The following is a 71,706-nucleotide window of genomic DNA, read 5'->3' on the forward strand; positions in this document are numbered from 1 at the left end:
AACTTTCCTCCTTAAGTGCATGCCTCATATGTAAAAATATCTCAGCCTTTGGACATTCCTTTGGCTCTTGAGTATCTAGATAAATAAATCTCAGAATATAATTCTAATTAGAAGGATCAAATTCATTTATGAATCCAGCAATCTTCTTGCCAAAAACAAGCATCAAACAGCCAAAAGTAGCAATCTTCTAGGGGTTGTTCAACGAATTTTTTCCCATGGTATTAAGCATAAAAAACCATGATTTCAGTAGGGAATCAACTAGGCTTGATTCAAATAATTTCCCAAAGATAAAAAAAATAACATTAAGATATAGAAAACTGATCCTTAAACTTGCATGAATGAGAGGAAACCGAATAAAAAAAAACCTTATGTTGATTCAATCAAAGTAGCAGCATTTAATCTTCATGTAGATAAGAGGAGCATACTCATTCTCCAACCTTCTTCATGAGGTTAATCATCAATAAACATCTCAGAAAAATAAAAGAAGAGTACTTATCTTGGAGAGCACAACGAGTTGCTCAATTTTGCTTCAACTCCAACTTTGCAAGCTTGATAAAATCGTATGATCAACACCTTAACCAAGGGACTTGGAATCCTAAAACCATAGCTCAGATACCATGTGGAATTTAGTATTTCATGGTGGAAGGCCTCGATCAAGGTGGTGGAGAAAGATAGGAGGAAGAAGAAGAGAAGAAAGGGAGAAGAGTGGAGAAGAGAGGAGAAAGAGAGGGATGACTGGTAGAGAAAGAGGGAGAGAACTCTTGGGAAAAGAGAGAATAGTCTAGGGACGAATTATGAGAAGAGGAGAGGCTTGATGCTCTACCCCATGCCTTGAGGCTCTTATTTATAGTTACGAGAAGAGGTTTATAATGACTACAATGCCCTTAGGGCTACGAGCTTTATGAAAGAAAAGACATAAGTGGACATACATTATCTTACATAATTACACCCTTATGACATCCTTATAAAGATCACTTTATTTACTCCCTTTGCCACCTCTAGACGTGGGGGAAGAGTTCTTTCTCTTTTTACCCTTTGTGCCACCCTTCATGGATGCCTTCTAATATTAGACTTGAACTCTAATCTTCTCATTATCTGCTTCCTTGTGGGTGCTTCTTTAAGAAACGTCCTTCAATGGTGTTTGAGGTCTTGAGTTAGGGTTTGATCATTTTGAAGCTTTAGACCTTGAGATACATGTACTCTTGAAGGTGAAGTCTATGAAATACTTAGATTTTTAAGTTGTTAGATCAATTAAGTTTTGTTATCATCAAAAGCAATAAGGGGGTCAACCTATAGTCAACAATCTCCCCCTTTTTTATGATGACAAAACCTAACTTGGAAAAAATAGAAATATACACTTCCCTAAGGTTGGAGTTAAAGTAATTTGTTCAAATTAAGCTTAAGCTCCCCTATAAACTTTGCATAGTGTGATATATATCCTTTTAAGCATAAGATTTGTAGAATTTTGAGTGCCTAGGTCTTTTGATCCAAGTTCCCATTGTTTCTCCCTCTTTTTGTCATACTCAAAAAGATAATGAAGTAAACATGCAAGTCGTAACAAAAAGTGGCTCAATGGCCGTATCATATATGGAATTGTCAATTCTTTACAAAACGTGTGTACACTGCTTCAAAGTAAATAAATACAAGCATAAAAAGGGAGTACACTAGGAGTCACAAAAAGGATGGATGGTTGGATCCTAAAATGACTAAAATGTAAGTGGAAGGTGGCTGAGGATGGTCTCTAAGAGGTGCTCAATCCTCAGTTGTCCATCCTTCAATTGATCTTGTGTGGCAAAGAAGGCTGCCTGAGTCACCACAACATCATCGATAGCTTCCTCAAGTGTTGTAAGATGGTTGGTGGAGGTTGAGGTTCCCTCATCCATGTGGCGCCTCTTCATGAATTCAAAATGTTTCGCTAGAGGTTTAGGACTAAGCTTGTTTCCCGAGGCTACTGGTTGCGGGGTAGACTCCTTCGTGATCTTCTCTTTTTGAATACTATCCTTGCCACTTGGAGAATCCAAATTTTCCCACTTTTGTTTCTCCTATGGACATCTTCTTCATGATGTCCACTAACACCTCATCTGAGAGGTTGACTCCGCATCTACTTAGGATGGTCGTGATCTCTTGAGCGAAAGGCAACCGGTCGCTCGTGTGCTCATCGCTATATTAGCCACTATTTTAAAAGGCTCTAATAGCTAGAATTACAAAACAGATTCTGACTTTTTTTTTGCTTCGGGTAGCTCAACATACGGTTTTACAACGCCAATCTCCCTAATAGATTGCTACTATATTTTAGCTCTAGCTAAACCTTTCTATCTAGATTCTATAGGTTCTAGATGAACCTTTCACAAATTCAACTAAAAGAAAAGAAAAAATACACCTTTACTTGGAGAGATGCTTCTCTTTAAGAGATTCAAGTTTCTCCTTCCTTTGTAGCACAATGTGAAATGATGGAGCTTTGACGATGTGAATGCAAGGATTTGGTGAAAGAGAAATAAGATTTTTCAAAGTGTGAGGCTATCTCTTTCACTCTAATACACTTTTAAAAGAATTATAATGGCTTGAATATTTGTCAATAAATGCTCATTAACTTCTCAATATACAGTTTAGTGGGGTATTTATAGCTTCCCCAACTCAAACTAGTCGTTGTTTGCCCGTTTGAAAAATTCAATACATTGATTGACTGATCATTGAAAAGCGATTGATTGATCAATCAATCATGACAAACTACTTCTTTGTTAGATAATGATTTATTGATCAGTAGACTAATCGATCAATATGTTACTATTAGTCCAGAAAATTTAAGTTGATCGATCATTGATAAGGAGATAATCCATCAATCAGAATTCCCTCTGGTTATGCCAATACAAGTGTGATCAATCAATGCATTTCCTATGATCGATAATGCTCCATGTCCCTGTAAGATTTTGTCTAATTGATTGAATAAGGTGGGATGATCGATCATTTCATGTGAAATTTTTTTGCCGAGGCAGAAATAATCAATCAATCCAAGTGGGATTACCAATCATGTTTTATAGCATAATGGCCGTGTTCTGGATGATTGATCAATCGACTATGGTAATTCCAAACAAATTAATTTTAAAAAAATATGTATGTTTTAGTTAGTTTTTTCATGTATATATTATCATATGATATTCCTTAGTTTCTTCAATAACAGATATGATTAATGTAGTCCCTTATGGGGCACAAGACCTCCATGGGACTTGTTAGCTCCGCATCTTAATACAAAACCGGTGGAACCGCAAACAATTTCACATACATGTTAACTTGTGTGCCACTACGACCAATTGTCCGACATGGCATCGCATTTTGATTCATAAAAAATGGTTTGCAGCCGATATCGTCTGGATTCTCGATTCTGCATGTGTCTGTGAGCCTTTTCTAGCTCTTTTTGTTTTTCTCTCTCGCGCTTGGTCCCGTCATCGCTCACTTGCTTGCTCTTCGGAAGCTGAGATACACAGCGGCGTTCGGTTTGTATCTGTATTCTCTCTGAAAGGATTTTCTGTTCTCTCTTGCCTTTGCTCGTATGCTGAGCACACGAATTTAGTGTATGCAGCTTTCTTTTTTTTTTTTTTTTTTTAATAGATCACCTGAACTTTTCTCTTTCGTAAAGATATTATCATCGAAAACATTTGAAAATTTCTAATTCCCTCTTTCTTTGAGGAGTTTCGCTTGGACATGAACCGCGACTGAATTTGAGGTTTTGGATTTGGAAGGATCGGGGTTGGGCTGCTTGTTTTGTTATTTTGGTGGCCTAATGCTTTTTGAATTTGTGCCATAGTGGCCTTTTTTCAATCTTGAGTTAAAGTCTTACATCAGGCTAAAAAACTGGGAAAAGTTTGAACCGGTTGAAACTTTATTAGCAAGTGGTAAGTACGAATGGAGTTGATTTTCTCTTTATTAGCAAGTGTGGAAAGTACGAATGGAGTTGATTTGCAGTCTAAAGAATTGGAGAAACTCTATTTAGTATCTTCCATCCAACTGTGGCTCTGTTAGTGCTTATGAAGCTTTGGAGTTGTGGAAACGACATCAATGTTAGCAAAAGAAATAATTATTGGAGTCAATTTCCTAATTAGAGTTTGCTAATTTTATTTGTTTGGACAGCGAAATATCCTTTTAGTTGAAATAAAAATGAGAAATAAATATTTAATTGTTTAAATTTAATATAGTGCATCTTGAGTTTTACTCTTGCAGTTGTTTGGCTAGTTAACATTCAAAAAAACAAGAAAAAGAAAAAAGCTGATCAGTTTGTTATGCCTTTCTGACCTCTCTTTGTAAAATGAACTCCTGGAAGGGAGCATAATCGCGGCCACAAATGTATTGGAGCATGATTTATTTGAGGTCTGAGTTTCTGTAAATAGTGTTCATCTTGCTTGTAGTCTTATTCATTTGTGTTGATACCTTTAATCAAATCAACGGTTTATGTGCTTATCGATAGCTATGCACATGGAGTCTAGCAATGTAGTTCACTGGATATGATGATTACTTTACTACTAGAACTATAAAGTGCATAACACTTTAATATTTTCTCCAGTATGTATTTTGCCATGGCTTTACAATTTAGGTAAGTCTTTTTTTTTGTTGATTTCATTTCCTTTATACAATAAAATGTTGCTTTTGATCTTGAAAACTGAAATGTAGGTGGACATGGTAAATTGGAGGAGAACATTTGGAAGGGTCATCAACTGAAATTTCCTGTCAATAAATGATAGCTAGGGTGACCTGTGGTTATGCCTGATGAGGACAGTTGGGCTTCTTTTTAACAAGGCTGTAAATTTATTCCCTCCCTCATGGGCAGCCATTGTTGCTGGAGCATTTGTACTTATTAGTATTTCACTATCTATGTACCTTCTGTTCGAGCACCTCTCTGGTTATAATAATCCTGAAGTATTTCTATCTATCCCTCTTTTGAGTTTATTATTATTATTTTAACTCTCCTGAAAGCAGTCACTGCATAAAAAGCATGTAATATGTTGCTTGGAATTACTGTGCAGGAACAGAAGTTTCTTGTTGGTGTTATTTTAATGGTTCCGTGCTATTCCATTGAATCGGTGAGTTGTTCTGACTACAGCTGCTTAAAGACATAATCTTTGTGTTTGTGTCTGGAAGCAAGCTGATTTGCCTTCTTTAATTTATTTTAACTTTATTGTATGTTGTGGTTTTTTAAAGTTTTATAACAAGCTCTGTCATGGCTATCTAGTAAGTGCGTACTTTACTGGGCACCCTTAAATAAACTTTCATTCTTTCTTATCTCTCTCTATTACCATTTCTCTATGGGGAGTGGAGGGTCTTCCTTTCTTGTGCAAAAACTAGATGATTTCCTTTGTAATTTATGGATTGGTTTGATGTTTATCTGATGGTGAAATTCATTCTGGCCCTTATAGCTTGTCTCACTTATGAACCCATCAATTAGCGTCTTTTGTGAGATCCTACGTGACTGCTACGAGGCCTTTGCAATGTACTGCTTTGGAAGGTACCTCATAGCCTGTTTGGGTAAGAGTTTTTGAACTATCTGGAAGGACTATAGAGTTTGTCTACTATATTCATTTGTTATTCTTCTGATGCATTTGTGTACTTTTTGTCTTTATTATCTTGAAGGTTATTTATGATGTTAAATTATTTCTATGGTGTTCACTCTTTCTAATTTTATTGACAAGCAGATCCAATTTTCCAAATGTGGACTTCAGAGCTGCTCCTATATTTTGCTGATTTTAATTCAATTTCTCCTTATTCCATGCATTGCAAATACTGCCATTATTATTTTCTATTATTTAAAAAGTTAATTCGGTTATCCTGTAGGGCTTTATGTCTAAAAAGGTAAGAGAAGAACATGAAGAAAGTGTTGGCTCAGAGAAGAAGAACAGTTTGTTAGAGGATTGAAGAGAAGAAGTGGAGAAGAAAAGGAAAAAAGAAAGAGTGGTGAAAGTAGGAGTGGGGTGAGACAAAAAGGGTGGAGAGCTTCTTTAGGTTCATTACTTGATCACCTATCATGTTATCTACATCAGGCTTTGAGTTTTGGGGTTTTCCCAAGTTAAGGGTTTTAAGTTTCAGTTAATTTCAGAAGAGGACATAAATATGGCTTATTTCCAAATGAGAAATAAGATTTGGAGTTTCTTTTTCAAAGAAAGGTCCTGTTGTAAGTTGCCTAAAGGTGTTAAATAAAAACATCGTAGGAGGAAATAAAATGACAATAACCCTTCCCATAAGATCTAATTTTGAAAATTAAGAAGATTATTTCATGTCAAAATTATTGGTTTTGTAAGAAAAAAATTATTTATAACCAAAGATGTGTCTTGTGTCTTTTCTATTACACAATTTATTTTTTAGTGTTTAAACTTTAAAATGTACATGTAGTCTTGGCTGCAATTCTGTCAGGATTTGCCATCTTTTGGAAATAGTCCTAGTTTTGTTCTCTTCAGAAATCATGAAAGTCAAGCCCTCTAAGGTCCCTAATATACAAAGATGCCCCTTAACTGAATACCAAACCAGCATAAGTAAACCTAGTTTTATGACACTATTTGGCATCAAGCAATACTTTATTATATTATAGGAACTTATCTTCAAACAAGAGGATGTTATTTTTTGGGAAGAATCCCATACGGAATAAAATAATATTAGGAAAAACCATATTGTTATTAGTTGGAAAAAAATCTCATTATTTTGGCGGGTCATTTTAGATAAACTTGGACACAACTTCAACATGCTATCAAAGAAGGATGTTTGCTTTGTACCCCTTTTGGGTTGTTCACATTTAGGCCCATTGTCTATTTTAGGGGAAGTTGAGAGAGAGGGTGAGGGTTTGTAACCCATTTTGGCCTTATTGGGTATTGGTAGGAATAGTCCCACATAGACTAATATATATATATATATTTTAAAAGGTGTGTATAAACCACGTAAACTAATATTAGGAAAATTCATATAGTTATTAGTTGGAAAAAGGCCTCCTAACTTCGGCTAACCATTTGAGATTGACTTGGACCCAATTATACCAGTTATCATAATCATATAGGTGTAATCACTGTGCAAAGTGTCAGGAATTGGTCATACCCTATCTTCATCACTTCTATGTCTGATTTCTTGTCTGATTTCTCATGCTTCCATATTGTTCTTATTCTTATTATTGAAAATTTTCTTGTTCTCTTTTCAAAAAAAAAAAAATTCTTGTTCTAATTGTTAACATTATTATATAGTCCTACCTTAATATTCTTTTCATTTCCTAGTTGATTTTTTTACATGTTTTGAGATTTCATTTTACACTTTTCAGGTGGAGAAAAGAGGACAATTGACTTCTTGAAGAGCCAAGGTCATTTGAGTTCTAAAACACCTTTGTTACAACATGGTTCAGATAAGGGGATTGTAAAACATCCATTCCCAATGAATTATGTCTTCAAACCATGGAGACTTGGACAATGGTTTTACCAAGTTGTCAAGTTTGGAATAGTTCAATATGTATGTTTGTTGAGTTGTTATCTCAGTCTTTTTTCTGTTGTTTGTGGTTTGTGAGAAACACAACATCTGACTGAGTTGAAACTAATACCTCGTTTTTTCTCTGTAGATGATAATAAAAACCTTTACTGCTCTTTCAGCGCTGGTGCTACAAGCCTTTGGTGTGTACTGTGAAGGAGAATTTAAACTGCATTGCGGGTATGGTTGGTGGTTAAAAATCCTAAATTCATGAAAGTATGTGTATATGCTTTCAGATGAGTATGTGTTGTTTGTTGGTACTTCTCTCCTCCAATTGCCTACATAAATATAATTTGTTTACTATCAAATTTCCTGCTTCTTAAGGCTTGCTGGTCTTCTTTATATAAACCTGCCACTGGCATATTCAGATAGGAATCCTAGATTTGCATTTCACTTTTTATGCATCCCCATCAAGAAAACAAAAGAAAAGTAAATTAATTAAAAAAAAACAACTTTGCTAGAAAATAAAGTACATTAATTAACCTCTAATTATACCTTCTAACATTTATTATTTGATTGGGTTGAGGTGTCATAGCGTCACTAAGTTTTGCCTAGGGATGTGCATTTGTATACCATAGCATCACTAAGTTTTGCCTAGGGGTGTGCATTTGTATATATGTTTTTTGTGTCTCACTTAATGGTTCCATGAAGACTTCTAAATTATCATGATTATCCCAATTTTTTTGCAAAGAAGAAGAAAAAAAGAGAAAAAGTCTTTCAAGAAAAAAGACTGACAGCAATACCGAGGATTTGAGATATTTTTATAAATAGAAAACTATGCTTAAATGGTGGAAAAATCTTAATGCTGGAAGTTATCTTTCTCCAGCTCCTGTAATACAGCAAGAAGGCTAACTATTCCTTTTTTTGTAAATTTGATCTGAAATATCAATAAACTATTTTATGGCTCATATAACCATGCAACAAATTTAGTACTTGAAAGTTTACTGCTCTCAAAGTGTATATATTGAATATGATTGTAGAGGATTAACATCTAGGCTGAGATTACTGATTTTAGTTATTTACTCTGGTAAACTTGCAGATATCCATACATGGCAGTGGTTCTAAACTTCAGTCAGTCTTGGGCTTTGTATTGCCTGGTGCAGTTCTATAATGCTACAAAGGATGAATTAGCGCATATAAAGCCATTGGCAAAATTCCTTACATTTAAGTCAATAGTCTTTTTGACATGGTGGCAAGATGTGGCTATTGCCATTATTTTTGCCTTGGGTTTATTCAAGAGCCCTATAGCTGAAGCATTGCAGTTCAAATCTAGTATTCAGGACTTCATCATTTGTATAGAGGTATTTCACTTTTTTTACAAAATTATCATATCCAACCTACCTTAGTACTCATCTGGTGGTTTTGAACCAAGTTTCTATATTCTAAGAAAATATTGTAGTTTTCTAACGTACCTGTATGTTCTTCCAGCACAGATGGGCGCTGCTGCTGTTGTCCACCTCTATGTCTTCCCTGCGAAGCCTTATGCATTAATGGATGAATGGATCTCTGGTAATGTAGCAGTTCTAGGGGATTATGCTTCTGTTGACTGCCCCGTAGACCCTGATGAAGTTAGGGATAGTGAGAGGCCTACAAAATTAAGAATGCCCCAGCAGGAAAATATTGATGTCAAGTCTGCAACAGCCATTGGTGAAAGTGTTCGTGATGTCTTTGTTGGTGGCGGTGGATATGTAAGTTGGTTTCTTTAATCTTCTCTTTTTTCCTCAAAAGATGAATTAACTTTGTTTATATCCCAAATAATGGGATAAAAGGAGCACAGCTTTTGACATGGATCAGTCCATAACTAGGGAAAGGACAGATATTATGTTTGTACTCTTCTACTAAATTGTCATGTTATTGTTTTTGTATCAGATCTTTACCAATATCAAAGATCTCGATACTCGTGTTTTGGCAAAGCCACTCATACGCGAAACCTGTTAATTTCTTGTAGATTGTGAAGGACGTCAAGTTTACAGTGACCCAAGCAGTTGAACCCATGGAGAAAGGCATTACACGGATCAACCAAAAGCTTCACAAGATCTCGGAAAACATAAAGAGGCATGAGAAGGAGAAAAGGAAAACCAAAGATGATAGCTGTATTAATTCATCTTCACCTAGGAAAGTGATTCGTGGAATTGATGACCCTCTCTTGAATGAAAGTGTAAGTGATGGAGGAGTCGCAAGGAGAAAACACCACCACAGGCGGGAATCAGGGTACAATAGTACAGAGAGTGGAGGAGAAAGCAGTGACCAGAGTTACGGTGGCTTTCAAATTCGTGGGCATAGATGGATATCAAAGGACTGACTTGACAGGAAACGTGTTAAAGAAATTAAGATGGAGTATTGCTGTAGATTGGACATGTTTGTAAGGATTTCTCCAGCAGCTGGTTTGGCGGATACAAAGCTTGTGGAGAGTGATGTTGTTTGGTGCAGAACACGACTGTAAATAGGTTGCTCTGCTGTTATTGAAGCTTTCCAGTTGATTGATGCCTGGGAAAATTGCCTACTAAAGTTTTGGTTCTCCCTTGTATAGAAAACCAACCTCCAAGAGCAACCTCAGTTAGATGGAAGTGTGCTGTTTATTCTTTCAGCTGTGTCTGAAACAGAGTTGCATTCTGGGAAAAGCCAAGGAAGGGATTTGAAATGTCGTGAGAATAGACATCAGAGGTAAAGGTAAACTCTAAATTTCACTGTCGAACTCTCACGTACAGATTACTCTGTTCTAGAACCACTGCTCGTTTTGTACTTTGTTTATTGGTCGAGCTGACTTGGGTTTCCTTAGATGTGTAGTCGTTCATCACAAAATTAAAGAACCAAGGATTATGAAAATTCAGCGACGCTTCTGTTACATTTCCTATATTGTAAGGGAAGAATTTCCAGATTTTCGTATGATACATAGCTGAAAGTGGAAGTACTCCCATAGTTTGGCAAATGGTTCATAAAAGAATCAATCCTGTTGAAATGCATTATCATTTTATTTGATATGCATTTATAAGAGGAAGATACACTATTATAAAAGTTAAATTTAAAAATCAAGTTAGTATTATATTTGCTATAGTTTTAAGTAAACAGGAATTCACGGCTGATCTAATACGAAAAATCATTTGGTATAAAATAAACAAAAATGGTTATGCCATCTGACTTTTGTATATTTTGTACTAAATGATTTTTTGTATTGGATCAACCTTGTACTAAATGATTTTTTGTATTGGATCAACCTTTGCAAGAATTCAGTATCAAATTTACTATAATTCAAAAGGGTGTTTCGAGATTCAAGAACATGTATTCTGATTGCTTCAATAAGAGAATGGTTATACAATTGTTGTAGTAGCCCTAGAAAAAGAGAATACAGGGGATGAGTTAATTAAATCCACTGTTTCAATGCAAAACCTTTCCTCCCTTCTTCTCTCACTTCCCCTCTCTTTAGTCTGTAAATCAATCATTGGTTCATGGATATTGGAAAAAAAATACAGAATCAACCAAAATTTTGGTGACTTCCTCTCATCTTCTATCCTTCTGAATGTTAGCCATAATTTTTGCAACAACATGAATAAATAATACCAACTTGGTTGCGCCTAAACTCAACCCAATCCATTCGTGTAAAACAAAAGCAATTTTCCCTATCATTCATGAATATCACCAACACTACTGACTACTGTTAGTAGCTGCCTGCAATGGAGATTGGTAGCCCATACATAGTACATTCAGCGGCTTAAACATCAAACAGCAGATAACCAGCCCGATTATGAAGACTCATTTCCAGGAGAATGTTGGATAAGATCAAATAACAGGCCATATAAACAATACCAAGACACCTACGCATAATCGTTTAGAGTAAAGCTTGCCACAGATTATCATTATACATCACACAACGACAGGCCAACATATATCTCCTTGGCAGCCCTCATTGAGGCACTAAAGGGTAATATCTACCAAATTGCACATTAATTCGAAAACCATGGAATGAAACTTTATGTATGGGATGTTAGCTACTGTAAAGACAAGAAGACCCAAATCTGTAGCACAACAATATGTACCGAAGGATGCCTATCTTCTCACTGGCGGTCCACCCCTACCCGGAGCGGCACCACGGCCTGCAGCCTGAGCCTGCACATGGAACAAAACTTATGAACTTGATTTACTTACACCATTTTGCCAGCAAAACCCACAAGCCGCTAGGAGATAGCTTAGTAGTTAAAATGTAACGCATAGACATGTGAAACCAAAACTTACATTTCATACATTGAACAATGAATAGAAATGACAGGCAGTTTCTTTGTTCTTTTACTTTTTTTTTTAATGAGTTTCTGTTCTAATTTTGGTTTTACAGGAAGCTGGGATTGCTTAGATCCACATTAGACCACAATGATAACCTCCCACAGGTAGAGCAGGAGCTGTTTCCAGTTTTGATTCAGGTTGTTCTGGAAACTAGTACTTAAGCCCGGTCAATTACCCACATCTGAAGTATGCTCCAGAGTTCACACGGCTTAGGCCAATTCAGTCCTATCCTATCCTAATCAAATGTGAAGTGTAAATATCTGGCATATTCTTTACATGAGTGCTGAAGATTTAAATAAAAATTGAGCAGCATCACAAACAATTGTAGCAATGGGCAGTTTATGTCAACTAAGTTCAAACTTCTATCAACGAGGTTGACAGGATAACATATTGTGTATCACATTGTATATTTGGCAATACACTTTAGAAATTGTTTGGGTGCATCAGAATGGCTTAACTGCAATAATCTAACCCCTAAGAAGACACTAAAATCTTGTTGAGACATTAATATCTTGTTGAATTGGCTTGAGGATTTGACAATGAAGTTCCTCATAAACTTTTAAGGGAGAAATAACCATCTTGATAATCAGCAAAGAGAAATTACTGATGATATCAAATCCATATTGGAAAGCACATGCAAAAACAGACCTCCTTCAATAGGCAGATGTTCCACAATGGGCACAAAAGCTACTATTGCCATGTTCAGTATAATCATGACTCACTATGAATTGAGGTACCACTTTAAGTAATATTAAGAAAGCACAAAAGGATGTGCCTACTTTACAAACTCAAAACAGTACAAAATAGTGGTTCCAAACTTACCCTGGCTCGCATAGCAACAGCACGGCCACGGCCAACTCCCAAAGAAGAACCCTTGCCCTTGAAGAAGCCAAGCATCACTATCAGTATCGGAGCACAAGAATTTAAATTGCACATATGGCTGCGAGAATATTATCTTACTTTGATTCTTGCATCGAGGCGCTTGAACATTGGAGCATTTTTCAGCATATCAGGTATGACCATGAACCTAATGCAACTTACAAATTAGGAACACTTTACAACTCAACAATGTCTTCATTCTATTTTAGATGGATGCATGATGGACTCACCTAACCTTGCTACCACGGATGAAAACATGCTCAAGCTGTGATACCTTTCCATCCTACAAGACAGAATAATAGACAGGATAAGCAGGAAGCAAAGTTCAGACCTACCCCCCCCTCAGATGGTGCTCCTGGGGTTACACTGTTACTGCTTCCCTAAGCACTGATATAATAAAGAATTCTACCAAAACAGGGTAGCATTCAGGAATCTTCAGCTAAAAGACTCTGAATCTTGAAACTTCAGGTAACGACGAGTACATGACAATCATGCAAAGTACTTTTAAAAGGCCTCATAGCATATTCATTGTTCCTCACATACCCTTTCTACAATATATACCACAATGTATGACATTAAATTTTTTTCATAAATACTGTCATGTGGATGCTTAAAGTATGCAGTAAGAATGCCAACTCAAAAAACAGTTGGATCACATTAAACCCAGTGATCAGTCTTAAACACAGTTCCTTGAGGGAGTACATGAAGCTACTACTTTATGAAAACACCCCAAGAAGTTCCTTCAGAAAAATGACATTCTCCCGAAGGTTATAGCAGTTGATAGTCTGGTCATGAGTAAAGCAGTCCCACATGTTTTATACAATACTCCAACATTTATCAGCATGAATACAAGAGTCCATCCGCTGGTCTTATGTAAAGAAATTGTACATCTTTATACAGAACCTCAACATTTATCAGCAGGTCGCAAGAGTCCATAATCTGATGTCATGTAAACCAATTCAACATCTTTATAGAGAAGTCCAACGTTTCTAAGAATTATGTTCCAGAAAAAGAATTATATATGCAATGCCTCAACCGTGACCAGAAATACAACCACAAAGAGGAGAACCACGAAAAACGAACAAGGAAAATCCTACCAATTTCTGAGATGAGGCTATTTTATTAACTTAAGAGGAAAGAAAAATAAGTAAAATCAACATTTCAAAGTCATTCTTCAAGAAAGAAAAATAGCAGTAGCCCAGTTTGCTATAATCTAAACGTCAGCTAAAAGATAAGACTACCCTACCAATTTCTGAAACGAGGCTAGTTTGTTAACTTAAGAGGAACGAAAAATAGTAAAATCAACATTCAAACTCATTCTTCAAGAAAGAAAACTAGCAGTAGCCCATATAATCTAAACGTCAGCAAAAAGTTAAGACTACCCTTCTTCTTTCTTCCCCGCAATGCATTGACGAATTTTGAGATGAAGCAGTGCCACATGTCCTACAAAAGGGGACATTTTCCAAACTCGAAACAGTTTACAGTTTTGTAAACTCAAAACTTCGTCCAAAAACCCCCCACAAAGAAAAGGGTGCCAAGGTATTGACCAACAGGCTTCCAATAAAAGAATCAGAACGCAAAACACAAAGAGTCATTAAATATCAGTAAGGACCTTGGCGGTGTATGTGATAGATTCAAGCTGACAATTCCAGTTGTCTTCGCACTCGATCATGTTACCTCTGTACAGCTCCCCGCTCTTGAGCTCCACTGTTACCACATGACCTGCGGCTTCGTGCAGAAGCTTAACTGGAATACCCAAACTCCTGCTCATGGTGTCCCTGTTTCTAAACCCAAATAGGCCTCTACAAAACCCTAATTTTAATGGAGTTTTGGAGGTGGGAATCCAAAAAAACACACACAAACCTGGTCTGTATAATTTCACTCCAGGACTACTGTCTTAACCATAGTATTACGACTCGGGTGAGTCGACTCGTTAAATGTCTTGGACGGTTCGGGTCGAGGGCATGGGCAGGACTTGCCCCGACTACCAGACCCGCTGGTATAAAGAATAAATGGCAGAGAAAACCCTAACTTCGTATTAATTGGGCGATAGCTAGAGGGAGGGCGAGGAGGAGGGGGAGGGACGAGGAGCCAAGGGAGGAGAGAAGGGGGGCCGAGGGGTGAGGGAAGGGAGGAAGAGTATTATGGATTTATTATTGAAATATTTAGAAGCGGTATTGATTTATTCTAAAAAATTTGAAGTGTTATAGAATGTTCTTGGCACGTAGTGAGGAGATTCAGGTATTATAAATATCTGTCACATATTTTTTTATTTTTTATTTTGTTGTGTTTATCCAAGCTACTAGGTAGAGTCGTCTACCTAGACATCTGTTAGTCAAAGAATCCTTACCCTCATTAATAATGATGTACAATTCATAGTAAATGTGAAACTATATAAGGTTCTACTACGGGTATTCGGTGAAATTGGACTTTGATAGTTTTTTGCATAAATAAGACTAATTCAACTTCAATTGTAAGTTGTCCAATCAAAACAGGGTTGAGTTATCTACCCAGACCTAATAGCCAACGAACCCTGAGCCTCATCATTGACAATGTATGGTTTATAGTGGCTACGAATTCATATGAGGCAATACTAGGTGAAATTGGAATTAGATAGTTTTTTTTTAATAAATAGGACTAATTCAACTTCAATAACTTTATTATTGAAAATTTTAGAACTGCTATGGAATGTTCTTGTCATGTGGCTTTTTTTTTAATGTTTTGTTGGGTTTGTCCTAGTTATTACATTGGGTATTTAAAGTCCAATTGAGAGTAGTAATCAAAAGTAGGTTGAGTCCAATCAAAATTCGTCCATTAGCCAACAATTTTTTCCCCTTATCATTGACAATGTACGGTTCATAGTGATTGACACATCATATACAGCTCTACCAAGGGGTATTTTATAAAATTGGATTTAGATAGTTTTTTTTGCATGAATAGGGCTAATTCAACTTCAATAGTAGGTTGAGTCCAATCAAGACTAGGTTAAGTCGTCTGCCCAGACGTCCATTATCCAACGAATCCCAACCCTCATCACTGATGATGTACGAGGCATACTGACTGCGAAGTCATATGGGGCTTGACAATGGGATATTCGGTGAAATTGGACTTAGTTTTTTTTTCATAAATAGGACTAATTCAACTTCAATAGTAAGTTGAATCCAATCAAGACTAGGTTGAGTTGTCTACCCAGACATTCATTAGCCAATGATTCTCGACCATCATCATTGACAATGTACAGTTCATAGTTATTGTAAAGTAATATGAGGTTTTACTAGGAGTATTCAATGAAATTGGACTTAACTAGTTTTTTTTTTTGCATAAATAGGACTACTTCAACTTTAATAAATTATTATTAAAAAAATTAGAAGTGCTATTGATTTGTTTATGAAATTTTTTGAACCATGTAGAGTGTTTTAGTCATTCGCTTATGTCCTTATTAAGTTGTTGGAAAATTATTTCAAGAAAAAAACTCTTACTAATGTATGTAGATTTTGTAGATAATATGTTATATGTTGTCAATGGTTCGTGTCATCTGTCGATACAATAGGCAATTGAAGGAGAATCTTAGAAATTTTATTGGCTATGATCGAGGTCAATAACAATTCATAGAGATTGCAGTTTTTGATTAATTTTGAAGAGTTCTTAATGATGATGTATGAAGTGACTAGGTGGGACGATGATACTCACAAAATGGGCCAAACTTCCACTTGGTTACAGGGCTTTAACTATTTTTAGGTGGAAATAATCAAAGTTTGGCTACTATATTTGGTTTTGCTTCAAGTAATTAACTTATGATAGTGGAGATAGTGGAAATAAGCAAAATTTGGCTACTATATTTGGTTTTGCTTCAAGTAATTAACTTATGATAGTGAAGATTTACCTAGAAAAAAGTTTTAAGACAATGAACTCATGGAATGGAGTGTACGAGGAATCAAGACTTTATTGGTGAAATATCTTATCCCCAAGGATTGCCAAATAGATTTGATGATATCGAGAAGTATTTATATTTGTATATTCATTTAAATATTAACCATTATCAATATAGGTTTAATGCACAAGAGCGTGAAGTGGGGTTTTTTAACCCCTTGCCTATGACAACGTTATCCGAGGGTGAACATCTTCACCTATGTAATTTTATATACCCCTTCATTATTCAATCAGTGTTAGAGTATGATATTAATTGTATCTCTTTAAATATTTATGTTTTTCTAATTTGTATTCATGGTTGTTTGTGATGATGATAGTGAGAGCTTAAGTGATGAAGATATTGATTTAGAGAATAATGATAGTGATTTTAATACTAGTATGTCAATTGCCATTGACCATAAGTGAGATGAGATATTGGAAGTCGGGGCTTATAATGACAAAGTTGAAGAAACAAATACAATTGGGTACCATGATATATATGAAGATGCTTGGGAGGTCAATGCCAAGTGTGTGAATAATATTCCTAGAATAAGAAAAATTTTGGATCCAACATTAGATAATATTAGTGTGGATCGAATATTTGAGGATAAGTCCCAGATGGACTTTATTTTCAAAAATACTCGATTGAAAGACATGTCGAGTATACAAAATTGAGGTTTAGAGGTTATGATTATAAAAGTTAAATGTGTTCATGATGATTGTCCTTGGAGTGTCTTTACATCATTTAGTAAAAAAAAATTTCAATTTAAGATAAGAATATGGTGGAGATTACACGTGTTAATTCTACTATGTGTCATGATCATCAATAATGCACATCATCTTTCATTTGTAAAGTCATTATGCCAATTGTGAGGATAAAATTTACTTTGGCTCTTGATAATGTTCAACAGATAATGAAAGATAAATATCATATTTATATCACGTATGAGAAAGCATAGAGAGCAAAATGTAAAGCTTTGAAAATAATTTTTGGTAATTGGGTTGACTCATTCAATTTGCTGCAAAAAAATTTAAATGTAATAAAAGAGTCAAATCCAACTAATGAGCATATGTTGTGTTGTGATGAAATTGGGCATGAAACGAGGTTTAGATGTGTATTTTGGGCATTTGGGCCATCTATTACGGGTTTCCAATATTGTAGAGCTCTTGTTAATGTTGATAGAACATATTTATATGAGAATTATCCTGGATGCTTGTTGATTGCTACTGCTCTTGATGTGGACAATGATCTTTTTCCTCTAGCTTTTGCAATTGTTGAATACAAAACATCAAAGTAGTTGGGAATGATTTTTAGTTTGTCTAGATCATTTTTTTTATTTGAGGAAGAAGACGCCTTACTCTCATTTCAGATTGCCATAAGAATTTGATTAGGGCAGTCCAAAAACAATTTCCACCTCCAATATAGTTGCTAATTTCAAGAAGTTGTTCAAAAATAATACTTTGATTGCTCTCACATGGTCTTGAGCACAAAAAAAAAAATCATGAAATTTTATCATGCAATGAAGTTGATTAGGCAACAAATTGAGCGGGTGAAAGAATTACTAACAGGAGGAATTGAATTATGAGTTATGGTCACTGGTGCATGATGGCCATGTTCGATTTAGTGTGATAACCACTAATATGTTTGAGAGCTTCAATAGTGTTTTGAAAGGTGTTAGAAATCTTCCTATTTAAGCATTTGTAGCAACAACTTTTTATAGACTGACAATTTTTTTGTGGAAAGGCAAGAAAATGCTACAAAGATGAGATCTTTCAGTACTCCTGTTGATGGTACTCTGAGAAATAATGTGAATCAACCAAAAGAGTTTTAGGTATTTTAGTATCATAATGGTGTGTTTGATGTCTATGTGATTCAAGGAAAATCTTATGAGGTTGATTTATAGAATTGATATGTATATGCAATTGCTTTCAAGTGGAAAAAGTTTTTTTGTGGCCATGCCAATGCAGTATATGAAAAAATCAATTATGATTTCAATTAATTATGTGGTCCTTTGTATACAAGAGTGAAATATAGACAAACATATGCAATTGGTTTCTATCCTAATAGAGATAGACTTCATTGGTTCGATACGGGTGCATGAGTTGTTCCACTTATTATAAGGAGGCAATTAGCCTACCACGTTATGTTCGTATATCTACAGCAATTGATAGAGAAAAATGCAGTAGTTACTTTTGTGATAGATATAAACAACTAGAGCACAATGCTTAAAAAAAGTCAAAATCTTCTAGTTAGACACCCAATAAATACTCAGGAAAGTAATCAAAGGTAAATTTTTTTATTATTGTATAATTTAATTATTAATTTTGTTAATTGTCTTTTATTTTTGGTATTCTATATGTAATAATCAGTCATTTGTTCATTTAAATTATATAGCCATTCTTAGTTAAAGTTGTGGATAGTAGTCAGGTAGTTAAACTAACTAAACTCGAGGTATATCTCTTCTATGTTTTTTTTTATTATTTTTTTATGAATTTCGTTTTCATTTTTATTTTATGGTTTGTTGATTGGAGTGTTATGAGATTGTCATTGCCATATGGTGAGGAGCTTAAGGTGTATATGTTAAGGAATAGTCCCACATGGATTAGTGAGTAAAAATATGTTGAGTTTATTAGTTAGAAAAGAGATTTTCCTAAGTTGGCTAGTTATTTTGTGATGAGATTTTGACCTAACTTCACATGTTATCATAGTAGGTACTCATATGTGGGTTGCCAGCCAAATTATCTACATGAAGTGCTACAAAAGAGGGCCTACATGTGAGGGAGAGTGTTAATGAATAGTCCCACATGGATTAGTGAGTAGAAAGATGTTGAGTTTATTAGTTGAAAAAGAGGTTTCCTAAGTTGGCTAGTCATTTTGGGATGGGCATTTGGACCAACTTCACAGTATATTATTATCCACCACATAGTTTCGTCATTCATTTTTGGATTTATGGGATTGTCATACCATATGGTGATGAATTATTTTAGTCATTTGTATGTTTTCCCTTTACTTCCTATCGTCCTTTCACTTATCATTGGAGAGACCTAAAACCCTTTAGACTCACACGTGAAAAGGGGGGCAAGGTCCTTTACCAATGAAAAGGGAGAAAGAGAGGGGAGACGCCTTTTCTAGATGCAAACTTATGGGTTTCATAAAATAGGAAAAGGTCCTTTATAATGATTGTTATGTGTGATATGGCAGATTATCATTTCTAGAAGTAGTCAAGGATTAATTCCAAAGAAGTAAAGGAAGGAGTTAGTCTATAGAGATATAATTGTTGTCATTCGTTTTTATCATACAATTGAATGAATTTTTCAGATTTAATATAGCATAAAATTTGTAGCCTACTTCAACAAGGGGGTCACATATTGTTTGTAGGAGATTATAAGTCTAGAGCCTATACTTTTAGCATACATGAAGCAAAAAAGATAATTAGATAGTGTTCTTGTAGGTTCTCTCCAATATGGAACTCATATTTGGAATAAAAGAGTATTATTACATGGTTGTGGATAATTAATAAGCATATAGGCTTAAACCTAAAAGGTGAATATATCTTTTATGGTAGTGAGGATTAGTGCTACCCTTTAAATTTTCATCTCCATGATAATTAGTGTGCTGAAAACTTATATATGCGATGATTGGAATATGTGTTGATTTGAAATTTCCAAAGAATTGAATTGGCTTTTGGTGTCATTATGGAATTTATTCTTCTTTTAGTATACCTTCTTGTTGATTTTCAGGATTCCATAGCTTTGGGATCTTTGGTAATGAGGAAGAGAAGGAAGAAGAAGAAGAAGAAGAAGAGAGAGAGAGAGAGAGAGAGAGAGAGAGAGAGAGAGAGAGAGAGCACTTGGGGAGAAAGGAGGAAGATTGGGGTTATGGACTTATCCTAACCCTCCCCCTTCATTTTTATTTATTGATGCTAACAGTACCATTATTACAAGTATACCCTTCACCCTAGTAAGAGTGAACAAAAGTCATAAACTAACTACATCAATGACACTCCAACTTATTCATATCTTCCAACACTCCCCCTCAAGTTGGAGGTAATGACAGTGATCTCAACTTGAAACAAATAACATAGATGTAGTAATGATCTCCTCCATCACTGTGTACAAGGATAAGTATTAAACTGGACACAAACTCTCAAAAGGTAAAAATGGGTGATAAAACATAAGTCAAAACCAACCTCAAATGATTTTAAAAAAATAGTGATAATAATCACTAAAGTGGGTAATGCATGTCATTCAAAAGATGAAGATAAAAAACTCAAGGGTACCAATAAAAAATCTCAATAGACTTAAAAACACCCATATATATTGTTGATTTCAGGATTCCATACTATTAAAATCTTCAACTTAGAGTGTAGGAGATATGGAAGAAGGAGAGGAGAAGAAGTGAAGTGAGGTGAAGGAAGAGAGAGGTAAGGACAGATGAGGAAGAAAGAGAGAGAGAGAGAGATGGACACGTAGACGAGAGGAGAGAGAGGAGAGAATAAGGGTTGTGGAAGATATCCAAACCCTCCCCCACAACCTTTATTTATAGATGTCAAGAGTACATAAATTACAAGTATACCCTTCACCTTAGAGAGAATGAAGAAGAGGCAAAAAATATAAGATATTTATAATAATGATACCTAAGCTTGTTATGTCTTTTAACACTCCCCCTCAAGTTGGTGGTGAATAAACATCATATATCCTTAGTTTGGTACATGCAATGGGGAGAATTTTGTAGTTAATTGACTTCGTGAACATATCAACAAGTTGTGTATGAGTTGAGACATGATTAAGGCTTCTGATACCTGCTTGTAACTCACAAAATGATAATCCACCTCTATATGCTTAGTTCTCTTATGAAAAACTGGGTTGGAGGCAATGTAGATTGCTACTTGATTATCACATCAGAGTTCCATAGGGCATTCTTTGTGAAATCCCAATTTTTCTAGAAAAGATTTAATCTATAGAAGCTCATTTACAGCATGTGCCATGGCTCTGTATTATGCTTCTGCATTGGACCTTGCAACCACATTTTATTTTCTACTCCTCCATGGAACAAGGTTGCCTCCAACTAAAGTACAATATCCTGAAGTAGATTTTTTATCATTTGGTGATTCAGCCCAATCCACATCGGTAAAACTTTCAATATTGAGATGACCATGACAATTATATAAGAGCCCTTGTCCTGGTGCTTTTTTAAGTACCTGAGAATCCTTTCCAATGCCTGCCAATGAGACATCTGAGGTTTATGCATATACTGACTGACCACACTGAATACAAAAGAAATATATCTGGTCTAGTCACAATGAGATAGATTAGCTTGCCAACTAGCCTCTGGTACTTTCCCAATCAACTTCTTATTTCAAGCCAACACATAGTTTCGTATTTGTCTCCATAGGGGTGTCAACAGAGCGTCATCCCATAATTCATGTTTCTTCAAGCAAGTCAAGAACATATTTTCTCTGTGATAAGATAACACCATGTTTGGACTGAAGAACCTCAATACTGAGAGAGTACTTAAGGAGTCTCAAGTTTTTCATCTTGAATTCATTGCATATCTTGTTTTTTCCTTGATTGATGTTATTGGTATCACTACCTGCAAAAATAATATCATCCACGTACACAGCTAGTACGACTCCTTTCTCAGTATACTTGACAAGTATAGCATAGCACCTTGATTGAATTAACAGAGCACCTTGTGAACCCAAATCGAATCATTGCTTGAATAAACTTATCAAACCAGACCCGCGAAGATTGCTTCAGACCATGTAATGATTTTTTAAGGCGTAACACCAAACCCCCCCTCCCCCCCCCCCCCCACCCCCCCCCCCCCCCCCCCACCCTCAACCACATATCCTTGTGGTTGTTGCATATAAATTTCCTCCTTAATATCGCCATTGAGGAATGTATTCTTTACATTTAGTTGAAAGACATGTCATCAAGAATTAGCAATGAGAGATAATAAGAAACGCAACAAGTTGAGTTTGGCGATAGGGGAAAAGGTTTTCTCATAATCAATTCCATAACATTGGGTATAACCTTTAGCCACAAAAGGTTTTCTCATCCGGATTTTGTTTGACAGTAAAGACCCAATTACACCCTACAAGTTTTTTTTCTTGATGGTAAGGAAACAAAGCGTCATGTTTAATTCTCATAAAGGGCTATCATTTCTTTGTCCATGGCTACTTTCCATCCTGGATTCTGTAGGGCCTCTTGATAAGATTGAGGGATAGAAACATAAGAAATAGTGGCAAGAAACTGATAGCAAGATGGTAATAACCGATGGGTAGATAAAAAATGAGCAATTGGGTGAGAGGTAGAAGATCGGGTGAAGACCCCAGATTCTTTTTTAAGAGCAATGGGTCAGGTATCAAATGGAGGGCAAAAAATAGGGGGTGGAGAAGCAGAGCTTACTTTAGAGGAATCGGGATACTCCACAAGTGTAGTGTCGACCATCAGCCCATTTGGTTGAGATCTGGATGGTCTTTGGGGTCTGGCATTTGAACTTGGGCAAGTCAACCTTACTCATAAGGTTCGACTCAAAATTTCGGGAACCCAATTCGGCTCCCAATTCTGACTCATAACACCTTGGTTTGTTAAGGACATTCACTACAAGTCCAATTTTGTGACAGTGCAATTATACAGTGCAAACAACAAAGTGTGCTTTTGTAAACAATTAGAATTTTATCTATATTACTAAGTAATTCAATACAAGAACAAATTTTCAGCCAGTGGATTCCAAATTAAACTACAAAGTGTGTTTAAGAAAATAAAATTTTATTTATTTATTCATTTAAAAGCAATTTGCAAATACTTCTGGTCAAACCTAAAATCTAGTAGGCTTGTATCACCCCTTTTTAAGCCATGAAGGGAGAAACTCCCCTCTCACAAGGTCAAACTTGGGGAGGGATTTCCCTCTTTCTTCTTGATGCCTTTGAAGAGGGTCACCCTTTTGTTTATGCATGAAGTGGCAATGCCCAGCCTCTTCGGCATTTTATACAACTACTAGTAAGGAGGGGAGGGAGGGCTTTGCCTACCCCTTCCCTGCCCAACAAGCTTGGTAGAGCTCTCATGAATTATGAAAAACAAGAGAATATCCTGAAATGAAGACCATTCACATGGAGAGAGACATGTTTTGATATGATTTGGTCCCAAAACCTATTTAAGGAAATTGAAGTGCAAGTAATCAACAAATGGTCAATGGAGAGTGCAGAAAGGGTACGAGTCATCGACAAAATTTAACTTGTCTATCCTTTGTATGCAATTAGAAATGTTCCTTGGTTCGTACTTCATATTTTTACACCAAATACTTTGATCCTTGATTGTCCCAAAGAAATATGAATCTTCATTATTAGCTTAGTAGTTTCACTCATCTCCTAGTATTTTGTAGTATCAGAAACTCCTCTTCAATCTTCTTCCAAGGGCTCGCATGACAGCGATAAGTATAATTGGGTTCCCTCTTCATGCAAAGTATAAAACAACGGGGGTCCTCTTCTCTTGGTCGTAATTTTACCTAATTATCTTTCTACCAATTCTACTCATCTATTTTTTTTTCTTTTTAAAAACTGATATGAAATAAAGACTTATTACCAATTATAGTGTTTATTAAAGGGAACAAGTATGTTTGATTATTTGATTCTCTAATTAAAGATAGTAACAACTTTGTAAACTTTAATCCCTCCACATGTAAATATAAGAAAATTATGGTTTTTATATAGAAGAATGTTAGATCCCGTTAGGAACAAATGTAGAAGGGGAGGAGTGGTGGGGGCGAATAGGTTTGTTACATTTGAAGTCAATTTTTAATTTCTTTACTTTGACCTAATGTGTGTTCACACTTTTAATTGATTCATAAATATATACTTAGTTTCAAATTCAAAGATCAAACAAAAAAATAAAATTACACAAGGACCAAACAAGACTTATAGTGGTTTACAATTTTATCTTGGATTGTTAATCCACTCCCAAAGTGTTTGCACCTCAGAGTTAATTTATTATGTTTTGGTTACTTAAAGACACTTACATCAATTGTCTCCATAGCCAATTATAATATTGTCCATGTTAGACCAATGATAAAATAATATTTGTTTTTATTATTTTATTGATGACAAAATGGGTAGCTTGAAAGAGTGCTATTAATGGTGCTATTAGTGTATTTTAGACACATGTCTTTCAACAAAAATATTATGAGGTCCGCTGCAAAAACACAAGACAAAAGAATAATCAACCAAGTTGCCAAGTCAAGACCTAAAGTAAAAACTCATTGAAAATTGTTATTATGGAGAAAAACTTATAAAAAAAAAAAAAGAGAAATAAAGATTTGGATACTAGGGTTCAAGCATCATTATAAAAATCTCAAAAACTCTAGCCATATAAGAGAATAGCCAGCCAAACTCCTATTCTTAAGTAAAAATATATTTTGGAATCAAAACCATTCTCAAAATCATCATATTCATGTTATACATAGGTTTTAAAGTTATAACAAAAGTTTTTACTAAATATAAACTTCACTTGAAACTCCATACTCATACTTTTGTATAATACTATTTTTTTAATTCAAAAAAGCACATTAGGGCATGAAATGTTTTCCAAAAATAATTACATATAAGTTTTTTTGGAAACTTCAAGACCTTAGTCGTGTCCTATGTCATGCTTAGAACTCATTTTTGTATGTTGGCTATATGCATGATTAATCATCCAATGAGCATAATGATCAATCATAGAAAATGCGAAGGATCACCCATTGTAGCATGGTTGATCATTGAAGGGGCATATGATTGATCATCCAAGTGTACCATGACGGATCATATAAGACATTGCTAAGCCATTTTATAAAGAATGATCAATCAATCGAAATGGCATGACCGATCAACCTATTTTTCAAAGGGTTGCAAAGTGGTTGATTGATACAATAATTGATCATCGGGCCATTAGAACTCAAAAAATATAACCGTTACAAAGGCATGATCGATAAATCATCCTTTTTTCTAGCTTTTTGTAAATGGTAAAAAAACGACTATTTTGGCTAGGAAACTTATAAGGTCCCAAACTCTAAAATATTGAGTTTTATATGAATGTGATCCAATAGTCAAAGATAGAACTGAATTCAGGCATACCCAAGGTTTCATTGCTCTTAGCACATCCAAATAATCCTACAAATAGGCATGGACAAGTACAAGAAAATACATGACACCAGGAAGATTTCAAATTCTATAGCTTCATTTTTTTTAAGAAATTCAATAATAGCCATCAAGTCAATGCTAGAAGATAACCATTTGATTTCTTTGCTTTATTTTCTTATAGGGTGAGGAGATTAACCTCAATGACTTTGGTGCCAAAGTCTAATGCTCACATCTAATTCAAATTCCGGCATAAAATATTTGGCCTACTCATCATGGCTTAACTCACTATTGAGTTTAATAAAGATGTGGTTGTATGTTTCAAAGCTCAAGGAATAAGATACACCGGTCCCAACCAATCAAACTCAATTTGATTCGAAAATTTGCTCTCGCCTAGGTTATTGAGATTTTTTTATTCTTAACCTAGAACCAATGCGCATTATGAAGATCTATCATAGATTTAATTACATTCAATCCGAATCTTTTTCAACTCCTTGGAGATGTAAATAAATAATTGTCATTTGCATTGATGGGTAGGTTTAAATTTGATTCATATTAATCAATGTATAATACATTTTAATGATATGTCCAACCCTATTTATATTTTTGAAACCTAAAGATTTATTGTCTTTATATTTTATACAGTTTCTGTTGTTACCTAGACGTACCAAAAAAAAAAAAAAAAACCAAAACCAAGCAAATGAACTTCAAATGATCTCGGTAATTTAACTAACCCCTTTTAGACAAAAATTGGAGCATAAAGTCTCAAAATTATTACATGAGAAATAAAGCAAAAGCCTACTAGGGGAAACCCGAAATGTTCAGACACTTAGGGTCTATTTGGAACCCCTAGAAAAGAAAAGAAAAGAAAATGAGAATTTGACTATTATTATTGCCAAAAATAGTTAGTAAAAATAAGATAATAATCAAAATTTTCTTTCCAAACATTCCCTTAATTTTCTTAAGAGAATATGGCATTTTATGTTATTATTCGGATGCATAAGGGTTTTATTGAGGATAACATTTAAATTTCCCAAACCTTGCCCATCTCTGCAATTTTCATAATTCTCTTTCGGAAACTCTGTGAAAAATTTCGTTCGTGCCATTTATAGAACGATGTCACCCTCTGATCGCCGATTGCCGTTGGTTGAGTTTCCTCAACAGACCAGAGCCCACAGTATGCACCAGTTCTTCCACCCAAAATCCACCACGTAAGTGTTGGTGTGAGCTGTCTGAGCTTTCTTTCAGATGAGGAAATCCTCCGTAGAATCAAAACGAAAAAGTCATACAAGATGGCAGGATGGTAAATAAAGGGTCATCTCATAGAGATGGCACTGATGTAATTAAATTAAAGTTCCAGGGTTAAAACCCTAAACCTTAAACCCTAAGTTCAGGGGTATTATTGTAATATTATAGTTTCATGGGGAGGGTTAGGATCATCAAGTCCATAACCCTTCTTCCTCTTGTTTTCTCCTAATGGGTTTCTTTCTTTTTTTATCCATGAGCTAAATTCATGGAGTCCTGAGAATCAACATGGTATCAAAGCATTTATTTTCAGGACTCGTAGTATAGGTTCAAAATCGCTGAAACCCGTTTTTTCTTTTTCCGAATCTATGTTTTTTCATATAGTTTCTAGAATTCAGGTTATATATTTTGTTCTCTGCTGGTATTTTTAAATTACTGTTATCCTGCTAGTTCTACTTCTCGTACATGGTAGAGATTATTTCCCTTTTCAATCTCTTTATCTATGAAGGCGAAAAAAAGAAGTTGGAGAAAGACAGAAGGTGAAGATATCACTTTCTGCTAGTTTTGTGTGGCCCATACTGCTTCACCAGCTCTGTTCAGAACAACTTAGCCAGAAACCTGTTGGCGGCATTAATTTTGTGAATACATATCATCCTTGCTTGGCCTTATCAAGGCATCGCAGCTCCATTTTCTACTGCCGAGTTTAATGAATCAAGGCAGAACCTTCCGAGATTGGTTCTGCCGAACACTGCTTTGACAGTTGCCTTGCAATCTTCAGAAGGTTCACAATTCTGTAGAAGTTTCGCTTGTTTAACAGATGAATTATCTGCAAAATCCGTATCACTGTCGCTGCTGCCTCTCCGGTATTTTTGCACGATATTTGAAAATATTACGGCAGAGATTCTGTTGGATCGTTCGGCTGGAACAAGCGATTCTACGCTGGCATTTTTCCTTCTCTGGCGTCCCCCGAGAAATCCGAACTCTCGTGGGGAAAGTTTCCTCTCGAAGAGCCGAACTCTGTTTCCGCCGAGAATTGGGGTGGAAGTAAATACAAAAAAATTAGATTTCCTAAGTTAGGAAATTTAATCAGTGTTGGTTTAGCGCCTGCCTAGACTCGAACTCGAATCGCCCGAGTCAACTCAGGCCAGCGAGCCAGCCTTCCTAGCCAACCCGAGGGTGGCCGCTGTCTTCGCATAGTCGTTGGATGCTGGATCTGGGTTCACATTACTCGTGCCCGGCGCACTCATCTACTTGTCCCTTCTCGTCTCTTCGGCCGCGGGGAAAGATGACCCACCGTCGCCGGAGAAGACAACTCTGCTCCCGGAAGAGAAAAAAAACAATATGAGGAAGAGGGTTATTGTATTGATGATTCTATCTCTTCCCGGAAGCTATATTTATAGATTTATAAAATTATAATATTATAATAATGACCTTTTATTTACCGTCTGTTATATTGTATGACTTTTTCGTTTTAATTCTTCGGAGATTTCCTAGTCTAAACGAAAACTCACAGCTTACGCCAACACTCGGTTTGAGAGAGGAAGGCTCTACGATGAATATTCAGCGAGACGAAACTAGAGGTTAAGAGAAAGAAAGGGGAAACCGGGGATGACAGGTCTGCGATGGGTCATGGTGCTTGTAATGTCGAGTTCTGCAAAAGGAAGGTTGACGGAGAATCTCAGAAAATCCGTTCCTGCAACTTTTTCTGCCCCCCTTAGAGAAGGGTTGAGATTTTCAGTTAGACTCAGAAAGGAAAACAAGCAGCCACTTCCGACATAGACAGGCCGACCATTGAAGGAGAGAGAAGAAGAATAGCAACGATGGCCAGCCGAAGAAAAGCCAAGTATTGAACCGACTTCTTAAGCAATCAGCACTTGCATGAATTCTTCTTTCCTTCGTTTTCTTGATCTTGGATGGAAGCTACGTTTCAACTGTGAAAGTGGGTTGGTTTTCCTCGTTTGTTATTTCATTTCTTGCCAGTTTGCCCTTCAGAAACGTAGGCAGATAATTTAAAACAATATCCGTTAGTGGAAAAACCTAATGAGTGGTTCTGGTCACGATTGATTGTCAAACCAAATCAATTGACCGGGTCCAGCCGTTTTTTAATTAAAAAACCATTCTTTATTGTGTAAGACCAAATCAAATTGATCGGGTTCATCTGTTTTCTATTAAAAAAACGGTTATTTGGACTGTTGTTTTAGAACCGGATAAGACTTGGGTCAGGGCCTTAGGTATAAGTAATGGGTGGCATCTAACCGAGCCAACTTTGAACCTGTATATGCTCGAGTTTGACTTGATTTGAATATTTCAAATCTGAGCTTGAGCTCAAACTTAGACTCAAACATAAAATTGGAATCATGCTCAGGCCCAAATATTTTAAATGAGTTTGAGAATATTAAAAAATTTAAAAAAAAATTAAAAATTAAAAATATATAAAAATAAATAAAGAGAATATTGTGATGAACTTAGTATCATTGAATTGCAAGTTATCACAAAGGAGTTGAAAACTTTACAATAGAATACACTAATGTATAATAATCAACTTAATAGACCTAAAAAACAACAAACTCCTCTATCAATATTATTTATTCTATTAGCAAAAGGGTTGAACGATCGATCGTCTTTGAGGTTTGAGGTAAATAAGAACAACTATTAACCAACTAAAGAGGGAATTGACAAGATCAATCAAAGGAAACGGGTATTTTTATAAAAAAAATTTATACTAACGAGTCAACTCACGAGTTAACAAACCGATATTGGAAAATCGTAAGCTTGACCTGTTTTATTTAATGAGTCTTATTTCAAGTTCGAGCTCGAGCTGATCTTAAGTAAAAACTGAATTGAGCTGAGTTTTTTTCGTGCGGAACTTGAACGATTTGGCTTGGTGCCCCTATGTACAAGTGTGTTGAACCAGCTGTTCCGGTCCGACTCTTTGTAATAGTACAACGAAGAAACAAAGGGTTTGTCTCTGGGGTTCACCTTTGTGAGAACTGGCGGTCGATCAACTGAAATACACAGAGATTCTGTGTATGTTCTCTGGTCGTGTTGCATTTTTTAGCACTGTTTGTTGGAGAAAATCGATACGATCTCGTTACTTTGGACGTTGACAGAATGGGTGTGTCCAATGAGCTATAAGGAAGGAAATTGGACTGTTTTTGCCGAAGACAGCTAAGAAGGTAGGAAGAAAGAATAGGGGTGCTCTCCAAATGGGCTCTCTCCTATCTCTCTCTTTCTTTTTTTTCATTGTGCAGCTATCTTCAGTCGTCAATGGTAGAAATTTCTCTGGATCTTTAGTCACGCCGATCAAACACGATCTATACCACTCAAGGTAAATCTTTTGTACCCAGTTCTTATTTTTGGATGAATCTCAATTTTCAATATCACAATTGCGATAGAGGCACCTCGTTCGTTTTCGGGGAATCAATGGTTGAGTGATTTCATGAATTCTATGTTTGAATCGGGGTGATGAAGGGGAATCTGGTTTGAGCTGATGCATATGTCAAACTGTGACTTTTACATATAATTTCGCAATTTTCTTTGCTGATAATTAAAAAACTGGAATCGATTACTCAATGACAGTAATTATTCAAATATTTATTGTGTTGTATTTGTGGGTTTGGGGAATTGGCAGCGGTTCTCTGCTGGAACAAGTGACGGCTTTGGCGGGTCGCCACCCAGATCGGTTGAGCGTGAGTTTTCACACTTGTTCTATCGTTACAGAGTGCTTAGTAATTCTAGCTTCGTGCTCACGAGAACGCTGATGATACAATACAGATGGAGAAGATCAAAGCTCAAAATAAAGGCTATTCTGCGGAAATTTTGGTAGTCACGTACAGTCACGTGAAGAGTGAGATCGAAGAGAGTTCAAAGTTTCGAATCCTTCTTGTAAGTCAACCATCTGCATTTTCTGGTTGCCATAATAAAGGTTATGGAAAAAAGAGAATGAAAATAGAAAGGAAATCAACTAAATTGACTGACACACAGTCTTTATTTCTTTAAGGTTTGCTACACAACATAGGATAATTTAGTATGTCAAGGATCCTGCTCAGTGAAGTAGGATAATTTATTTTGATTTACAGAAACATAATTGTATAGTTAATAACTGATAGAATTTTTGGATCCTTGCTGGTTTTCTTGACAGAAAATTCCTTGTCTTCCAGACTTTTGGTCAGCATGGAAGGGAACTTATTACTTCTGAAGTTGCATTTCGGCTTTTGACCATTATAAGTGGAGAGCATGGTCTCCACAACATGGGTCCAAATTCCTTAAATGCTATGTTAGACAAGTTTGTGATAAAAGTAAGTGGATATTGTTCTTTCAGTACTTGTTTTTTGTTTCATAGTCACCCTCCTGCTCCAATTATAAACTTGTACTCCATTTAAATAACAATGGTGAAGAAGAAATTACATATCAAAGCAAACTGCTTTGACAGGCCACTCCTTACTGCCATAAAAGTATTTCTGGAACAAAATGTTTTATAATTTCAATGCTTTGATAACAATGGATAGTGAGAAAGCACTATTAATTTGGCTTGAACGTTTTTTTTCACGAGTCAAGCTGATGAAATCGATAATCTAATGTCCTTGAAATGTATATCTTACCTTTTTAATGAATATAGTAAACAGGTGAGCTGTGTTTCTACTATGTTTGATGGCTCATGAACCCTTGATAATATTGTGAGATGTCTGTTAATATGGTTGATATAACCTTCCTTTATTCGGGCTCAGAACCAGTTTCTAGCTATCAACTGGTGAAGTTATGGATGAGTTGCTAGATGCTTACTCATCTAATGCACTGCATTTCTTGTAAGCACATCAAGTTTTAACTCACTGAAGTAATTGTTTAGTCAAGAGGAAAGTACAACCTTTTTCTTTGGTACAATGGCAAAAGTCACTAGTACCCACTGGTAGTTAAGTGTATCTGACTGTATATAGTAAATATCGTCTCACTTTTTGAGAATAGAAACTGAAGAGAGCTGTAATCTTGTTGAATGCTACCATCTGGCTTTGAATTAAAATTTAAAACATACTTGTTTGTAAAAGATTTTTTTTTTTTTTACTTTGTTTGATTCTGTCTTTAAAATTCCCCCCTTCTCTTGTTGATTGGTTACAGTTTATTTACTTCAACTTCTATGTTGGGGATGTCCATTCTAGATTGCATAACTAGTCTTGTTTTGTTCTGTCAATTGAGATCATGCCAAAGAATTCGATAGCTTTGAAAATATGACTTTGAAATCAGTACTGAAACTTAACATATCTTGAGATTTTAATAATTAAAGATTTCTCTTGCCTCTATCCTGTTCTAAGCATCTAATTGTATGTGCATCAGCTTGTCTATGTATGTGGTGTATCAACTAACGTGCCTCCAGAGTAACCTTACTTTCAATTTGATAGGTGGTGCCAATGGAAAATTTGAATGGGCGCAAACTGGTTGAAGCAGGAGATCTTTGTGAGAGGAGGAATGGTTGTACAATTTTCATCCTGATTGATCAGAATGTTATCTTATAACTTTTCATATATATGTTGTAGTACTGAAGCTTGCTTTATTTGGCAGGAAGAGGAGTTGATCTCAACCGAAACTGGAGTATTGACTGGGGGAAAAAGGAGAAGGTCTGGTCAGCTATTTTCCTCCTATGAATCATATTCTATGGTATTCTTACTGCTTCAGGTCTACATAGTCCTTCTTTTACAAGATTTAACTGTTTTTCCATGCTCAAGATGGCATATTACATTCAAGAAAGGAAATTTGAAGTAAAATGTTTGTCAACAGTTTTTCCTTATCATTTTTATTTTGTTTTATTTTTAATATTTTATTTTACCTATTTAATTTTTTGTGGTCTCTCTCTCTTGTTTTGTGTCTGCATAACCTTAAGCTCTGGTAAAAGTAAAGAGGTACGAAATTTGCTGCATTTATGTGTCGTCTTTTCCTATTTTCTTATTAATCTCTTTTTGTAGGATTTTAACCCATATGAGGAAAATCCTGGAACCGCTCCATTTAGTGAGCCTGAGACTCAAATAATGCGAAAGCTTTCAAAATCTTTCACCCCACATGTATGGGTGAATGTACATTCTGGAATGGAGGTAAATTTTGCTCTTAAACTATTAGCTTCACTCTGTTCCTGAGGTTGGAGATGAGGAAAAGAATATATAAAAAGCAAACTTTAAGGTTCATGCAAGCCTTTCTTTGCCAGGCATTATTCATGCCATATGATCACCGAAATTCAACACCAAATGGATTGGCAACGGATGTAATGAGGTCAATGCTGGAAGAACTCAACCATCATCATTGTCATGACAGATGTCTAGTTGGTTCTGGGGGTGGCTCTGTCGGGTTTGTTCCATCATAGAATGATTTTGATCCATGGAATTGAGAAACAGAAGCTAATGAATAGATAAAACTGAAAACAAAAGAAAAAATGAGTTTATGAGTCTGAGTTATGGATAACCTCTGTTTCAGTTATTTGGCTCATGGAACTTCAACAGACTACATGTATGATGTTGTGAATGTTCCATTGGCTTTCACATTTGAGGTCAGTGACTACGAAAACTGCTTATAATTTCTCTTTTTGTTGACCCACTTTTTTCTTTACCCCTTTATGGGTACATGAAGATTATATTATTTACATTGATTAGATATATGGAGACTTGGAGGCATCGTCCAGAGATTGCTTCAAAATGTTCAACCCTGTTGATGTTGACACTTTTAATGTAAGCAACCTTATAGTAGGTAGACTTAGTGTATCTTATTTGCTTGTAATGGAAATTGACATTTTTTGTGGTCATTTATCTTCCAGAGAGTACTAAACGACTGGTGTGGAGCATTCTTCATGATCTTTGAGATTGGCCCGAACTGGCTAGACAAAGTACATTCACAAGTTCATGTCAACCAGAGCAGGTTGGTTTCTATGAACAGTTATGTGGATCCAAAATTTAAGGGAAGAAGGGAAGGAAGCAACCATGAAGTGCTTGATTTTGGAATGCAAGAGCTGAGGACTTATTTCAGGCTCTTTTTGTTGTCCTCTGTATTGTTGTTATTCATGTTCTGTTCAAGAATTTCAAAGAGCAAATATATAACAGTCACGTAAAGCATGGATATGAAATATAATCCCATCAATGTTTTTAGTTTTTTATCTGCTGCTGCAAAGGGGAAACAAAAGCCAGAGAAAAAATATTCAATTCTTTCAGGGAGCGATAACAATCAATGTACATTCTGTTTTACTTATTTTGCAGAAAGAGCAACTCCATATCAAAACAACAATTTTGCTAAAGATCTAAGTCATTGACAATTACATCCTGTCTATGCACATCCTGTCAGGTAGAAAAATATAGAATTTCTGTTCTTCTTCATAATACAAGAAATGGGATTTCAGTTTGCAAAACTTTGTTTTTAGTTTACATATTATAAACCGTCCTCAGGTGAAAAAAATAAATTCTAACTCAGTTCTGGATGAAACCTCTACTTTGAACTTTCCTTCCGTGCCATTCAATGAAAATTGAAAAGGAAAATATGCTCCAAGATATGTGCTCAAATCATATTCCTTTTTTTTCTTTTTTCTTATCAGTTTGGACAGAGCAAGTCCAAGAGCACGCTTTGCTTAAAATATTAAAAACATACCTCATCAGGGCAATTACGATTCCCATGTGCTTCATTTGCTTCATGGTCAAAGGAAAATTTTAAAAAGAACCATTCAACCTAAAATTTTAAAAATTATTTATTGATAACTCATGAAACAATTGAGCAACTTTGCAGTGGTTGTCACTCATGATACTGCAACAAGACAGGTTACACAACTAGAGATTTTCTTTCAGTTCATAGACAATGGAGTTCCACTAACAGAGAAATGTACCTGGTATGGCCTCTAGAGTGTTTCATCTGTCTTATACTAGTTTGTACATGAACAATTTTTACACCTATCTCCTTCTCCATATAGAATAAAATACATACAGTGAAAAATGACAAGATAGATATATCAAGAAAGAGGATTGATCTTCCAAGAGAAAATATATCCAGAAAATGCAGTCATCGGTAGCCTTGCGTCTTTTTAAAGAGTGGGATTTTTTTGGGATCATCTTCCACAACATAAATCTCTCCAGATTAGCAACATCCTCCCAAGCATATAAAGTCACGGACACCATCTTTAGCAATCTATATGTAGAAGCAAGTTACCTTCTATACATGGAGTTCCAAAATTTGTCACTGTGCCAGTATAACTCTTCCTGTATGAGATGAATAAGTACTTGTGTCAATTATTAATACATTTTATTGATAAATGCAAAAACTATTAATAATTTTTATACCACACAGTATCTTCTAGCAGACAGTAAATCTTCTCATGAATGATGATTTTCAATAAATTCAGAAATAGACAGCAACTCTGGAGAATCTTGTATGTATAACCTTTGGAGTTCTTCAAAATGTTTTACTAGCAAGGGACCACAAGTACTACAAATGCTGAAAAGATTCAATATAAGTACAAAAGGAATGGCTGTCAAACATTCTAATTTTCAAGTTCTTTTTCTTCTCAGTGAGATTTATGTTTCAGTGAGAGTACATATGCAAATGAGCCACAAAACTTAAATGTAAAATGACCTGAACCGTCATTTGCGTATAGTATAAACACACCACATAATTCTAGATCTTAGATCCATCTTTTTTTCATGCAGAAGTTTTGAGTTTTGGCTCTTTGTTCTGTTAAATAAATAAATATTAGCTTGTCTTAGCATATCCACTTAAACTCTCCTTCTAGTTGAATTGCTTTTCCTTGGTCCATACTTGCACCATCTCCATGACATGATAAATTTAGTTAGTTTATGTTCAGCCATCAATCGGTGCCATCTCTCTCTAGTTACTGATTTGGCCTGGGTTGCACTGTATGTTGTGCACTATGTACTCTAAGATTTCGTTATCAATAAAAGTTAATCGTCATTTTTTTTAAATAAAAAATTAATTGGTGCTAATATTTTGGTTACAAGATTCATATCTATTAAGCCAAATTAATAATTATAGTTAGAAAGATGAAATATAGAAAGTAAAATTAAATATAGAAAGAAACATGAAATATTGTAAGTAGAATGAAATATAGAAAGAAACATGAAATATGGAAATAAAGATGAAATATAGAAAGTAAAATGAAATATAAAAAGAAAAATGAAATATAGAAAAGAAAATGAAATTGAGAAAGAAAGATGAAATATAGAAAGTAATAATAAAATATAGAAAGAAAGAAAAAATATAGAAAGAAAATGAAATTTAGAAACTAAAATGGAATGTAGAAAGACCTCACATTAGAAAACCACCCATGTGGGCACTGAGCCAAAAGCTCCACCCACTAATGGCCAATATTAGAGTTAAAGAGAATAATTTTGGCACCTATTTGTGTATATTTTAATGGAGATCCATTTAGTGCAAACCCGAAAGCAAGATAAAAGAACTGGAGGGCATAAAAAACAAACCTCTTTACCTTTTGGGATCACATTGACTGCTTCATTCAGTTACAGGTATTCTAAACAAAAATATTGATCGAAGTAGGAGTATCTTGGTTGCAATGATGTATGGCAAAGAAAAAGTTGCATACAGAGCAAGGTTTACCACTGGCAAGCCGGAACAAATATGACAGCCCTGTGTTTTATATTACTTCCTCAAACCAGCAGTTATAGCAGAATGCCCAGTTTCACAAGAAGGCAGAGTTTGTTTGACATCACTTCCTAATACTGATTGGGGCACACAAAAGCCCAAAAGAGATTTTTTACCTTTCTAATAAAGAATCTTCCATCAACTGTATGGCAAAAAAAATGCAGAATAAAGAAAATATAACCCCTAGTACTTTCAAAATGGTTTTGATGCATACCATCACAAGTTTATTTACAGATTCTAAAGCATGTCCATGTCATGGATAATAATTTCTATTTGGTTTCCAAGTCAGATATTAGTATCAAAATTATTATTACTGCAGCGAGTGACCCAATTTTCTGCCGTATATCAACATACTTTACCCTTTGTTCAAATAGCCATCTGGTGCCTCTGATGCAAGAGCTACATCCCTTCTTGAAATCACAAAATAAAAGAGGTATGATTGATAGTACCAAACTAACCTTTAAAATGTGTTCAATGGGTCAGTAAAATTGCTGAAAAGGCCTTATATTGGGAAAGAAAATGCTTCATTTTACTGTGGCATAAGAAAAAATCTGCTTCATGTAACGTAGAGCTGAACGCAGCATTGCCCTAGCTTTTTTGTCTGGACTGCAACCAGACAAAATCATTTCTTCATACACAGCAGGAACCTGATACAACCCAACAATCACTAGTTACTACAAGCACCTACATGTTATGGAAAAAGAAACATAGAAGAAAAAACTTAATCTGAATATGGGCAGAAGCATCAGTGCTAAATGGCATGGATAACTTCTAGTTCCAAAAACAGTTCATTTCATGTGACACATGGAGTAATTCTACTTCAACAAATTATGGCTTTTCACGTCGAAGCCAGATCACATTTTTTAATACATGATTTTTCAATATTTCAAAAAAACAACATGATTTTCAAATTAAATACGCTAATCAAGCAGGACGCCCACACTGGAAAATTATACAACTAGATTAAGCACGTGGTACACAATTGAAAGAGCATCCTCATTCTCTTAATAGAGAAATACTGTTCAGTTTATTTCATGTATTAAACCAAATAGAACTCAAAAAAGTTACCTATCACCTATGTGTTAGCAAGATTCAGCTGAACCACATTCACTCTTCTGTATTAGTATAAAATCAAACACAAGAGAAAAATTACCTTCTCATACTTGTCTGCACGAATTAGAGCCTTCATAAGGGTGGTATATGTAACAACATCAGGTTTCACATTCTACAGAGACAAGAAATAAATAAAAATTATTTTCACAAAGAAATTCAATCTTTCTGAACACACAATCAGAAAAAACAACGTGGTTAAGGTTTGTTGAGGCCTCACATGTTCCTTCATATATTGCAAAACAGCAAGAGCTTCAGCATCCTTCCCATCCTTACCAAAAGCATTTATCAGCAAGTTGAGAACTAAAGTACTAGGTTTTATACCATCAGCTATCATATCCTTGAAAGCATTTACAGCTTGCTCCGACAATCCCTGTAATACATGGAATTATATGCTATATTCCAACTTGATAAATCCATTCAATATGCAAATAGTTGGAAAAAAATCTTACTGAAAATTAGCCAGAGCAAAACCAAAACATTGGATTCCAGCAATAAGCCAATTGAACTTCCAATAAACAAATAACAACTAATTTATTTTTTTTGCCACATTGCCATTTATGAAGAATGAGAATATGCCAATAGTATGAAGCATTCATGTCGGAGACGTAAAAATCAACAGCATCATAATTCCTACCTTTTGCGCATAGGCATTGACCAGAGCATGGTACATAGTTTGAGAAGGCTTCACCCCAGATGCTCGCAAAACATCCAAGCATTCAGTGGCTTCCTTAAACCTCCCTGACCGCCCGTAAATATCTACCAGCGTAGTATAAGTGACCACATTAGGCAACAGCCCCTGGCCCCTCATCTTCCCTAACAAATCTTTCACTTTCTCCCACTTCTCCAGCTGGCCCAGTGAATTGATCAGAATGTTATATGTCGTGGTACATGGGGCACAACCGCTCTCCTGCATTTCTTGGAACAGATTCCAGGCGTCCTCATGTCGTGCAGCCTTGCAATGAGAATCAATCATAGTGTTCCATGTTACAGTGTCTGGCTGAATCCCATCCAATTTCATCCGTTCAAATGTCTCGATTGCATGTTGAAGACAATTATACTTCCCAAATGTATCAATCAACACGTTGTAAAAATGCCTATCAGGACGAACGCCACAATTTTTCATCTCTCTAAGAACGGCAAATGATTTTTGCCACTCACCCTTATCACGATAGCACGCCAAAATCCTACTGAAAACATAAGAATTGGGATGTACATGACTTGCTTCCATTTCTTTCAATATAATCCGGGCACTCTCCCACCTCCCCGCATTAGCATATGCATCAATTAAAAGACTGTAAGTATGTTCGTCAGGTGAAATTCCACACTTTTCCATCTCTGTCACAACAAATTCTGCGTCTTTCAACAGCCCAGATTTCACATACCCCTTAAGCAGCGCGTTGAAAGCACGGACGCGGGGCTTGAGCCCACCTTCCTTCATTTCTTCAAACACAGCTTCAGCTTCCTCTGTTCGACCCGAATTGCTTAGTGATGATATCAGCGAAACAAGCGTTGCAGTCTTGGGACTCAATCCTTGACTTTGAATTATGCCCAGAAAGTAAAGTGCTCGATTGGGGTCTCCGGCTTTGGAGAAACCCATTATAAAGTCGTTCAACAACTGCCCATCGGGCTCAATACGGTCCAACTCGATCTCCTGGTGCAATTTGAGGAGAAGGGCAGAGTCCGCCTTGTTGGTGCGCGTGAGTGACTGAACAATGAGACTGTAATTTGCGTGGTCGGAGGGGTACCCATTTTCTCGCATTTGCGATAGCAAATTAAGCGCTTTGTCGAGGTCATTATTCAACGCACAAGCAGCAATAAGCGCGTTATACGTGAGCGGAGACAACGGCGCTCGCCGCGAAAGCAGAAATGCTTCGTAGAGCTTCTCAGAGCGGCCGAGCGCATGAATCAAGATGGAAAAGAGTAGCTCATAAGAAAAACAAAGTTTGTGCTTCTGCAGCCAAGCGACGAGGGTGATAGCGGAAGGGAGCGTGGCCTGGTCTGAGGAGAGGGACTTGAGGAGTGAATGCCACAGAGGTGTGGGAACTGCGCGGTAGGTCTCGGCGAGGCGGCGGTCAACAGGGTCAAGCAAAGTGGGGGCTGATGAAGAATCAAAGGAAGAGGCGGAGGAGAGGAATTGGAGAAGAGGGGAGAAGTCGTACCGGCGGTTGGGGAGGGCGGCAGGGTCAGAGGGATCGGTAGCAGGGGCAGACAGTGCAGTGGGAGCAGTTGTTACGGCGAGCGTAAAAGGAAGAAGAAGGCGGGAAGGGTGGCGGGAAAGGGGATTGGAGGTGGAGCGGGCGAGCGGCGGAAGCGGAGGAGAGGGCGACGGTCGGAGAAGAAGCATTTGGATTTTTGTTGTGGCATCGAGGACAGTTGGAGAAGGAAGCATGTGGAGGAGCCCAGGCGCTGATATTTGGATACGAGAACCTCATCCAGTGATCCACGGTGGTGTCAGTGGCATGTGCCCAACGAGTCTCATATAGAATCTTGACCAATGATATTTAAACCTGCGCAGTGGCCACCCAGGGAAGCGATAAACGGCTAAATATTCCGTCATTAACAACTCCACCTTTCTTTCTTGTGTGATCCTCAACATTCCCTTGGGGGAAGAAGATAAACCATTTTTGCCGTGTTTTCTGATTTGCTAAAGTACTGGTTGATAATTAGAAAAGATAAATGAGGTTTTCTTCGATGAAATCCAGTTGACCTTCATGAGAGTATATATATGTTTAATATGATCATTGACTCTTCTCAGATCGATATCTCAATTAAGAAAACTCAGATTCAGAAATATGAGATAGGAAAAAAATAGACTTACATATCTTTCATTTTACATATAATTCTTCTTATAAAGTTTCATTCTTTATGGTATAAAATAATTTGAAAGTCAAGACTTTCTGTTGCAGCTCAAACTTCTCTTGCCATCTGATTTTTGCTACTTCAAATATCACTTTCTCTTTGCAGAAAATTCTAATTGCTTAGCTTATTTTATGTTGAAAATTAGACTCAAAATTTTTTTCGTCAATATATAATTTGTAATATGAAAAACTCAGTATGGAGGTTAGAGCGCAAAGAAAGCAACGAATACTGGGATAGGAAAGAAAAAAAAAGAATATAAGATGAACCTAGAGTGCTAAAGATGGTAGATCAGAAAAAGATAACATTATCTTTGTAGGTTGATTGAGTCAACTCATAGAACCCACTCTGATACCATATTGAATTTTTGGAAAAGCGAAAAACTTCACTGACTTGTAATTAGAGTACAATGTGTTAATCCACGATATATTGACTGTTGTGTCATTAAGGATAGTTTGGAAATTTCATAATTGTAATCTGGTTGCCCTAATTTTCTCTTCATATATGGGGGTGCCGTTGTTAGGGTTTTATCACCTTGACGATCATCATCATCTGAGGAGCATCAATTACGGTTTAGAGAGCTTAGAGAAAAACGACACATGTAAGTATGTGCGATCTTTCTTGTAAATTATTTCAATCTTCATAGTAGATTACTACAGTGGCAGAAGACAAGACGTAGCCTCACTTTGAGGCGAACCTGTATAAATCTTGTTGTTTTTTTCGTGCTTGTTTTTCGTTTCTCCTGCGATTATTATTATTGCTTTAGTTAGTTTGGAATTAGGGTGTCTAATTCCTAACACAATGAACTTATATTTATAATAGAGGAAATAAGTAGAATCCAATTATAATTAAATTACTCTTATCCCAATTATTCCAAAGTTAAACACTAAAAGATTAGTATTAGAATAATTGAATAACTGAACATAATCAGAAGACTAATATAACTAAAATACTTTTAATTGAGAATTCTATGAGACCTCCTCTTGTGAGACTCATGTAAGACTCCACCATATTAATTTTGGCTCTATGAGACTTTTTACTGTGGGAGTCATGTAAGACTCTTCTATATCTACTCTTCAACACTTTCGAAGAGCAATTAGTCTAGTATCAAATGGAGGACCAAAAATATAAGAAGAATAAGAACTTACCTCAGAAAGATATGGAGACTCCACATATGTAGTATCAACCAATGCTTATGAGAGCTGAAGAGATAAATCATCACTGCCATGAATTGTTGAGTCTTTTATGACACAATAGGCTTAGGAAAGTCATTATCAGAAGAAAAACCAGGTGTGGCACCGGTTACTGAATAAAAAGGTTTCTTTTCAAAAAATGTGACATCACTGGATACAAACATCTTTTTGAGAGAAGGATTATAACACACATATCCTTTCTAGGTACGAGAGTAACCTAAAAATATATATTTGATAGTCCTTGGGTCCAATTTAGTAGTATGCTGAGATGTGACATGAACAAAGCAAATACACCAAACACTTTCAAAAGAAGGGAAAACATATCTTTGTTAAGTTGTGGAGCCTAATCAATGTCTTACACTGAGTTAGCACGCTGATCAACCTTCACGGTAAGGTTGTCGTGGGGGCGGAACCCCCACCATCCATGATATATTGATTGTTGTTTCATTAAAGATAGTTTGGGGATTTCACACTTTTAATTCGGTAGTCCTAATTTTCTCTTTATAATTGGAGAGGGGGGGGAGGGGGGGGTCGTCGCTATTAGGGTTTTATCATCATTTGAAGGAGCATCTTGAGTTGCAACCCACAAGAGAGGTTAGAGAAAAACAGTTGTCAGTGGGTACAATTTCTCTTGTTACTGTAACGGCGGAAGACAGGATGTAGTCTCACCTTGCGTCGAACCTGTATAATTCTTGTTGTCTTTTTGGTGCTTTTTGTTTCCTTCTTCTGCATTTATTATTATTACTCTTGTTAGTTTAGAATTAGGGCATCTAATTCTTAACAATCTTCACTAGGAAAGAGGCGGGAGTTTGGTGACTTATTATTAAGAATTGAGGAAGGCAACCTATTGATGAGACAACAAGTTGTAAGAATAGCATATGACCAGTAGAAATGAGGCACATGCATATGTTGAATAAGGTCTAAGCAACCTCAAGAAGATGTGTACTCTTTTTCTAAGCCACACCATTTTGTTGTGGTGTGTAAACACATGAAATTTGATGAATTATGCCATTGTCCTTGCAAAAAATTGAAATCTCCTGACATATTTCCTTTGCATTATCTGACCAAAGAACTTTTAAGTTGATATTAAACTGAGTAGAGATCATAGCATAAGAGGATTTGAAAGTGGGTAAGACTTCTGATATATCTTTTAGTATAAACAACCATCTAACCCAAGTAAAATCATCAACAAAAGTAATAAAGTACTTAGATTGAGAAACATTAGAAACGTTTAAGGATCCCTACACATCCGTGTGAACTAATGAAAAAGGAATAACATCTTTAGTTTCACCTCGAGGGGAGTAAGTACTCTGCTGGTGTTTACTCAGTTGACAAACTTCACAATTTAAACTAGGAATGAAATGCAAAAAAGGAAACATGGTCTTAAGAGACTAAAAAGATGGATGGCCTAACTTATTGACTATTGGAAAATTAAGATAAGAAAAACTCACTTGTTCATGACCCCCACCAATCATTTGTTTCATCTGTAGGTCTTGAAAAAACAAGGCGTAGGAGAAAAGGTCATGGAACATTTAACTTTTTTTGTTAATCAACTAATTGACAGAAGATGTAAAGGAAATCGGGGATAAAAAAAAACATCTTGAAAGTGACATGTAGGTGTAGAAAATGTGGACCCCACTCCACATACTTGGTTTGGGATCCATCTGCTCTAGAAACAAACTTATCAATCATACAATGAGAGATAGATCTGAAAAGATTACCATCACCTGACAAATGCTTGAAGGCCCTAGAATCAATAATCTAGGATGAGGAAGGTGAAGTAGAAGAGACCATCCCTGTGATAGTATTCGCTGTCATAGTGGGAGAGGTCTTGTTGGAGGTAGGTACCATCATATTTTTCAACCTTTGAAGTAAGTCAAAGTCTACTTCGGATATAGTCTTCTTGCCTTTAGAAGTCTCACGGTTGACTTCATTCTTGTCTCCATTATTTATAGAGACCTGATTTTTTGTAATCCAATCTGATTTACCATGGATTTTCCAACAATCTACCAAGTGATTTATGCCACCAAGAGTCTAGAAGAGTTTTCTTCCAACCCTACCACCTCAACAACCACCTTTAGTATTTCTTCCTCGTTCCTTATTAGTTGAATTTTCACCCCTATTATTTGAGTACATAGCTAATAATACATCAATTTGTGAGATGTTTCGATGGATTTGGAATACGTATCAATGTAGCATTTATATCACAAAATAGGGGAGGATAATTGAGCTAAGAATTTGGGTTTTGGCTACGTCAAGCTATAGTTTAATATTAGTAAGATAAATAGCGGTTGCTAATGCTTCTTGTTGTTTTTCGTGAACCGAAATATTAGTGGAATAAGGTTGAGTAAGTTTCCATTCTTGAATGAGACCTCTAAATCGGGCAAGGTAATCATGCACATTCTTCCTCTATTTGGTATTGTACATTGCTTGAAAAAACATCATATAACTTTTGCAAGCTAAGGTATCCCACACTTGTTTAGTTGTCTCAAGAGCAACATTATTCACAATATTTTCTTCCAAGATATTAATTAACCAACTAATAACAAGAGTGTCCTCTTAAACCCACTTTGTGTATACACTATCTTCCTCATCCACGAGTGGAGGTGGCTTAGTCAAGTAGCTCAATAAATCATGAGTAATGAGAAAACACTTAACAGATTGAGACCAACTTAAGTAGTTCGATAATCCTTTAAGAGGAATTGTAGTGATTTTGAGTAAATCACTTTTATCAATCATATTAAAACAAATATCTTCAACCATGAAATATTGGTCAAGGAATCGAATAATCAACACCCTTGTTTAGTTATCACACAAGCAACCGAAGCGTGTATGTGCTGGAATTTTAACTTAGGTGAGTGGAGAGGCAAACTTGTGCACAAGCAAACTCATCTCACTTATGCATGCATGGAAGACAAAAATTAACATTCAATCATAGCATAGGGATGTTGGCCCAGGTGGCTTCTCAAAAGGAGGGTGAATTCAGATATTCAAATCGAGTTGTGCGTGTGATTAAAAATTCATGCATAAAAGCAATTCAAAGTGAAGTATAACATGCACACACCGCAGGGACAAATAATTTTTTTTGTCATCGATATTCCCCTAGTGGTAATCACCGCCTAAGAACCCTTTCTTGGGAAAATTCTACTATTTACTCTAATAGTTGGAAAAATAAAAAATAGATATCATCTCTCTTTGGCCGCATGTAGCTCAATACATGATTTATCCAATCTCCCTAAGAGATTGTTGCTAGATTCTAGCTCTAGCTAGGCCTTTCTATCTAGATTAACAGGTTCTAGATTAATCTTTCACAAATACATAAAAAAGAAAGGGAAAAATTTACACCCTTACTTGGAGAGATGCTTCTCTTTGAGAGATTCAAGCTACCACCTATTTTGTAGCACGATGAAATGATCAAGGAGTTGGACTTTATGGATGCAAGGATTGATTCAAAGAGAATAGGGATTTCAAAGTGTGTGACTCTCTCTTTCTCTCTAAAAACATTTTTGATAGAAAATTGCAAGATAAAGAGTGGCGGCTTGAAGATATGCCAATTAATGCTCATTCACTTCTTTACTCAAGGTTTGGTGGGGGTATTTATAACTTCCACAACTTAAACTAGCTATTATTTTCCCATTTGAAAAAATTAGTACATTGATTGATCGATCAATGTAAAGTGATTGATCAATCAATCTATCATAATGGCTACTTTTCTATCACACAATTACTTATTGATTCATGGATTGATCGATCAATATGTTATCGTTGGTCCAAAAAAGTTAAGTTGATCGATAATTGCCAGTCGTTGATCGATCCAATGAGATTCCCTCTGGTTGTGCAATACAAGTATGATTGATCAGTGTATTTTCCTTTGATTGATCATGTTTGAACTCCCTTACTGGCAATGTTCTAATTGATCAATCAATCAGGTGGGATAATCAATCATTCCATGAGAAATTTGCTTGCCTAGGCAGTTGTGATCGATCAATCAGGTGGGATGATCGATCATGCGCTATAACATGAAATGGCCAAGTCTTGGATGATTGATTAATCGACTATATTTGATCAATCATACTTTATATTTTTGGCATGCGTAGTTCTGGATGATCGATAATTACCAGTGGTTGATTGATTATTTCAATACCAATTCAAAAGTGTAGACTTTTAAAGCATGAGAATATTTTTTTCTCAGTGCTCTAGCATGTTCTAAGTGTAGATTTTTAAATCATGTTCTAAAGAAGTCAAGTACACCTTCATGGACACGAAAACATGTACAAGGAATAGAGCATATCATAAGAGAATCAAGTCAATTATATGCAGAATTTAAAAAGGAGTTTAGCCCACAAGGAAGGAATCGACCCAATAGAGCAAGCAAAATAAAGGAGTCGAACCCTACAAATAGTGAATTAAAAAGGACTTGATCTTACATGAATGCATCAAGTATAAGAGTTGACGACATGAGAAGGATTCAACCCTCTCTAAAGAAAAAGGATAGAGACGATTCGGCCCTAGAATTGTGGAGTTAACCCCTATAGGAAGCATAAGACAAAGGATTCGAGTCAAGAAAGAGGGATTTGACTGAAAGAACCATTGGAAACAAAAAAGAGCTCAACAGGCAAAGGATTTGATCCCATGTTGCACTAATGGAAACTCCTGACTTTCCATAGGCAATAACAAGAGTTGTAGGTCTTCAAATCATGTTAGTGACCTACCAAAATCTTCAACAAGACAAGTAGAATTTATTAAGTATTTTTTTAATATATTTTAATATATTTTATTTTAATAAAGGTTAGAAATATTATCAATCTTATGTAATGGCTAGTTTTTTGGAATGTTATAAATGTTATGCATTAGGTAGTTTTCTGAATTGGGATTTTCTTCTATACATATCCAATCCATCTCTAACCTAAATATCAGTTGTTCACACAAATTTTCAAAGCTTCCTAATCCATTCTTAGTGCCTCTCAAGTATTTGATTTTCAAATTCCAAGAAAAGGAGGTATCTTCCCCAGGTTTTTCTTCTAAGATCTAACTATTCTTGTTATGTATTTTCATACTTAGGATACTTTTCATTTGAAAGAAGTTTTGATACTTTATATTCAAACTTTTACTGTGAACTTCAAAACTACTCTTCAACTAGCATTGTCAAGTTTACTTTGAAATCAATACTAGTGTTGTTGATATCTTGGTAGTTTCGCCTAAGAGAAAGGTGTAACTGATTTGTATTGCATTTAATATTTGCCTTTCAAGAGGCTTTTTAAGCTTTAAATTGTAAAGAAAGTAACCATTGCTCTTATTGATTAAAAAATCCATGTGCTTGTACCTTGAATTGTTGGTAATAAGTTGTAAGGTGTTTGGGTAACTTGAATATGAGTGGTTTCTATGTTGTAGATATTGTTTGGCAAGTTATAGTAAAAGTTTTAATTCCAAGGCAAGGGCTCCCTAGCTATTGGATAATAATCTGAAATAATGATCGTGAATCACCATAAAAATTTGTGTAGTGGATATTTTATATGAGAAAAAGTTTTGAAATAACTATAAAACCTGATAAACATATTCACCCCCACCCACCCCAATATACCTTTACAAAACTTTTCATTGGTAAGTCATGACTCAAGTGACCTGTCCTTGTTTTTCGATGGCAAAGTCAATTTCGAAGTCCCGATTAAAAAACTTAGTTGAAAGATTTCAATTAGGGATGATTAATAAAGTTCAATAGTGAAGATAAGGTTTTTCAAAAAGGGGTGGAATGTTAAGGTATGAGTTATTGTAAGTATGGTAATATTTAAATTTAAGTAATTATAATGTAAAAAGATTGCCCTAAAGGAAGCATCTAGAGAACTAATCCCTAAGACACATTGAAAATTATCAAGCTAACAAAGCATCTCTCCAATCTCTCATACTTACAAACAAATTACTTAGCTATTAATCAATTTATTATGAAAATTAAATGATAAGTTCAATATTTGCTTTAATTTTTGTGAAACTAAGCATAATCAAAGCTCAATATTTCTTAAGAAGCCATGATTTTCCTTTTTCGGTTTCGAAAAGAAAGGCAAAAATTCGAATTGGCATTGGCCATGAAAGATAGCCATCGATCAGACAAACTTTCGGCTGGAAAGTTTCCAGTCACGAGCTGAAAATAATGGCAGCATTAAAGTCTGTACAGATTACTACTTCAAATATCATTTTTACGTTCGCTCAATATTGATGGAACCGCAGTTCAGGTGAAGGAACTTAATTCTTGGCCTGAAAGAAAAGTAAGCAAAAGACGACTTCGTGGGAACGACGGAGTTATTGCGGGGGGGTTAGTCAACTTGAAGGACGAGATGATCTTCAATTGCATAACGCCCTTCAACACTTGAAGTCGTTAGTGGAGCGCAAACGAAGCTTCATCTCGATGCAGGGGATGAAGGGGTCCTTCATCTCCACGGTTTAATTTCCTTCATCTCGAAGAAGGCCTTGTTTGATCTTCTTTGAGTTGAAGGACGAGCGACGCTGGCTTTTTCCCCTCTCTCTCCTCGCATCCCCCCCCCCCCCCCCTCACGCGTCGTCATTTCTCATTTTTTCTTCCTCTCTCCCGCACTCCCTCTCTCGTCTCCCTGTGCCCCCGACGTCGCTGCTGCCATAAAATCAATCAAATTTTCATCTCCGGCCACCGTCTCAGCTCCATCTGGTCTCCGGCCTCATCTCTCGGTCTTCTCTAGGCCTCACCCTCTCTCTCGCACCCCTCTCTCGTCTCTGTGACTCCCTCTCTTCTCTCGAACTCGCTCTCTCTCGCTTCTCTCTCTCTTATCCCTCCCGACTCCCCTTTCTTCTCTGTCTTCTCCCTCTCTTATCCCTTTCGGCCTCCCACTCCCTTCTCTCTCTAGCTATTCTCCTTTCCCCCGAAAATACCTTCCGATTTCGTTCGATTTTCCCATTTCCATTTTGATTTTCTTCGATTTTGGACATTTGGGTATCGATTGCTTAATTTCTACTTCGATTAGACATCGATTTCCCCATTCGGCATCGACACCCTTCGGCTTCGGTTTTCCCCAAATTTCAGAAGGTATGCCTAAACCCTAATTTTTTTTCATTAAATTAGTTTTTTATTTGATTTAAATTTATTTTTAGTGCCTAATTGGGGGTTAATTGTGCATTATTGTGGGTTTTAGGGTTACGGTTTATAGTCTAAATTCTTGATTCGTGTATGGATTATTTTTAGGGTTTATTGCTCGGTATTTAAGGGTCCTGTAATTAGAGTTTAGGGTTTATGGCTAAGGATTTAGGGTATTTTAGGGATTAGGGTTTTTAAGGTTTTGGGGGTTTTGTGTTTTTAAGCTCTAGGGTTTTTTGGGTTTAGGGTGTGGAATTAGGGTGTAGGGATTAGGGTTTAGGGCTTTAAAGGTATTAAGTTCTAGAATTAGTGTTGAGGGTTTAGAGTTTAGTAGGTGATAGGGTTTAGCGTTTTAAGGTTTTGGGGGTTTTGTGTTTTTAAGCTCTAGGGTTTTTTGGGTTTAGGGTCTGGAATTATGGTGTAGGGTTTAGGGCTTTTAAGGTTTAGGGTATTATGTTATGGAATTAGTGTTTAGGGTTTAGAGTTTAGTAGGTGATAAGATTTGACTTTAGGGTTTGATGGTTTAGGGTTTAGGTTTTATTAGGGGTTTTTTAGTCCAATTCATACAAGGCTAAGTCGCCTCCACGGGCGTCCATTAGCCAACGAAACCCGACCCCCATCACTGATGAGGTACAATTCGTAGTGATTGCGAAGTTATATGGGGCTCTACTAGGGGTGTTCGGTGAATTTGGACTTAATGTGTGTGTTTTCTCATTGTTTAGTGCATATGCAGTAGTGAATGTTGTTGAAAATTTTTGAAATGTTATGAAATGTTTTTGCCATGTGGTGAAGAGATTCGAGTGTTTTTGCCATGTGGTAAAGAGATTTTTGCTTTTCTTTTTCCTCTATTTGAGAAGTTAAATAAACAACAAATCGTAGAGAAATGTTCTTGTTCTTCATCGATTACAAGTTTTGCTGAGCTCGAGGCCATGAAAATATAAACGAAATTGATGGTTTAAAATTGTCTTTTCAGATGAATTTTGTTGCAGACATGCATGTTGGTAGAAAAAAGGGTTGAGAGACTGTTTTGATGTCTTCTAATTAGAAAATGAAAACTGGTGACCAATTTTATGTTAAAAGGTTATTGTGAATATTGATGCTGAGTAAACCCGCTGAGTAAACCCGCATTATGTTTTTGTTGGCAGGTATATTGTTTGAGGAGAATCTTAAAAAAGAAATTTTAAAAAAAAATCTTTAAAATAAAAACTGATGGAGGAAGAACATACAGTGAAGCCAAGAGAAAAAAAAAAGGAGTGCTAAGCCTATTCCTAGAGGGTAGTTGGTTGTCAACTTCATGTTGGCTAAATGTTGAGAGGTTAATGTTTAATCTCGACTTAAGTTGAAAAATACTTTTGTTGGTATCGTAACTGTTGGGAGGGGCACAGACACCAACAGTAGAAGTAAAGGCAGTTTGGATGATGTTATTGTAGGCAATTAGAGACGTCTACTTCTTCCATCTTGTTGGAGGGCTTAATTTTTGAATTCTGTTGGACAAACAATGTCACTATGGCTTATTGGAGTATGAAAGGTCAATGAAAAGAAGAAAAGAGTGCAAATTCTGACAATGTACACCAATTTTATTTTAAAGCTTGTGACTGTTTCAAAACTAAGTAGTGCCTGATGATTATAAACTGCCAATAATTGTTTAAAAAGCCTCTGCACTTCTCAACCATCTCAGACCTTTGAAAGAGTTGACAAAGGAGCCCCTGTCATTTTACAATCGCTGATTTGGAGAGTAATAGGTCATCATTAACTTCAACATTGTTGGCTATTTGTGTGCCAAGCAGAATTGATTTGCGGTATGCTAAGAATGATCTTATTTCAGTCGAGGTGCTTGCACAATCATCTGGCATATCTCATTACAGATTCTTCATATTAACAAGCTTTCGTTTTGTTAGAAAAGAAAACAATAACCCTTTCCACTATGAATTTTCTCTATTTTTTGGGAGCTGGCTGAGACACCAACCATAATAGTGAGTGGACATCATGGAAAACTTCACATTGAGGGTCTGAGGCTGATCATAGATGAAGGAGGTGGACTTGAGCAAAATCTTGTGGCTGCAATTATACTTCCTACAATGGAAAAAAATCTGCGATACAGATGTTTTATCTGTTGGGCAGTGATCTCATTTTGCAAACTCATTTCTCAACGGTTCAGTACTGGTTCAGTTTGGAGTCCATTAGAAACCTCCTTTGTAGTTTCTTTTGCAACATTTGTTCTCTCTCATTGTATAACTTGAAAAATGGTGACTAATGATACTATTAACTGGGAGGGGCAGTTTTTTTCTTGATATATATTTTTATATATGTGTATGAGTATTTGTCTTTATATGTACTCAACACAAGATTTCGTCATTGACAATACAAGTTTTTGAACAGAATAGATTGGTGTTGACTGATACAGCAGAATAACATTATATGTGCAAAGGTTAGACATAGCTTGTGGCTTAAAATCAAATTTTCCTCTCCACCCCGACCCCTTCACCTAGTTGCAGGTTAACTGGACTTATAAACCATTATCATATACACAGTCATTCTAATTTCTTTACTTTTGGGTGTATTCATTTTAGTTCATAGATAATCAAAATAAATTCTAAGGAGAGAAAAATTTCCAGTCTATGTCCCCTCATGCTTTTCAATGAAATACAAAGGAAGAGAAAATACTTTGTTGATTTTTGCCAACAAAAGACCTGTCATTTCCCTTTGACAAAAATTGGAATCATGCCCCCTCTCCTCCTTTCCATTTTCTTTTTGGTGGAGGGTGAAAAGATCCTTGAAAGTTTTTAGAATAATTATTTTAACATAATAAAACTAATGTTTCAAAAATATATTTTAATCATCTAATTTAATTAAAGTTATCATTTTGGATAGAATAATATAATATTAATATATTCTATTATATAAATGATTAAAATAATGTCAAATTTTAAATTTTGACATGATTGTTCATTTATTATTGTAAATGGGATTCATGTTCTATATAAAATTAAAATTTAATATAATAATTTTAATTATATTATATTAACCTCAATTCCTTAAAAATCCACATAATTAAACAAACCCTAGAATCCTATAATCTAAATGTATTTATTATAGAATTTTGTATGTCTATAATAGAATTCCAATAAAAGAATTCGAATAATGCAATTTCAAACATACTAAATTACTAATCCCCCCAAAGAAAGAATAGAAGATGAGAAAGTGAAGATAACTTGATATTATAATAATAGTTTATTTGGGGGGTTTGTTTTTATTTTATTTTAAAATCTAAATGGAGCTTGCCATGGCACGAACTCGTTATTTGAATAATCTTTCTTTTAGGTTATTAATAAAGTTGTATATATATATTTTTTTATTTTTTATTTTTTATTTTTTTACTATATTAAACTTCATATTTATTGTTTCGGGAAATAAAATATAATTAAAGTATGCATTTGATTAATAAATTACTTTTAATTTTGTGAAAAATATATTAGTAATTAATACCATGTAAAAAATCTATCTTATGTTATTAATATCATACTTATTTATTTATTAATCATATTTATTTTTTATTTACTCTATTGTATTAGTGATTTAATAGTGGTAATTAAAATATTGTTAACTCAAACATTTGGTTTAATTAACTCATTTTTATAATTAATAAAATCAATGGTTTTAAATTTCGAAGATGAAGATGAAGATGAACTTGTCCACACTAACACCATCTTTGAACATGAACTTATCCACACTAACACCCATTTCGAAGATGAAGATCAAATTTTTAGTTTTTTGACTAACCCTCCCTGAGTGTCAAATAATACAAAAATTTCCCGAATGTTAGAGATTTCTGTCTTCCCAGAATCTGATAAAAATCAATAAGCAATGAAAGCATGTCAGCGATTGTTTGAGTCTTTGATGGGTCATTCTAGGAGCTTGGGTCATTCTCCAATCCTCTTGTCATGGCTTCTCTTACAGCCCAGCTCAACACTGAGGCTTTCCATGGCTCTCACCTATTCAATTATGTCGTCAAAAAAGGCTTCGGAGTGAAGGGTTTGGCTGCTGGCCGGGCCTCTTTGCCCCCAATTTACGTCCATCCTCTCCATGAGAGGAAGTTGGGGTTCTTGGTGTGTCGAGTAATGTGGAGCCTGGCCCACACCACACGAGCAGGACATGGAGGAAATTTTTATTATTCTTTATTTACTTTAGCGTGTGCTACACTCAAGGAAAAAAATTAAGTTTCCCTCCTGTCATTTATCATATCTTAGGAACTTACAGAGAGACAGCGAAAAAATAGGGTAAGTCTCTGGACTTACAGAGAGCGAGCGAAAAAATGGAGTGAGCTTGGAACTCGGCGCTGTTGCTGGAAGAGAGGAGCTCATAACTCGGGACTGATGTTGGAAGAGAGTAGCTCGGGACTGCGTCGCCATTGTTGGAAGAGAGCAGTTGAGTGACTCGATGACGCTGCTGAACAGAGAGGGTTCGAGACTCTCTCTATTGTATTGTGATTCCTCTCATTTGAATAAAAATCCTTTGTAGCTCCAGTGGATGTAAGCAATTTACCGAACCACGTAAAGTATTATGTCGTGCATGATTACTTAGCTTGTTGTCATCGGTATTTTCATAACAACTTGTATCAGAGCTGAGGGAAAATGATGGCTGGAGACAAAGTGAAGGTATCGGGGATCGAGAAGTTTGATGGCACAGACTTTGGATACTGGAGGATGCAGATAGAGGACTACCTCTATGAGAAGAAACTCCATCTTCCACTCTTGGGGAAGAAATCGGAAAAAATGGAGGAGGCCGATTGGAATCTGTTGGATCGATAGGTTCTGGGGATTACTCTGTTAACCCTGTCGAGATCCGTTACACACAACATCAGCAAGGTGAAGACGATTGCGGGTCTCATAGAAGCTTTGTCAAGTATGTATGGAAAGCCTTCAACGAATAACAAGGTTTATTTGATGAAAAAATTATTCAATTTGAAGATGGTAGATGGTAGGTTTGTTGCACAACATCTGAATGATTTTAATACTATCACAAATCAATTGTCGTCTGTTGAAATTGAATTTGATGATGAGATACGTGCACTGATACTATTGGCTTCATTGCCAAATAGTTGGGAAACCATGAGAATGGCTATCAGTAATTCTGTCGGTAAATCAAAGTTGAAATATGATTATATTCGTGATTTGATTTTGGTTGAGGAGGTGCATAGGAGGGATTCAGGCGAGACCCTGAGTTTGAGTTCGAGTTCAGCATTGAATGTTGATTCTTAGGGGAGATCACATGACAGGAACTCAAACAAAGACAGATCAAAATCAAAGAACAGGGGCAAGAGCAAGTTAAGGCCTGGTCGGCAGGTAACTTGCTGGAATTGTGGCAAAACTGGCCACATAAAGAAGAACTGTAAAAACCCTAAGAAGACCGAGACTGATAGTGCTAATGTAGTAACGAAGAAGTATAAGATGCACTATTGCTTACAGTTCATAGTCCAGTTGATGACTAGATAATGGATTTTGGGGCTTCATTCCATACATCTTACCATCGGTAGATAATGCAAAACTATGTTGCAGGTGACTTTGGGAAGGAGTATCTGGCTGATGGAGAGGCTTTGAACGTGGTGGGGATGGTAGACATTGACATTGCACTCCCCAACAAAAACAAATGGACCTTGCAAAAGGTCAGGCACATTCCTGAGTTGAAGAAGAACCTCATTTATGTTGGGCAGCTTGATTATTGTGGCCATTCAGTGGTGTTCTCAGATAGCACCTGGAAGGTCACCAAAGGGGCATTGGTACTGGCTCGGGGGTAAGAAAATTGGTATACTCTATTCGACTACTGGTTTGAATAATACTATTGCTACTACCATTGTAGAAAGCACAACATATTTGTGGCATTGCAGGCTTGGCCATATGAGTCAGAAGAGCATGAGAGAAGTTATGTCTAGAGGCAAGCTACCAGAATTGAAATCAGCTGATCTCAATATGTGTGAGAGTTGCATTATGGGAAAACAAAAGAAGGTCAGTTTCTTGAAAAGTTGTAGAACATTGAAGAAAGAAAAACTGGACCTTGTGCACACAAATGTGTGGGGACCTTCCCCAGTGGCATCCCTTAGAGGTTCTTGTTACTATGTCACGTTCATTGATGATCACGGCAGGAAGGTATGAGTTTATTTTTTGAAGTATAAATTTGAAGTATTTAATGTGTTCAAAATTTGGAAGGGTTGAGACAGAGACATGCTTGAAACTGAAATGTTTGAGGTCTAATAATGGTGGTGAATATATTGATGGTGGGTTCAAGGGGTACTGTGCAGCTCGGGGTATCAAAATGGAGAAAACTATTCATGGGACACCACAACAAAATGGAGTTGCTGAACGTATGAACAGAACCATAAATGAGCGTGCAAGAAGCATGAGGTTGCACGCTGGATTACTACCTACTTTCTGGGCAAATGCAGTTAGTATTGTAGTTTACTTGATAAACAGAGGACCATCAGTTCCGTTGGATTGTGGATTGCCTGAGGAGGTCTAGATCGGGAAAGAGGTCAAATTTTCTCACCTTAAAACTTTTGCCTATCTTTCTTATGTTCTTGTTGATTCTGATGCTCGTAGTAAACTTGAGGTTAAGTCAAAGAAATGTTATTTCATTGGCTATGGAGACGAGGCATTTGGCTATCGTTTTTTGGATGATTAGAGTCGGAAGATTATAAGAAGCAGGAATGTGATTTTCAATGAGAAGATTGTGTACAAGGACAAGTCCAGTACAGTTGCTGAAGCAGCTCCTCAGGAGACCGAGTTCGTGAGATGGAATGACCTACCAAAGGCCACCGTGCAGTGCAGAAATGCGAGTAACGGGGAGAGTGGGTCCAGTGCACCCATTCCTATTATTTAGTAGTCAGATCCAAAGTTGTCCACTCCTGTAGCTGCAGTTTGCAGGTCAATTAGGAATATTCGGCCTCCACAGCGTTTTTCACCTACTTTGAATTATATTCTATTGACAAATGGTGGAGAACCACAGAGTTACGAAGAAACCTTGCAAGATGAAAATTCTAGCAAGTGGGAGTTGGCCATGAAGGATGAGATGGATTCCATGTTAGGGAATTAGACATGGGAGTTGATAGAACTTCCACCAAGGAAGAAAGCATTGCACAACAAGTGGGTGTACCAGGTGAAAACTAAGCATGATGGCAGTAAGAGGTACAAGACTAGACTTGTTGTAAAAGGCTTTCAACAGAAGCAAGGTATTGATTACTCTGAGATTTTCTCTCCTGTGGTAAAGATAACAACCATTAGGTTAGTATTGTCCATGGTTACTACTGAAGATTTATTTCTTGAGCAGTTAGATGTGAAGACATTTTTTCTTCATGCAGACCTTGAAGAAGACATCTACATGCACCAACCTGAGGGGTTTGTAGTACAAGGAAAGGAAGGTTCAGTTTGCAGACTGAAGAAGACCTTGTATGGCCTGAAGCAAGCTCCTAGACAGTGGTACAAGAAATTCGACAATTTCATGTGCAGTGCTGGATACATCAGATGTTAGGCAGATCACTGTTGCTATGTCAGGTATTTTGACAATTCTTACATTATTCTGTTGTTGTATGTGTATGACATGCTTATTACAGGGGCTAGTATTGATGAGATCAATAATCTAAAGAAACAGATGTCAAAGCACTGTGCAATGAAGGATTTGGGAGCTACGAAGCAAATCCTTGGTATGAGAATTGTCAGAGACAGAGTCAGAGGCTCGTTGAGTGTTAAGCACCTAGCCAATACTACCCAAAAGACCGGCCTGTTAGGAGCGGATGACATAGGTACTTAACCCAGGACCATAACATCACACCCCGCCCGCCCGAGCCGACGACCACGGCGGCATTAACACAGCAACGCGACCGGGTCAGGGGTCACGCCAGGGGCTTGCGGTCCACCTGCGCACGCGGCCGCTGGGACTCGAAGTCGGGACGTAGCGCCTGCTCTGATACCAAATGTTAAGCACCTAGCCAATACTACCCAAAAGACCGGCCTGTTAGGAGCGGAAGACATAGGTACTTAACCCAGGACCATAACATTGAGACTCTCGCAGGCTAAGTATGTGAAGAAAGTACTCAGCAGGTTCAATATGGACAAGGCCAAACCAGTTGGCACACCCTTGGGCTGTCACTTTAGACTCAGCAAGGATCAGTCACCCAAGTCAGAGGAGGAACAAGATTACATAAGTAAGGGTCCTTATGCCTTAGCCATTGGTTCACTTATGTGTGTTATGGTTTGCACTAGACCGGATATTGCCCATGCAGTGGGAGTTGTGAATAGATACATGAGTAACCCAAGAAAACAACATTGGGAAGCAGTGAAGTGGATCCTGAGGTACTTAAAAGGCTCCTCAGAAACATGCCTGTGTTTCTTAAGAGAGAGCTTAAAGGTGAGGGGCTATGCTGATGCTGATTTACCTGGAGATGTTGATAGTAGAAAAAGTACCACATGATTTGTTTATGCTCTGGGTGGTACTGTAGTTTCATGGGGTTTTTATCTAAAGAAAAGAGTTTCTTTGTCTACTACAAAAGCTGAGTATATTGCAGTATCAGAAGTTGCAAAGGAGATGATCTGGCTACAGGGTTTCTTGGAGGAATTGGGCAAAAAGAATTAGAAGGGCACTCTCTACAGCGATAGCCAGAGTGCCATATTCCTTGCCAGGAACCCAACATTTCATTCCAGAACTAAGTACATTCAAATTAGGTATCACTTTATACGATCATTGTTAGATGACGGACAATTGTTACTTGAGAAAATTTGTGAAAGTAAGAACCCTGTCGATATGTTGACAAAGGGTGTTACACTTGAGAAACTGAAGTTGTGCGCAACTTCAGTTGGTCTTTTAGCATGAAGACAGGGGCATTGAGTTGCAGAGGTGAAGGATATCATGTTTGAGAAAGAGGGTGATACAGTGGGTAAACCAGTCTCCAAGTGGGAGAATTGTTGAGTACTGTGGAGCTTGGCCCACACCACACGAGCAGGACATGGAGGGAATTTTTCTTTATTTACTTTGGCGTGTGCCACACTCAAGGGAAAAAATTAAGTTTCCCTCCTACCGTTTATCATCTCTTAGGAACTTACAGAGAGACTGGAAAAACAGAGTAAGTCTCGGGATTTACAGAGAGCGAACGAAAAAACAGAGTGAGCTCGGAACTTGGCGCTATTGCCAGAAGAGAGGAGCTCTGAGACTCGATTCTGTTCCGGAAGAGAGGAGCTCGGAAGTTGGCGCTGCTGCCAGAAGAGAGCAGCTCGGGATTGCGTCGCCGCTATCGGAAGAGAGCAGCTGTGTGACTCGTTGACGCTGTTGAACAGAGAGGGTTCGAGACTCTCTCTATTGTATTGTGATTCCTCTCATTTGAATAAAAATCCTCTACAACTCCCGTGGACATAGGCAATTTGCCGAACCGCGTAAAATATTGTGTCGTGCATGATTACTTGTCTTGTTGTCATCGGTTTTTTTATAATATGGTGAACCATGGCATTCCGTTGGAAGTGCTTGAACGCGCCAAGTAGGCGGCTCACTGTTTCTTCAACCTCCAGCCGGAGAAGAAAGCTGTGTATTTGAAGGGATCCACGCCGTGTTCGAACGTGTTTTATGGAACCCGCTTCTCGCCAAAGAATGAGGAATCTCTCGAGTGGAAGGATTACTTGAGCATGATCTATGTGGGTGACGAAGAAGCCATGAGTTACTAGCCTTCCGAGTGCAGGTAATTGGCTCTGCTTTCTTCTTCCTCTCTCAAGTAACCCGAAGAGTTTTCTTCAATTTGTTTCCTGGGCTTATGCAGAGATGCAGCCCTTGACTACCTGAGATCTGCCAGGAAGATGATAAGAATGATACTCGCCACTCTCCTGAAGGCCTGGGAGTCGAAGTGGATGATTCCACTATAAGTCAATACACGGAGGCGAATGCCGTGAACATGAACTGCTACCCAGTTTGTCCCACTCCTGAACTTACAGTTGGAGTAGGACGACATTCAGATTTGGCAGCTCTGACGATACTGTTACAAGATGACATTGGAGGGCTTTACGTTAAGGTTGACGATGAAGGATGGATTGGCATTCTTCCCGTTGAAGGAGCCCTAGTCATCAACGTTGGAGATACTTCAGAGGTAACTAGCTTCGTGCTGCAACAAGACTAGAAAATCTTTTTTGATCGTGAACTCAACTTCAACAATTAGACGGGATCGCCGGCAAATCCCAACACCTGACCAGTCAGGTGTAGAGTAAGAAACCTGTTTTTTCACTTTCCACAAACAATTACAAGAACTTCTCTAACTTTCAGATACTAAGTAACGGGAGTTACAAAAGTGCCGAGCACCGCGTGCTGGCCAGCAGCAGCAGGCAGCGAGTTTCAGTCCCCATCTTTGTTAGCCCTCGGTCTCACACAATGATTGGACCCTTGAAGGGTCTGCCGGAGAAGGACGGGAAGAGAGTTTACAGGGATCTCTTGTTCGGAAAATACATGACAAACTACTTTTGAGCTGGTCACCGGGGGAAGAGAACTCTAGATTTTGTTGAAGTTTCTAACTGATGCATCAGCCTGTAGGCTTCTCCTTGAACCAAACTGTGAGATTTCGTACGAGTATATAATGCTACACTGATTTGAAGTAAAAGTTCAATAAATATTTCAAAGAAATTCTCTTCTCTGTTAAAATGATGTTAAAAACAGAAGTCTCATTCACACAAGAAATCAGCTGATTAAGTCTATTACTTCCCTGCCTGTTTCCAAACATAAAATGGATATGGATCAATGATGTTGAGGTCAAATTGATCAAATTTGTTGCTATGGACTTGCCATATGGCATATATTCGCTAAGGCTGTATTTGGAACACAAGAAGTAGAGAGAAAAAAAAATGAAGATCATAGAAAGAGAAAGAGAGAGAAAATAAAAGAAAAGAGATTTATTTTCTCTTGTTTGGATGTCAATGGAAAATAAGAGAGAAAATGAAAGAGAAATATAGTTTTTCTTGTTTGGATACACGTGAAAAATAAAAAACAAAAGAAAATTAGTAATATTTTAAAATCTTGATGATTAAAATTTTCTCTCAAGTTTTTTTTTTTTTCCAAATTTCATTATTTTGTGAGAGAAAATTTATTAACTAAGAGAGACAGTGATTTTATCTCTTCTTTTCTTTTCTCTCAATGACTCTAAGGGTCTATTTAGAACCCACATAAAAGAAAAGGGGAGAGTTATTTTCTTTTGTTTGATAGCAAAGAATCATTGAGAGAATAGAAAATAAGAGATAAAATCACTTTCTCTCTTAGTTAATAAATTTTCTCTCACAAAATGATGAAATTCGGAGAGAAATTTTTAATCATTAAAATTTTAAAATATTACTATTTCTTTTTCTTTTTTTCATTTTTGATGTATATCTAAATAAGAGAAACTACATTTCTCTTTCATTTTCTCTCTTATTTTCCATGGACATCCAAACAAGATAAAAGAAACCGCTTTTCTTTTCTTTTCTCTTTCTCTTCTAGTCATTTTCTTTTCTCTCCACGTTATGTATTCCAAACACAACCTAAGGGACTTAAGAATTGGAACTTATTGAAACAAAAAAGTTCAAACCTCTAAAGTGAAACATTGTAATTCATTACCTCTTATCTTATAAAACTTAATTTTAAAATTTGAATTTCAATGAAATTCCTCCTTGTGATTAGATTTGCTAAAGTCTTTATATTAAAAATGGGATATTTAAAAAAAATTGGATTAAAAAATTTTAATTAACAAAATAACCAACTTTTTGTTAAAATACTTGCATTCAAACTTGGGCCTCCATGCTGGACTGGTCAACTCTCCACTTTAGAAAAATCTCTCCATCGTGGTGCCATGTTAGCATCCTTCTTAAAAACCAAAAAAAACTAATTTCCTCTTCGTCTTCAACTTCTACAATTCTCTTGTGTCTTCTTTCTTCTTTCCTTTTTATCTTTGACATCCGACATTCTGTGTTTGTTCAAGAGGAGAAAGAAAGACATGAGATTAATGGACTTAATACAACTTTTTATCCCCGCTAACAAGGGAAGGAGTAGTCTGTAAGGACTTATCATTGTATCAATATGAATCAATAGAATCGTACAAAAGAAAATCATAAAGGGAACCTTTCTTTCAAGAAATTCAAACGTTTTTCATTACTTTAACAAAAAATCAAAATTGTGACACTACACTTTGTTTTTCATGTTTCTCTCGTCTTCTCATGGTAGCTATAAAATTAATGAATTTGGGTCTTTCTGTGAAGCCTACGTCATCAGAACATAAAGAAAAATAAAATCCAAAAAAACTACTAAAATTTGGTGCATGAAAAAATAAATAAAAATAAAAGAAAAATAATGCAACCTAATGTGAACTGATGAGTCGAAGGAGAACCTATCCAATCTGCATCACAATCCTACTAAGGTATGGCAAAGGGTAAGAGGAACTAAATTTGAGGACAAAGGTAGAAGGTCCCTTTGATGTATTTGAGGATATGATTTACTAGTGAAAAATAAAAATCGGTAGACATATGCATAGATTAGGCAACATAACTTATTGCAAAGCTAAGGTCAGGTTAAGTAATTGTAGCATATTGAAGGGCATCGACAATGCTATGATAAAGTGTGGGATCATAATATCAAGGACTAGAGAATTTCATATCTAATCTTTACATTAAGCGAGGTGTATGCAAGTGTGTAGGAATGCAAGTTTCTTTCATGAAGTAAGCAAGTTGTCTACAAGTTTGTGTAGGAATGTATGTTTCTTTTATGAAGTAAGCAAGGTGTCTACAAGTGTGTAGAAATGCATGTTTTTGTTATGAAGTTAAACATTCACAACAACAAAATTGAATTCAGCCAGCAATTCTTTTTGTGGTAGAACTTCAAATTTCACTAGCATAACCTTCTGCCAACAAAATAACTTACTGGCTAATTTCCTCTGGTAGAGGGTTTTCCCAATGAATTTCAATTTTCATTGACTTCAGCCGGCAAATCAAAATTCAAAGGGAAAGATATCTACCAGCGAAAAATAGAAATGATTTCTTTTAAAATTAATTTTCCTACCGCTAGTAAATTATTTTTTGTTAGCAGCATTTTTTGGATAAAGAAATTTGCTAGCAAAATAATTTGTTTTTCAAAAAAAATATTTTTATCTATGTAAAATAAGATGTTGACTTGGAACCCTAGAAAACTGTTATAGTCCACACCCACTCAATTGTTGAAGAAGATAATTTCGATGTGCTCTCTAGGGTCAGGGTAAAGAAGAAAGAGGAAAATTAGGAAAAGGTGATGCCAACTCAGTAGGGGAAGAAGAGTCAAGTGAGACTCTAGAAGGGAAGCACCAGCTCATTAGGGGCAAAAGAATCATTGAAGACTCTAGAATAAGGGGGACTAGCTATGCAAGCAAAAGAGTCATGGAAGACTATAGAACAAGGGGCATTAGCCATGCAAAGGTAAAATTGTTCCTTAAGGTCCAAATTTCTTTTAAAACTTTTGTCTCATATAGAGAAAGAAATAAAGATAGTTGGAGTCTTTGAAAATCAACAAAGAAATATAAACATACAAAGATATGTACAAGAAGATGCATTATTCCTAGTTACACTAAAATCCTTCACTACAAAGCAAGACCATGTTCATTCTGAGGTGGCACAAGAGGCAAAGAGGGACAAATCACCCATGCAAAACCATGAAAGGGTGACATCCACCTCATCCACTCAAAAGAAGACATCCCCATGCATTTGTCAAGAGAATTCAATCTCTCACATGCGCATCCCACTACAACCAATCAAGGATCTTCTAAAAATCATGATTAAATCATTCAAGGAGACAAATTATCTCAAATTACTCAATTAAAGAAAGAATATCGTGGAAATCAAGATCCAAAATAAGAAAGAAGAAAGATGTGATTTAACTCTAATATGAATTGATTTATGTAATTATGTCAAGACACCTAGTTACAACTTGTGAGAGGACATCCTTGCGATCTATTTCTGCTTTAAGGGTTTTACCAAACCTATATAAACCCTTGTAATCCTTCCACAATTTATTCATTCAATACATGAAAATTTTGTCCCCTTGTTTGGCTTGCTCTCTCTTAGGTTTTCGTCTTGAGTGCCTTGAGTCTCTTTCATTCTTCTTACTCATCCATTCACTCAATTCATGGTGGCTCAAATTTTCTCACGATATCAGAGTTGTTGGTGTGATCCTGAGGAGGGTGATCTCACTCAAACAAGTAGGTACTCTTCCATTAATTCCATATCATATTCTTGTATTATCTTCTTCATAAACATGATCATAACACCCTTCTTTTTCTTCTTGAACTCGTCATCTCTTCTTAGCACTTCAATCAATTGTCATTATCTTCTTACTTCCATCTCTTATTATAATCATCATGAGTACCAATGCCAACTCAATACATCCAAATCCATCTCATGTCAGTTAAATCTATTATTGCATGTTGAATAATAGATATGGAAGAGTTTTATATGACACTCACAATAAGAAGTCTTACAGATCTAAAATTATTATGAAAGGAGGTCTCACAGAAGAGTTTCTGTTAAAAGGCATTTTAGTTATGTTAATCTTCTATTTATGTTCAGTTTTTTAATTATACTAGGATATCTCTAAGTGTTTAACTTTGGGTGTAATTGGGACAAGGGTAATTTAATTGTAATTGAACTCTACTGCTTTTTTTTTTTTTTTTATAAATAGGGGCTCATGTACTCAAATTACAATAAGTTAGTGAAGTTTTTCTCTTTTCCAAATATTCAACATAGTATTAAAGCAAATTCAGTGAGTTGACTTGGTCAACCCATAGAGATAATGTGATCCTTTTTTTATCTATCATCTTTAGCAATTTGGGTTCATATTCTACCTTTTTCTTTCTTTCTAGTCCCATATCGATTATTTTTTCTGGTGTTCGTACCTTCATACTGAGATTTTCATATTAAAAATTATATATTTATGGAAATATATTCGATTCTATTTTCCTACTCAAAATGAATTTTGAAAATCGGAGTTTTCTACAAAGAGAAATCAATATTTGAAGTAGCAAAGATCAAACTACAAGAGAAGTTCGAGCAATAGTAGAAAGCTTCAATTTTTTAGATATTTTATGCCATCAAGAATGAGACTTTATATAAAGAATTACATAACAAAAGAAATATTTGTAAGTTTATTTTCTTATCTATTCAACCAATTCTCAATCTGAGTTTTCTAGAGGGAGAAGTCGATCTAAGAAGAGTCAATGGTCATGTTGGCCAAAGAAGAAAGAGTACTTAATATGGCAAGATTACAAAGTCCAAAATCTATCAGATTATTTATCTCAAAATAAGTGTATTTTATGAAGAGAAATTTATACTTGGATGGAATTTATTGAATTCTTGTTTTAGAAGAAGAAAATAGCATGTCAATTTGATCTACATTTAAGGAGATATTCACATTGGAGTCAGCAAGGGTTAAACTATAAAACAAAGAGAATCAAGTGGTCATAAAAGATTTAAGAACTAATCTTTTGTGTCAATTTAGGTATGAAATTTAATCTCTTTGAGTTTTGTTTCTTGAGCAACAAATTGTTTGTGATTCAGAGCTATATTTGGGAGACATTGATATCAAAAGTATCACAAGTCAGCTTTGCTAAAAATCTTTCTTTTTTTCCTATTTTCTCTCCTATTATCTCTTTAAGCATTGACGTGAATTGAGCTTATTTTTCTCCTCAAATCCGAGTTTTTTAGCCAAATTTGTCTTCTAATCAACACTATCTTATTTTTTGAAGCCTCTTTAATCAATTGAAATCTCTTATCTTTAAAAAGCTTAATTTGGGAAAGTGCCGCTAATTTAGGAAAGTCTATCATCGGCAAGTTTCTGTTTTGATTCTAAAAAATTTGGATAGTATTTCAGATAGCAATTCATTGAGTTTTTAATTAGAAACTTCCCTCATATGGACCGATCAATTTGGAAACAAAAAATTATAAGTTAAGTTATGCAATTATCAAAGTTTCCATAGTCAATGTTGTTTTCAAGTTATGTGTTTTTGTTACTTGGTTGTATATATTTTGCATCATCAACTCCGAAAATTTTTGCTCACCCTCATGAAATTATCTTGAGGTTATACTTGGTCAAATTTGTTAAATTATTTTTCTATCGTTATAATCTCCTTTTTATTATCGAGGTTGTTATTTTTCCTTTGTTACATTTCCCACTTACACTTTTTTTTATCATTACCTTTCTCCTACCAACTTTTTTTTGACTCTTGCATTCCCCTTTTGACTAACCTCTCGTGCATTGCTTCAATTGGTTTCTCTTTTTATATACATATGGGTGTTTAAATTCAATTGAGACTTTTTTATGAGTACATTTAATTGGGTTTCTATTGTCGTGCTTTGACTGATAGGAGTTATCTTTTTTAGTGATTATTATCACTACTTTTGTTTGAAATATTATGAGTTTATTTTGAAATTTTTTATACATACATCACCCATCTTAATTTTAGAGAGTTTGTATCTGATTGAGTTCTTATCATTGAGACACCTTGATGGAGGAGATAATAAATACAATTATGTTATTGTTTCAAGTTGGGATTACATTGATACCTTATAGCCTGAGGGGGACAATTAGAAGATGAAGAAGAAAAAGGTATTTCATTCCACATATTGTGGTAATTTTTATGTGACTAAAATATTCAAGAAAGGGGAAACATAAAAGATGAACTTTTTGCATCTATGAAGAATATTTTTTTGCAACGGAAAATTTAAGACCAAGAATCCTATTTATTGCAAGCTAAAGTATATACTCCATCTTGAGGGGAGTGTCGAAGATCAGATATGGAAGATTCTTACACGACTATCACAAAAAGAAGTCTTATAGAGCCAGAACTATTATGGAAGGAGGTCTCACAGAAGAGTTTTCGTTAAAAGGTATTTTAGGTATGTTAGTCTTCTATTTATGTTCAGTTGTTTAATTATACTAGACCTTATCTTTAAGTATTAGACTTTGGGTGTAATTGGGACAATGATAGTTTAATTATAATTGGACTCTACTACTTTTCTCTCTTATAAATTGGGGCTCGTGTACTTAGATTACAACAAGTTAATGAATTTTTTTTCTTTTCCAAAAATTCAACATTGCACGTATTTCAATTTAACTCTCCTCCAACAACTATGTTTTAAGGAGAACTCACTGGATTTTGGTTTTGAAATCTCAATGCCTCATGAGATTTATTGATGGATCTATTACGCCACCTTCACAATTTGTTAGTGATAATGCATCCTTTGAAGAATGAGAGCTTAGAGACCAGTTATATGTTAGTTGGCTCAATGCTACAACCACTGAAGAAGCCCTCAAGGGATGCATGAGAAAAATGTGAAATTATTTTTTTAGATCACTCAAAGATACGTGAAATGCATCTTTGTGAAGCTTTACAAACAATGAGGAAGTCAAGAGATCAAACTTTGAATGACTATGTCATAAAATTGAAAGGAGTATGTGACACTTTAATAACCATACAAAGTCCTATATTAGAAGAGGGCAAAACCTTTTGGCTTCTCCATGGGTTAAATACCCCATATGAATCCTTGGTCACAACAATACTTGCCCAACCTCCATTGTCAAGTTATGAAGAAATTCTTTTGGTACACCAGAGCTTCAAATAAGTCAGACACTTGGAAATTCATTCTCAACCATGATGGCGAACAAAACTTTGCCAACAAGTTATCAAAGGAAAAAAGTAACAACCGATTTTTCAACCAAAATTCAAGTAAAGCCCCTAAACATAACAACTTCACCCAAATTGAAAATAATAATTTATGTCAATTCCACAGTAAGAAACAACCATCATCAAATGGGATTCAGTGTCAAATTTGTCACAAACCCAATCACACAACTGAGACATGCTGGCATGGATTCATTCAAAATTACCAAGCTAAAAATATTTTGACTGCTTTAGCAACTCTCACCGCCTTTGAATCGAAAGAGGACTCACAGTAGATCCCTGATATTCATACTATGAAACATACAACAAACAATCTAGGTATGTTCTCAAACCTATCTCCTTATAAAGGATAAAAAAGAGTACAAGTAGGAGATGATAATGCTCTCTCTATTGAAGGAAAATGACATGGTCAACTACCATCCTCTATTGGTTCCTTTTACCTTAACAATTCTCTTTTAGTTCCACAGATAAAAAAAAATCTAATTTCGATTTCAAAGTTTAAAAAAGATAATAACTGTTTAATGGAGTTTCATCCAAATTATTTTCATTTGAAGGACACATAGAATGGAATATTCATTCCAACAAGCCAATGTCAAATGGTCTATACCTCTTTCCTCAAGAAGAATTTTTTTTGTAGTCGCAAAAGAATCACAATCTTTGTGGCGTAGGATACTTAGTCATCCATCTTCAAACTTAATTTCAACCTTAGTTAGACAATCTAATTTAAGTTTTTTTTATACACTTATGTTGGTTGTTGGATGGCAAAACAAACTAAAATGCCTTTTGATCGTGTTAAACCTAAAGCTACTAAACCACTTGAAGTGGTTCATTTTGCTTTGTAGGGACCTTCACATTAAATTTTAAATTTGGATTCAAATATTATATTATTTTTATTGATGATTATAGTAGATTTGTGTGGATGCATCCTCTAAAGGCTAAAATGAAACCTTTGGGATATTTTTTAAATTTAAGAATATGGTGAAAAGTCAAATTTCTAGTAGGATCATTTATTTTATTTAGATGGAAAACATGAGTATATAAACTCTCTCTTTAAATATTATTTGATTCAATATGGAATTCTTCATCATCTCTCTTGTCTTTATACTCCATAACAAATATAATAGCTTAAAGGAAACATAGACACATAGTTGAAACTAGATTAACATTGTTATTTCAAACGTAATGTTCCAACTAGTTTTTGGGTAGAAGCTTTTCAAATTATAGCATATTTAATTAATCGACTTCTTATTACTCCCTTACAAGGTAAAGCTCCTTACTATTTACTTCTAAATGCCTCTCCAACTTACAAACATACTCGTGTTTTTGGATGTTTATGTTTTCCTTGTTTACAACCTTATAACAAAACCAAGTTTCGACCACGGTTTATACCCTAAGTTTTTCATGGATTTCATGATTCTTATTAAGGTTATCAATGTTTTTTTCCATCTTTAAACAAAGTTCTATCACTAGGCATGTTGTTTTTGACAAGTCATGTTTCTCTTATCCATCACAAGAAAATTTTAAAATTATGCCGCCGGTTACTCTTAGTGTACAAAAATTTTCCAACAAATTACAAGAATCACGTACCACTTCACCACTTCTTTCAACCTCTCATGACATTTATGTTCCTAATTCTCCAAACTTATCCTCTGATTTTCCCACAATACCTTCAACAAGGGGTGGCTTCGAACCGAGCCACTCGAGTTGGCTCGGTTCGATTCGGTATACCTGGATCTTGAGCCGAGTTCGATATCCGAGATCGGCTCATTTAAATTAATGAGCCGAGTTCGACCGAATCAAGGTTCGACTAGACAGTTCGTGATCTGGCTCATTAATTTAACGAGCGGGCGGGATTTTGGGGAGTCGGGAGTCTCAGGACCCAAAAGAGAGTCGTGTTGCGGTACTCTCGTCCATTCAGTCTCTGGATGGCAGCACAATTTCTCATAGAAATCGTGGATTAGAGATCAGAATCGTTGTCAGTCAGGCGACAATTCATCGGAAATGGGGATTTTGGTCTTCATATCCCTCATTCTCCGTCTCCCTCTTCGATTCCTCACTCTCTGTCTCAGACTCTTCGATTTCTTCATCTGCGATTTCTTCATCTTTTATCTTCTTCCTCTTCGAGTTCTTCATCCGAAGTTTTTTCTTCGAAGTCTCTACGGACACTCTACTATTCTCTTCTCCTTCTTCGTCATCCCTTCGCCGTAGACAATCTACAGCTTTGAGCCTGCGCCTCGCTGTCCTTATACATCTTGTCATCCAAATGGGTCGGTTGCTGAAGGGGGAAACGCGGTTGAAGCAGTAGTAGTAGCAGCAATGGCAGAGCTGCGGCACTCGGCTTCCATGGGCAGTTGGGCCTCATCGTCTCCAATGAAGCTGGATGAGGACTCCGGGGACCACGATGACAGTGATGATGAGCTTAGGTATTGGGAGAAGGATAAACCCTTGTTCTTTCTCAGGGATAAGGAGCAGCATTCCAAGATCTTCTTCTCTTTTGTTTCTCTTCGCCTTCTTGTGGCGCTCTTCTACCTTCCCACTATCTAGAAACGCTTGGTGCTCACTCTTTCTTGTCCCCACCGCTCTCTAGTCTCACATTTGTTTTTGGTTTAATTTGGTTTTAATCTCTTTGATCGTGATTTGTTAGTTGTATATCTCGTTGGTGCTTTAACTGGGTCTTTTTTCATAATGGGATGGTGTTATCCATATGTTTAGTTGGGTGAATGTTGAGATTTGCATTCGTGATGGAAATTTGGGATTCACGATTTGAAGTGCTACCCTCATCTTGCCAGTGTTGAAGCAAGACCAGATCTGGAAGGACCAAACGTAAGATGTCTAAATTGATATTTTCTTTTCTGTTGACTAACTTTTTATTGTATGATCACATGTCAATAAATATGCAGTTTCTGGTGATCATCATGTCTGCCTTTTGGTTGAGTAGTTTTTCACTGCTGCTGCTGATGAGATGGCAGTATAGTAATGAAGTGTCACTCTCTATGAAAATGTAACTATGCTGTCTGTGATCAAGCATAGGACATGTATAATGATTTTGAGTAATGAAGTTGGTTGTGTCACTGGATGTCCTAAAGGAAGTCCCTATAACTTATTGCTCTAATTTTCATCTCTTTCTATGATGAAAGCATAGAGACAATAAGGCCATTTTTCTTTAAAAGTGACAGTATGGTTGACTAACAGACTGAAGAATTTAGCCCCCTGTGTCAAGATCAAATTTGACATTCATCAACCTTTTCAAACTTGACCAATTTGTCTCCTTGGGCTAGACCAAAACTATTTATCTTCTCTTTCTTATTTTATGTTTTTTCCCAAAGACTGGCATGAACGGGGATGACCTATGACAATTATTCTTTGAATTTGGAACAGTGCATTTTCTTATTAAACCAGCCAGAAAAATCAAAAGTTCAACAAAGGAAAAAATGAAAGACTGTAATTATGTGTAATGATCTGCCCTGTTGTTACTTGTTCTTAATGAGAGACTTAAGGTGGTCATAAGAAGTGAAATAATAATAATAGTGGTCCTCTTAAAACAAAAGAAAGATTTAGGAGGTTGAAACAAACTAAGGTAACTGCATTTTCTTATTAAACCAGCCAGACAATTTTATGCAAGTATTATGTATATAGATTATGTCCAATTTTAAGTAGAGGTCATGCCCAATTTTATAAAGGTATTATATACATAGATTATGCCCAATTTTAAGTAGAGGTCATGCCCAATTTTATGTAGAGGTCATGTCCAGTTTTATGTAAAATGTATGCATAATTTTATATACAATTTATTTGATATATATTTTTTGAAAAGTTTTAAATGTATATTGGAGCTCGAGCTCAACATGAACTCGATAAAAATTTTAGGCTTGAGGTTGGGCTCGGCTTGAGCTCGAGTTTGAAATATTTAAATCAAGCTCAGCTCGAACATAGGCAGGTTTGGGCTCGGCTAGGCTCATGCCACTCCTACCTCCAACCTCTTCCCCTACTTCCTCACAATATTCCTTAGACAATGGTCAAATTGAAATTCCTTCTCACATTAATACCCATTCCATTATGAATAGTGCAAAGAGTAAGGCAATGGCCTCAACACTTCAAGCTCATATGGTCACACATGTATATGAGCCTATGTCCCATAAACTTGTTCTTACACTTCTCAATTGTATGATGTTATGCAAGATGAGTATAATGTTCTTCAACGAAACAATACTTGGGAACTTGTCCCTAAGAAATTTAATATGCATATCGTAGAATCTTGATGGTTTTTTAGAACCAAGTTCAATGATTATGGATTTTATCAAAAATACAAAGCTCGTCTTGTTACTCAAGGACATCGTCAACTTTATGGAATCGACAATGATCAATCATTTAGTCATGTTGTCTAACCTCAAACAATTTGTGTAGTACTTACCCCAGCCCTTCACTATGACTGGACATTGCTTCAATTCGATGTTAATAATGCATTTCTTCATGACTCTCTCAATGAGGAAGTGTTTATGAGACAACCACCATGTATCGAAAATTTCACCTTTCCAAACCAAGTATGTGGGCTCAAAAAAATTATCTATGGCCTCAAGCAAGTCTCCACGTGCTTGGTATGCTAAATTTAGCAATTTCCTACTTTATTTTGGTTTTCAAATCAATAAAACGGATCCCTAACTATTTTGTTAACATTCTTCGTCTAACCATCAATACATGCTTCTTTATGTGGATGCATTATTCTGATTGGGAATAACCCCTCTTCTTCAAAATTTTGAAATAACACTAAATGATACTTTCTTTACAAAAATTTAAGCCCTTTATTTAGATAGTTTCTAAGGCATTCAAGTACTTAGAAGTCCCACCAATCTTTTTCTTTATAAAAAAATATGTAAAAGATATATTAAATCGAGCAGGGTAGAATCTTGTATACCTTTTATAATTCCTCCTGCCACCAATACAAAACTTGATTCTCAAAGTTCCTCTTATTCTAACCCTACTCAATACATAAGTCATAACGAGGCCCCTCAATATTTAACATTAACAAGACATGATATATGTTACTTTGTCAATATTGCAACCCTATATATGCACTCCCCTACTACTTTTCACTTTTCACTAGTTAAAAGATTTTTTTGGTACCTTAAAGGTACCATACACTATGGCTTAGTCTTTTAGTAACCCTAATCACTAGATATCCTTGCCTTTTTCAATGCAAATTGGGGTGGTTGCCCATTA

At 36.0% G+C, this 71,706-nt stretch overlaps 4 protein-coding genes and 1 pseudogene across 7 annotated transcripts; 3 read left to right on the plus strand and 2 right to left on the minus strand.

Annotated features, from left to right (window-relative positions):
• Window positions 1-3,412: 3,412 nt before the first annotated feature.
• Window positions 3,413-10,363, plus strand: LOC137938830 (protein LAZ1-like). Of its 4 annotated transcripts, XR_011109909.1 has the most exons (10): window positions 3,425-3,491; window positions 4,663-4,908; window positions 5,016-5,072; window positions 5,406-5,514; window positions 7,286-7,470; window positions 7,577-7,665; window positions 8,525-8,786; window positions 8,919-9,173; window positions 9,434-9,932; window positions 10,016-10,363. XR_011109909.1 is itself a non-coding variant. In XM_068783890.1 (9 exons), the coding sequence occupies exons 2-9, from the start codon at window positions 4,759-4,761 to the stop codon at window positions 9,785-9,787; spliced, it is 1,461 nt and encodes a 486-aa protein (XP_068639991.1). In that variant the 5' UTR covers window positions 3,413-3,569; window positions 4,663-4,758; the 3' UTR covers window positions 9,788-10,363. The 4 variants fall into 4 exon arrangements, 3 of the variants coding, with proteins under 3 accessions (XP_068639991.1, XP_068639990.1, XP_068639992.1); XM_068783890.1 differs by having other exon boundaries at window positions 3,413-3,569; window positions 9,434-10,363; XM_068783889.1 differs by having other exon boundaries at window positions 9,434-10,363.
• An 845-nt stretch (window positions 10,364-11,208) lies between these two features.
• Window positions 11,209-14,660, minus strand: LOC137939068 (small nuclear ribonucleoprotein SmD3b-like). The gene is made up of 5 exons (XM_068784243.1): window positions 14,252-14,660; window positions 12,870-12,922; window positions 12,721-12,787; window positions 12,583-12,639; window positions 11,209-11,589 (listed from the first exon to the last, which is right to left on the minus strand). Exons 1-5 carry the CDS (start codon window positions 14,408-14,410, stop codon window positions 11,530-11,532), a joined length of 396 nt encoding a protein of 131 aa, XP_068640344.1. The 5' UTR covers window positions 14,411-14,660; the 3' UTR covers window positions 11,209-11,529.
• Window positions 14,661-30,023: 15,363 nt separating this feature from the next.
• Window positions 30,024-34,038, plus strand: LOC137939285 (uncharacterized). The gene is made up of 11 exons (XM_068784556.1): window positions 30,024-30,237; window positions 30,541-30,598; window positions 30,684-30,794; window positions 31,070-31,207; window positions 32,303-32,372; window positions 32,463-32,518; window positions 32,864-32,989; window positions 33,100-33,239; window positions 33,366-33,438; window positions 33,542-33,616; window positions 33,703-34,038. Exons 1-11 carry the CDS (start codon window positions 30,116-30,118, stop codon window positions 33,991-33,993), a joined length of 1,260 nt encoding a protein of 419 aa, XP_068640657.1. The 5' UTR covers window positions 30,024-30,115; the 3' UTR covers window positions 33,994-34,038.
• A 604-nt stretch (window positions 34,039-34,642) lies between these two features.
• LOC137938868 (pentatricopeptide repeat-containing protein At5g42310, chloroplastic) lies at window positions 34,643-40,086 on the minus strand. The gene is made up of 5 exons (XM_068783952.1): window positions 38,290-40,086; window positions 37,873-38,025; window positions 37,696-37,767; window positions 37,001-37,189; window positions 34,643-35,125 (listed from the first exon to the last, which is right to left on the minus strand). Exons 1-4 carry the CDS (start codon window positions 40,042-40,044, stop codon window positions 37,067-37,069), a joined length of 2,103 nt encoding a protein of 700 aa, XP_068640053.1. The 5' UTR covers window positions 40,045-40,086; the 3' UTR covers window positions 34,643-35,125; window positions 37,001-37,066.
• A 17,709-nt stretch (window positions 40,087-57,795) lies between these two features.
• On the plus strand, window positions 57,796-59,342 carry LOC137938199 (feruloyl CoA ortho-hydroxylase F6H1-3-like; annotated as a pseudogene).
• The last annotated feature ends 12,364 nt before the right edge of the window (window positions 59,343-71,706 follow it).

The sequence above is a fragment of the Aristolochia californica genome, unplaced genomic scaffold, assembly GCF_029961685.1.
Source record: "Aristolochia californica isolate CCGP_79_NKW_82.1479 unplaced genomic scaffold, dmAriCali1.0.hap1 SCAF_8, whole genome shotgun sequence".
Lineage (NCBI taxonomy): Eukaryota > Viridiplantae > Streptophyta > Magnoliopsida > Piperales > Aristolochiaceae > Aristolochia > Aristolochia californica.

Bases quoted from the DNA above. Each gene is read 5' to 3' on its own strand.
- LOC137938830 (XM_068783890.1), top strand. From the start codon at position 4,759: ATGAGGACAGTTGGGCTTCTTTTTAACAAGGCTGTAAATTTATTCCCT. The intron at 5,515-7,285 runs GTAAGAGTTTTT...TACACTTTTCAG, and splicing joins GTACCTCATAGCCTGTTTGG to GTGGAGAAAAGAGGACAATT. The intron at 7,666-8,524 runs GTATGGTTGGTG...GTAAACTTGCAG, and splicing joins GAATTTAAACTGCATTGCGG to ATATCCATACATGGCAGTGG.
- LOC137939068 (XM_068784243.1), bottom strand. From the start codon at position 14,410: ATGAGCAGGAGTTTGGGTATTCCAGTTAAGCTTCTGCACGAAGCCGCA. The intron at 12,640-12,720 runs GTAAGATAATAT...GGCTTCTTCAAG, and splicing joins GCCTCGATGCAAGAATCAAA to GGCAAGGGTTCTTCTTTGGG. The intron at 11,590-12,582 runs GTAAGTTTGGAA...TTCCATGTGCAG, and splicing joins CTGTTGCTATGCGAGCCAGG to GCTCAGGCTGCAGGCCGTGG.
- LOC137939285 (XM_068784556.1), top strand. From the start codon at position 30,116: ATGGGCTCTCTCCTATCTCTCTCTTTCTTTTTTTTCATTGTGCAGCTA. The intron at 30,599-30,683 runs GTGAGTTTTCAC...GATACAATACAG, and splicing joins GCCACCCAGATCGGTTGAGC to ATGGAGAAGATCAAAGCTCA. The intron at 30,795-31,069 runs GTAAGTCAACCA...CTTGTCTTCCAG, and splicing joins CAAAGTTTCGAATCCTTCTT to ACTTTTGGTCAGCATGGAAG.
- LOC137938868 (XM_068783952.1), bottom strand. From the start codon at position 40,044: ATGCTTCCTTCTCCAACTGTCCTCGATGCCACAACAAAAATCCAAATG. The intron at 38,026-38,289 runs GTAGGAATTATG...CATGTATTACAG, and splicing joins TCAATGCCTATGCGCAAAAG to GGATTGTCGGAGCAAGCTGT. The intron at 37,190-37,695 runs GTAATTTTTCTC...GGGTTGTATCAG, and splicing joins GTGCAGACAAGTATGAGAAG to GTTCCTGCTGTGTATGAAGA.